The following is a 72,089-nucleotide window of genomic DNA, read 5'->3' on the forward strand; positions in this document are numbered from 1 at the left end:
CGAGCACGCCAGGGAAAAGGGCCAATTTGTATTGAAGAGAAATGGTGACAGCGAGACCATCAAGAGGCAACAAAAAGAACTCACCGGGCTCCAAAAATATATGGAAACCGCGGAGCACCATTGGGACGTGCTTAGTGAGAACGTTTTGGGTACGAAGACCTTTTCTCCGGCCTTTCTCGTGTGCTCAAACTGTTAACTTATATCCGATTATCTCGTGCAGAACCTCTCGGGTATCCGGAAAAGCGTCGGAGTTTGTTCCCCGGGACGATCTCCTTCAACTTGCAGGCGATGATTGCAAAGACCTCATTTCCGCCTCCCGGAAGATATGCTACAACTTGTCCATCAAAAGGAGTCGTACTTGCAAAGTGCGCAAGCTTATACAAAAGATGGACGTTCTTCCGGAGCTGGTGACGGATCTTCAAGCATCATCAGCCCGAGGCGCAGCTGCGATGGCCTTGACCATGTGCTTGGCGCATAACCCGGAGCTTGATCTTGACCAGGTGACCGCCGGAGTTCCTTCGGACGCGGATGTCAATGCGCTCTTAGATGCAAGAACGGCTACGACACCCGCATCGCGCGCAGGATCCGGCACGAAGAATTCTACGACAAGTTCGTGCTTCCCGCGGACGAACCCCTAGAAGCGGAACTTCAAGAGAAGCGTGACGCGGAAGCACGTCCTGCGGAATCCGGCTCCCGCTTACCCGGACCAGCTCCAAGGATGCTCCCCAAGAGGAACCCAAGGACGGCGCTGCGTCTTCGTCGGAAGAAAGTGACGAGGACGTGTCGTCTCCGGCAAAGGATGCCGAGAAAAGTGACCCAAAGGGCAAGGCTTCTCCTGCTAAGGGGGAGTGAAAACTTTCTTCCTGCGGAAAAAACAATGCATCATTTTGGCCCCAGCGAGGGTTTGTAATAAGACTTTAAATTCTTAAGTAGCTAGGGACGAAACAACTATGCATGGGCGGAAACAACTTATCCCGCTATCCCTTAATATTATTCTGCATGTTTCGTTTTATGTTGAAAAGCAAGTGCTGATGTCGTTGTTTTCCGGCTTGCTCGCTTGACCTTCCGCGAGCCGGAAGACCTTAGCCGGAAACAAGCCCCCAAGCATCGGTGCCGGAAATCGCTACTAGGAATCCACGAGTTCGCAACAGATAACAATTTAATCAGAAAACTTAAGCTTACGTCCCGAGGGACGATTTTTGAAAATCACAACTTTCATACACGCCTAGGCGGAAATATCCAGCTCTGCGGTTTTAGTCGGAAAACATACACGATCTAAAAATGAACAAGTAAAGGAGGTAAATGACTCATAGAGTGAACCAAAAGCTTTATTTCATTGATCATGTATAATATTGTTACAAGGTATGCAATTCTATGCTAAGTGTGGAAAGGACGTAGCTGTGCAATGTTCCAAGGGCGATCTCGTCTCGTCGTAGATATCATCCGGATCCTCACGCTTGCGTTTCCGGCGCCAATTAGCAGTGTCTGTCCCTCAGCTCTCGGAAATCAACAAGGTAGTACGATCCGTTATGAAGCACTTTGCTAACGACGAAGGGTCCTTCCCATGGAGATTGCAACTTGTGATCTTTCACCTGGCGAAGGCGGAGAACCAGGTCTCCGGCCATGAACGAGCGATTCCGGACTCGACGACCGTGATAACGTCGGAGCTTCGCCGGTAGATGGCGGAGCGCCGGTCAGCCTAAATTCCGAGCTTCTTCGATCAGGTCCACAGATAGCTGTCCGGCCTCGTCACCGTTTCTTCATTATAGGCGGAAACTCGCGGCGAATCGTGGATGATGCTCGGAGGGAATCACGGCTTCGGATCCGTATACCAGGAAGAATGGGGTAAACCCTGTTGACCTGTTAGGGGTAGTTCGCAAACTCCACAAGACAGCGTCCAACTCGTCAGCCCAAGCTCCAGCTGCTCGTCGCAGCGGTTCCTCGAGGCGTGGCTTGATTCCCGATAATATTAGACCGTTTGCCCTTTCAACTTGACCATTGGATTGTGGGTGAGCCACGTATGCGAGGTCCAATCGAATCCCCATTGTCTCACAATAATCCTTCAATTCTCCCCGAGCGAAGTTTGTGCCATTATCTCGTGATTATGCCGTGTGGGATGCCGAATCTCATCACGAGGCCGCAGACAAATTTTAGTGCCGTAGCACCGTCGGCTTTTCTCACCGGCTTTGCCTCGATCCACTTGCTGAATTTGTCAACAGCGACCAATAGGTATTCAAAACCGCCAGAGATGATCTTTTTAACTTACCAACCATATCGAGCCCCCGCACCGCAAATGGCCAGGTGATAGGTATGGTCTTCAGCTCTTGGGCCGGAGCGTTTGGTTGAGTAGCGTAGTACCGACAACCTCGGCAGGTCTTGACTATCTTGTCAGCATCTTCTTTAGCCGTGAGCCAATAAAAGCCTAGCCGAAAAGCTTTTGCAACGAGTGACCCGGGAGCGGCATGGTGCCCGCAATCCCTCGCGTGGATCTCTCTCGAGGATTTCAATGCCATCTTGATTAGAGACGCATTTGAGAAACACCCCCGTTGCGCTTCGTTTGTAGAGCTGTCCGTCAACAATTGTGTAGGATCTTGCTCGTCCGATGATCCGGCGCGCGAGGACCTCGTCCTCCAGCAACTTCCGATCGATGAGGTAGTCCAGAAAGGCCGTGTCCAAGCCGGAATGGTAGCCAACACCTCTTTGGCCGGAGACACCGCCACCTCCGGGTTTTCCGGGTTAGCGCCCTTCACCGAGGGTATCCGGAGATGCTCCAGAAAATTCCAGCGGAATTGGCTTTCGCCGGATCCGAGCTTGGATAGCATATCTCGCCGCCGTATTGTCGTCTCTCCGGACATACTTGACTTCGTATCCTAGAAAGCACTTGGCGATCTCGTCAACTTCGTCTCCGTAAGCCGCCATGACGGAATTTCTCGGCGTTCCAGGTTCCGGCTACTTGCTGTGCCACAAGGTCGGAATCTCCGCAACAGATGATGTGCTTGATCCCTATTTCCTTAGCGATGCGCAGTCCGTGTAGTAGAGCCTCGTACTCCGCCATGTTGTTTGTAGCTTCGAAGTGGATCTCGCGTAACGTACCGCAGCTCTTCTCCGGTAGGGGACTTCAGTGGTGACTCCGGCTCCCGAGCCTTGATGCCGCTTGGATCCATCGAAGTGCATAACCCATGTTTCTGGTTCCGGCTCTAGATTAGCATCCGGAGCTTCGTCCAATCCGCAACGAAATCCGCCAAGACCCGTGATTTAACCGCAGTCCCGGCTTTGTAGCCGATATCGAAGGCGGATAATTCAATGCCCCATTTTGCCGTGCGTCCCGTTGCGTCGCCGTTGTTGAGAATCGTTGACAGCGGAGCTTTGCTCACGACCGTTACCGGATGTTCTTGGAAGTAATGTCTCAGCCTTCCTCGCTGCCCAGGAATACTCCGTAGGCAAGCTTTTGAAAGTGAGGGTAGCGCTGTTTGGATTCCGTAAGGACCTCGCCGATATAGTAAACCGGCCTTTGGACTCCATATTCGTGACCTTCTTCCCCGTCGTTCCACCACGATGACGAGGCCGATGACCCCGTTGGTGGCTGCCGGTAAAGGAGCATAGGCTCGACTCTCCCGGAGCCGCTAAGATAGGTGGGGAGGTAAGTATCTCCTTCAACCCTTGTAGTGCCGCATCCGCCGCCTCGTCCCTGCATAAACTTGTCTCGTTTTCTTCAATAGCTTGTACAGGGGAAGTGCCTTCTCGCCAAGACGGCTAACAAACCCGCTGATTGCCGCGACACAACCAAAGGAGCCGTTGCACATCTTTGAGACAAGTTGGCCTTTTTATGCACAAAATTGCCTTGATTTTTTCCGGGTTTACTTCAATGCCCCTGTTAGAGACAATGAAGCCAAGGAGTTTTCCTGCCGGTACGCCAAAGACGCACTTCAGCGGATTCAACATCATCTTGTACCGACGGAGATTCTCAAAGGTTTCGTGAGGTCGCCGATCAAGTCGGATCCTTTCCGAGTCATGACCGCGATGTCGTCGACGTAGGCGTGTACGTTCCGGCCGATCTGGTCCTTCAAGCACCGCCGCATCGTACGTTGGTAGGTGGCACCTGCGTTTTTCAAGCCAAAGGGCATAGTAACATAGCAAGAAGTGCCAAATGGGGTGATGAATGAGGTCGCCTTTTGGTCGACTTCTTCATCCGGATCCGATGATACCCGGAATACGCATCAAGAAAACACAGAAGTTCCGCCCCGCCGTCGAATCAATGACTTGGTCAATGCGCGGCAGGGGAAACGGATCTTTCGGGCAATGTTTGTTCAAGCCGGAGTAATCGATGCACATTCTTAGTATTTCAGTTGTTCTTTTTGGGTACAAGGACGGGATTTGCGACCCAATCAGCATGGATTACTTCTATTACAAAACCTCGCCTCTAGTAACTTTGCTAATTCCATTCCTATGGCGCGGCGCTTCTTATCTCCAAAGCGTCGCATAGCTTGCTTCACCGGTTTAGCCCCCGGGTTTATGTTGAGGTAGTGCTCGGCGAGTTCCCTTGGTACTCCGGACATGTCGAAGGTTGCCATGCGAAGATATCCATGTTAGCGCGGAGGAACTCGACGAGCGCGTCTTCCTATTTGGGGTCCATGTTGGCTCCGACCGAGACCTGCTTGGAATCGTCGCCTTCCTTGAAGTTGACTTTCTTGGTCTCTATCGCGGCCCCGAAGGAGTTTTTGTGTTCGGAGATCTGCTTCTTGGTGGTCTGCATTTCGCCGGATCCACCGCGGCTCAGTAGCCTTTCAGCCTCTTCTCCGGATATGACAGACTCTCGCGAAGGCGGCTTCGCCCAACTCGCACTCGTGAGCCTTTTTGTAGTCTCCGTTATGGTGATCATACCATTAGGACCCGGAATCTTGAGCTTGTTGTAGATATAGCACGCTCTTGCATGGAACTTGTGGTAGGTGGGCCTGCCGAAGATGACATGGTAGGAGCTCTTGAAGGGCACAACTTCAAACGTGATCTTTTCTTCGCGGAAATTGTGAACATCGCCGAAAGCCACGGGAAGTGTGATGCCGCCGAGGGAATTCGCCTTCTTACCCGGAACCACGCCGTGAAACTCAGTGTTGCTGTGTTTGAGCTGTTCCTTGGTGAGGTTCATCCGCTCCAGAGTCTCCGTGTACATGATGTTCAAGCTGGCTCCGCCATCCATGAGGCACTTGGAGAAGTCATACCCGTCTATGCGGGGACTTACAACCAAGGCGTAGTATTCTTTTGGCACAATGGCGGGATGATCCTCCCTGTCAAATGTGCACGGAACTTCCGACCACCTGACATACCGCGGCACAGCCGGAACTGTGGCGTTCAGGATCCGGGTAGCTGACTTTGTAGCGCGGATCGTTGGGGTTCCGAGGAAGGTGTGGTAAGCCCCCACGCTCTTTTTCTCGAAGGGGTTGGATTTACCCGCGGATCCGGCTTTGGGATCCGGCGAGTTATCATCCTCGTCCATCGCCTCGGAACCGTCCTCCTCCTTGTCCTTGTTCTTGCCCTTGCCTCCTTTGCCGCGTGGGCGGTGCTTCCGGCTCGCTTGTATCCTCGCTTCCGGGTCGTTCTTTAGGTCGTTGACCCACTTGCGCTTGCGGTTGGTGTGAGTGGACTTCCCCGTAGCCGGATCCAAGTGGGCCAGTGCAGGGCATGTCTCTATACTCCTCGTAGGTTTGCGGAGCGCGGGATCCGCCAGCCGTGACTTCGTGCCATGCCGCCGACCCCCGCCGGCTCCGCCTCCACGGCCGCGTCCTCTTCCGCCTCCCGAACCTCCGCGTTGGAACGCCATGGCGACCATGTCGGATCCGCCACTCTTCCGGTCATCGTGGTTTTTGCGTTTATGGCCGCCGTTGTTGCCGTTATCACGGTTCTTCTTTTGTTGGTGCAGGGGGATTGCTGTAGCTGCGATATCACCGCCTGCATCGTCATCGGCGGCAGTGTGGTCACTGGCAATGGAGATCATCTCATCCAAAGTCAGCTTATTGGCGTTAGCCAAACATGTGAGCTTATGCCTCAGCAATCCTCCTCTCCGCAGTCCACCAATGAAGGCGTACATGGCAGTGGTGTGGTCGACGTTTTCGCACTCGTTCCTCGCATGCCAACCATCGTGTGAGGAAGTTTCTTGAGGATTCTCCCTTCTTCTCGGATACAAGCTTGTAGGTCGCTTGCCGTGGCAGGTCTTTTGTAGGTGCCCCCGAAGTGTTTCTCGAAAGCGGTCTTCAGGTCAAACCAGCAAAAGATGGAGTTTTTCTCGAGGTCACCGAGCCGCATCCGGGCTGGACCTACAAGGTACAACCGGAGCATGCGGCAGCGATATTAGGGGTTCCTCCGGCAAAGGTTACCGCATTATAGTAATCCTCAATCCAGTATCCGGCCTTTCGGTGCCATCATAATGCTTCAAGTTTCCGGTAGCTTGAGGGAGCTCCTTGGCTTTGGTTCCTCTCGAATCATCCCGCCAAAGCACTTCGGTCCGATGTAGTCGGTTCTCGTATTCGTTGAGGCGTTCCCGCGCGCCGCGCGAGCCGTGACGGGGGACTGTGAGCGAGAGCGAGATCTCCGGCCACCGCCTCCGCCTCCACCTCCGCCGCCACCGCTAGGTGGTGGTGAGGGAGACCTACGAGGGGGCCGATCCGACCTCTTGCTTCCGCCTTCGGATTCTCCCCGGCCCTCCCGGTGCTGGCTCCGGCTTCTGTGGCTGCCTTCGCCGTGACGCCGGCTGCCCCGGTCGCTCCGGCTCCGGCGGGGCTCCGGGTCGCGCTCCTCATTCCGGCTCCTCCTAGGCTCGGGCTCACGATCGTTGTTCCGATTCCGGCGAGGTTCCGGCGTGCGCTCCCCGCTCCTCGTTTCTTGAGGGCAGCACGTTGTCGCGGATAACAATTCCACCATGCCCCCGAGGCCCGGTGTTTCCGGCTGGACTACGGCGGCGAGGGGGACGCGGGTAACCATTAGGCGGAGGAGAGGCGTTGCGGTACTTGTCTCGTCCAGAGTACATTGCATCCTTTCCCTTTCTCGGATCCGACGGTGGCGTCTTTGATGGTACGGGGATCGGATTTGGGTGTTCCCTGGCTTTCCTTCTGCGTTCCGAGGATCCGGTTCGCGATTCGTCATCTCGATGGCGATTGTCGCGGGCGTCCTTCTGCGCAGTGGAGACGCAATGCTCCGGATTAGATTCCAACTTGCGCGAAGTGTCTGCCTTGCTCTGCTGTTTAACCGCCGAAGCGACGAGCGTGCGTACGTAGTCGATGTCAATCTCCTCGTCACTTTTCTTCAGGATCTCTCGCAGCTTTCGTCATATTGTCCTTTGGGGTTGCGAACGGCTGCTGCTCCGTTGGAGTTGCGAAGGTGATCTTGCGGGGAGCTATCATCTCACGCCGGACCTTTTCGACCTCCCGGTGAGCTTCAACGATCTTGTCCTCCCAATGCTTTCGGAGTTCCTTGACTTTTGCCAATCCTTCGTCCACCTCCTCGCTCACGCTGGATGAAGTCTTCCACAAAAACTGCGGCGTGCTTCCTTTCCTCCAGCATGGCGGCTGCGGTGACCTTGAATTTCTTGGTTGTGGCCAGCAGCTCCACTCTTTTAGCTTCTAAAGCTTCTACGTCTTCGGGAGTGATGGGTTTGTTAAGAATATCCGAGCGATAAACCGCATCCATGCCTGCTTGTGCGACCATCTCTTCAAGCGACAGGAGGCTCTCCGAGGAAGAATCCCTACGGGGCCGCTCCCGCGACATCGGAGATCCGTGGTGGGATGGCTGGGGGTCGGATTGGGTGCCTGCCTCTTCTGATCCGTTTTCTCCCAGCGCCGCTACAGTTGCAAGTACCTGTTTTGGCTGGGCGGAATCGACTTCAGGCTGTTCACCGTATGCATATTCCTTCACCTTGCGATCGAACTCTTCGTTGTCCATGGATTGGGTGTCTCCGGAAATTGGGCTTAGATTTCCCAAAATTGACTCTTCAACCGGAGTTCCGCTTTCTCCGACAGCCTCTTGCTGATCCGGAGCAGCGTTGTTTTCCGGGCCACGACCCGCTCGGGACCAGCTCCGGCTTCTTGAGGGGCGGTTCCGGCGGTATGGGCCAAGAAGTGTACGAAGTGACACCTTTGCTTCTCTAACACCCGGGAGACCCGTGCGGATCTCGCATTGGTCTTCCACCGTTATTTCCCGCTCGTGGGCGGATTGGGTGGGTTTTGATTTTTTCAGTATCTAAGGCGGAATCTTCGCTAGGAAGTTCCCGCGTCTCGTATCGGATCTTCGCGACCGCGTCCCGCTCAGCGGCGTTCGCGTCGGCGCTACTTACCAGTGGGTTTCCGTCGGAATCGACGGTTTCCCCGATGAAGATGTGTATGCCGCCAACTCGGACGATGGAGAGCTTGACGGGGTCGGTTTTGGCCGGAATCCAACACTCATCCGGAGGGACGATCGGCAGATTTCCGACGTAAAGGACACGCCCCACAGCGATGGTGTCGTCGTAGCTTCCCATGGCGGAACCCTCCCGGCTCCGGCCTCCGCACGCCGCAGCCCCACGGTGGGCGCCAACCGTCGTTGCCTAATCGACGGTACCTCGGAGGAGGGATCCTCACGAGGGGGAGAAGAAGTAGGGGCCATAGGGCGGAGTGCACACGGGACGGTGGTACGCGAGTTACCCAGCCTTCGAACACCCGCACGATGACAGGGCCTACCGCCGCTTGTCCGGAATTATCCGGGCGCTTTCGCGTTGTTACAATGAGTTGTGGTTGTGCCTCTAGGGCTCCCGTGATCCGGCTTATAAAGGCGCACGGATCTAGGGTTTACATGGAGAGTCCTAGCCGGAATACAAGTTGCCTAACTACGGTACAATGTCTTGCCGTGTACGTCAAGGATCCGCCTTCCTCCAAGTACGTGCCGGATCCGGATACTTCATGGGCCGTCACGGATCCGGCCTCCTTCGTAGGTCGGTAGAGATCCGGCTTCCTCGTTCCCGGGCTGGACTTCATCCTTCAGGATCTACAAGAATCGGGCCGCCCGATGGGCCACATGCCTCACCACCATCTATGGGCCACCCGGGCTTGCCGGATCTAGGCCATGCCGTTGATATACCCATAAAGTATACCCACAACACTCACTGTTTCGTTGGGGCAAAGTACTTTGGTTGTGTTGTGCAGGTTCCACGTTGGCGCCGGAATCTCTGGTGTTGCGCCGCACTACATCCCGCCGCCATCAACCTTCAACGTGCTTCTTGGCTCCTCCTGGTTCGATAAACCTTGGTTTCTTTCTCGAGGGAAAACTTGCTGCTGTGCGCATCATACCTTCCTCTTGGGGTTCCCAACGAACGTGTGAAATACACGCCATCAAACATATTTTCTGGCGCCGCTGCCGGGGAGATCAAGACACGCTGCAAGGGGAGTCTCCACTTCCCAATCTCTTTACTTTGTTTTTGTCTTGCTTTATTTTATTTACTACTTTCTTTGCTGCATTATATCAAAACACAAAAAAATTAGTTGCTAGTTTTACTTTATTTACTTGTCTTGTTTGCTATATCAAAAACACAAAAAAATTAGTTTACTTGCATTTACTTTATCTAGTTTGTTTTATTTACTACTGCTAAAATGGCCACCCCTGAAAATACTAAGTTGTGTGACTTCACTAGCACAAATAATAATGATTTCCTATGCACACCTATTGCTCCACCTGCTACTACAGCGGAATTCTTTGAAATTAAACCTGCTTTACTAAATCTTGTTATGCGAGAGCAATTTTCACGGTATTAGTTCCGATGATGATGCTGCCCATCTCAATAATTTTGTTGAACTATGTGAAATGCAAAAGTATAAAGATGTAGATGGTGACATTATAAAATTAAAATTGTTTCCTTTCTCATTAAGAGGAAGAGCTAAAGATTGGTTGCTATCTCTGCCTAAGAATAGTATTGATTCCTGGACTAAATGCAAGGATGCTTTTATTGGTAGATATTATCCCCCTGCTAAAATTATATCTTTGAGGAGTAGCATAATGAATTTTAAACAATTGGATAATGAACATGTTGCTCAAGCTTGGGAAAGAATGAAATCTTTGGTTAAAAATTGCCCAACCCATGGATCGACTACTTGGATGATCATCCAAACCTTCTATGCAGGACTAAATTTTTCTTCGCGGAATTTATTGGATTCATCTGCTGGAGGTACCTTTATGTCCATCACTCTAGGTGAAGCAACAAAGCTTCTTGATAATATGATGGTTAATTACTCTGAATGGCACACGGAAAGAGCTCCACAAGGTAAGAAGGTAAATTCTGTTGAAGAATCCTCTTCCTTGAATGATAAGGTTGATGCTATTATGTCTATGCTTGCGAATGATAGGACTAATGTTGATCCTAATAATGTTCCATTAGCTTCATTGGTTGCCCAAGAAGAACATGTTGATGTAAACTTCATTAAAAATAATAATTTCAACAACAATGCTTATCGAACAATTCTAGTAATAACTATAGGCCATATCCTTATAATAATGGTAACGGTTATGCTAATTCTTATGGGAATTCTTACAACAATAATAGGAATACACCCCTGGACTTGAAGCTATGCTTAAAGAATTTATTAGTACACAAACTGCCTTTAACAAATCTGTTGAGGAAAAGCTCAATAAAATTGATATTCTCGCTTCTAAGGTTGATAGTCTTGCCTCTGATGTTGATCTTTTGAAATCGAAAGTTATGCCTAATAGGGATATTGAAAATAAAAAATTTACTACAGCAAATGCTATCCAAGTTAGAATTAATGAGAATATAAGATTAATGGCTGAACTGCGTGCTAGGTGGGATAGAGAAGAAAATGAAAAACTAGCTAAAGAGGAAAATGTAGCTAAAGTTTGGACTATTACCACCACTAGCAATGCTAATGATTCACATGTTGCTGCACCTCCTACTATCAATGGTAAAATAATTGGTGTTGGCAATGCTTCTACTCCTAGTGCAAAGCGCGCAAAATTACTCGAAACTGCTAAAGCTGCTGAACTGCTCGTGATAAAGCTGCTGAAATTTTTTCCAACCTTGGGGATGATAATCCCATTGCTTTAGATTGTAATGATTTAGATTTTGATGATTGCCACATCTCTGAATTTATAAAGTTCTTGCAAAAACTTGCTAAAAGTCCCAATGCTAGCGCTGTAAACTTGGCTTTCACAAAACATATTACAAATGCTCTCATAAAAGCTAGAGAAGAGAAACTAAAACTTGAAACTTCTATTCCTAGAAAGCTAGAGGATGGTTGGGAGCCCATCATTAAAATGAGAGTCAAAGATTTTGATTGTAATGCTTTATGTGATCTTGGTGCAAGTATTTCTGTTATGCCTAAAAAAGTCTATGATATGCTTGACTTGCCACCATTGAAAAACTGTTATTTGGATGTTAATCTCGCTCATAATGCTAAAAAGAAACCTTTGGGGAGAGTTGATAATGTTCATATTATGGTTAACAATAACCTTGTCCCCGTTGATTTTGTTGTCTTGGATATTGAATGCAAAGCATCTTGCCCCATTATATTGGGAAGACCTTTTCTTCGAACCGTTGGTGATACTATTGATATGAAGGAAGGTAATATTAAATACCAATTTCCTCTCAAGAAAGGTATGGAACACTTCCCTAGAAAGAGAATGAAGTTACCTTTTGATTCTATTATTAGAACAAATTATGATGTTGATGTTTCGTCTCTTGATGTTACTTGAGTTACACTTTCTGCGCCTAGCTGAAAGGCGTTAAAGAAAAGCGCTTATGGGAGACAACCCATGTTTTTACTATAGTATTTTTGTTTTATATTTGAGTCTTGGAAGTTGTTTACTACTGTAGCAACCTCTCCTTATCTTAGTTTTAAGTTTTGTTGTGCCAAGTAAAGTCTTTGATAGTAAAGTAAGTACTAGATTTGGATTACATCAGAAATTATCTTTGTTGTCACGAATCTGGGTCTACCTCCCTGTAGGTAGCTCAGAAAATTAAGCCAATTTACGTGCATGATCCTCAGATATGTACGCAACTTTCATTCAATTTGGGCATTTTATTTGAGCAAGTCTGGTGGCCTAATAAAATCCATCTTTACGGACTGTTCTGTTTTGACAGATTCTGCCTTTTTATTTCGCATTGTCTCTTTTGCTATGTTGGATGAATTTCTTTGATCCATTAATGTCCAGTAGCTTTATGCAATGTCCAGAAGTGATAAGAATGATTGTGTCACCTCTGAACATGTTAATTTTTATTGTGCACTAACCCTCTAATGAGTTGTTTCGAGTTTGGTGTGGAGGAAGTTTTCAAGGATCAAGAGAGGAGTATGATGCAATATGATCAAGGAGAGTGAAAGGTCTAAGCTTGGGGATGCCCCGGTGGTTCACCCCTGCATATTCTAAGAAGACTCAAGCGTCTAATCTTGGGGATGCCCAAGGCATCCCCTTCTTCATCGACAACATTATCAGGTTCCTCCCGTGAAACTATATTTTTATTCCGTCACATCTTATGCACTTTGCTTGGAGCATCGGTTTGTTTTGTTTTTGTTTTGTTTGAATAAAATGGATCCTAGCATTCACTTTGTGGGAGAGAGACACGCTCTGCTGTAGCATATGGACAAGTATGTCCTTAGGCTCTACTCATAGTATTCATGGCGAAGTTTCTTCTTCGTTAAATTGTTATATGGTTGGAATTGGAAAATACTACATGTAGTAATTCTAAAATGTCTTGGATAATTTGATACTTGGCAATTGTTGTGCTCATGTTTAAGCTCTTGCATCATATACTTTGCACCCATTAATGAAGAAACACTTAGAGCTTGCTAATTATGTTTGCATATTTGGTTTCTCTAGAGTCTAGATAATATCTAGTATTGATTTTTGAACAACAAGGAAGACGGTGTAGAGTCTTATAATGTTTACAATATATCTTTTATGTGAGTTTTGCTGCACTGTTCATCCTTGTGTTTGTTTCAAATAACCTTGCTAGCCTAAGCCTTGTATCGAGAGGGAATACTTCTCATGCATCCAAAATCCTTGAGCCAACCACTATGCCATTTGGGTCCACCATACCTACCTACTACATGGTATTTATCCGCCATTCCAAAGTAAATTGCTTGAGTGCTACCTTTAAAATTCCATCATTCACCTTTGCAATATATAGCTCATGGGACAAATAGCTTAAAAACTATTGTGGTATTGAATATGTACTTATGCACTTTATCTCTTATTAAGTTGCTTGTTGTGCGATAACCATGTTTACGGGGACGCCATCAACTATTCTTTGTTGAATATCATGTGAGTTGCTATGCATGTCCGTCTTGTCCGAAGTAAGAGAGATCTACCACCTTAATGGTTGGAGCATGCATATTGTTAGAGAAGAACATTGGGCCGCTAACTAAAGCCATGAATCATGGTGGAAGTTTCAGTTTTGGACATATATCCTCAATCTCATATGAGAACACTAATTGTTGCCACATGCGTATGCATTAAAGAGGAGTCCATTATCTGTTGTCCATGTTGTCCCGGTATGGATGTCTAAGTTGAGAATAATCAAAAGCGAGAAATCCAAAATGCGAGCTTTCTCCTTAGACCTTTGTACAGGCGGCATGGAGGTACCCCATTGTGACACTTGGTTAAAACATGTGTATTGCAAAGATCCGGTAGTCCAAGCTAATTAGGACAAGGTGCGGGCACTATTAGTATACTATGCATGAGGCTTGCAACTTGTAAGATATAACTTTCATAACTCATATGCTTTATTACTACCGTTGACAAAATTGTTTCATGTTTTCAAAATAAAAGCTCTAGCACAAATATAGCAATCGATGCTTTCCTCTTTGAAGGACCATTCTGTTTACTTTTATGTTGAGTCAGTTCACCTATCTCTCTCCACCTCAAGAAGCAAACACTTGTGTGAACTGTGCATTGATTCCTACATACTTGCATATTGCACTTGTTATATTGCTTTGCATTGACAAACTATCATTGAGATATACAAGGTTACAAGTTGAAAGCAACCGCTGAAACTTAATCTTCCATTGTGTTGCTTCAATGCCTTTACTATGAATTTATTACTTTATGAGTTAACTCTTATGCAAGATTTATTGATGCTTGTCTTGAAGTACTATTCATGAAAAGTCTTTGCTTTATGATTCACTTGTTTACTCATGTCATTACCATTGTTTTGATCGCTGCATTCATTACATATGTTTACAATATGATCAAGTTTATGATGGCATGTCACTCCAGAAATTATCTTTGTTACCGTTTTACCTGCTCGGGACGAGCAGAACTAAGCTTGGGGATGCTGATACGTCTCCGACGTATCGATAATTTCTTGTGTTCCATGCCACATTATTGATGATATCTACATGTTTTATGCACACTTTATGTCATATTCGTGCATTTTCTGGAACTAACCTACTGACGAGATGCCGAAGGGCCAGTTCCTGTTTTCTGCTGTTTTTGGTTTCAGAAATCCTAGTAATGAAATATTTTCGGAATCGGACGAAATCAAGACCCAGCATCCTATTTTGCCCGGAAGCATCCAGAACACACGAGAGCCGCCAGAGGAGGGCCCTGTGGGCCCCAGATGATAGGGTGGCGCGGCCTGGGCCCTGGCCGCGCCAGCCTATGGTGCCGCCCCTCGTCGGCCCTCCGACTCGCCCTTCCGCCTACTTAAAGCCTCCGTCGCGAAACCCCCGATGCGAAAAACCACGATACGGAAAACCTTCCGCAGACGCCGCCGCCGCCAATCCCATCTCGGGGGATTCGGGAGATCTCCTCCGGCACCCTGCCGAAGAGGGGATTCATCTCCCGGAGGACTCTACACCGCCATGGTCGCCTCCGGAGTGATGAGTGAGTAGTTCACCCCTGGACTATGGGTCCATAGCAGTAGCTAGATGGTTGTCTTCTCCTCATTGTGCTTCATTGTTGGATCTTGTGAGCTGCCTAACATGATCAAGATCATCTATCTGTAATACTTTATGTTGTGTTTGTCGGGATCCGATGGATAGAGAATACCATGTTATGTTAATTATCAAGTTATTACATATGTGTTGTTTATGATCTTGCATGCTCTCCGTTATTAGTAGAGGCTCTGGCCAAGTTTTTGCTCTTAAATCCAAGAGGGAGTATTTATGCTCGATAGTGGGTTCATGCTCGCATTGACACCGGGACGAGTGACGGAAAGTTCTAAGGTTGTGTTGTGCTGTTGCCACTAGGGATAAAACATTGGCGCTATGTCCGAGGATGTAGTTGTTGATTACATTACGCACCATACTTAATGCAATTGTCCGTTGCTTTGCAACTTAATACCGGAAGGGGTTCGGACGATAACCTGAAGGTGGACTTTTTAGGCATAGATGCAGTTGGATGGCGGTCTATGTACTTTGTCGTAATGCCCAATTAAATCTCACTCGTACTTATCATGACATGTATGTGCATTGTTATGCCCTCTCTATTTGTCAATTGCCCGACCGTAATTTGTTCACCCAACATGCTTTTATCTTATGGGAGAGACACCTCTAGTGAACTGTGGACCCCGGTCCATTCTTTTAATACTGAAATACAAATCTGCCGCAATACTTGTTTTTACCGTTTTCTCTCGCAAACAATCATCTTCCACACAATACGGTTAATCCTTTGTTACAGCAAGCCGGTGAGATTGACAACCTCACTGTTTCGTTGGGGCAAAGTACTTTGGTTGTGTTGTGCAGGTTCCACGTTGGCGCCGGAATCTCCGGTGTTGCGCCGCACTACATCCCGCCGCCATCAACCTTCAACGTGCTTCTTGGCTCCTCCTGGTTCGATAAACCTTGGTTTCTTTCTGATGGAAAACTTGCTGCTGTGCGCATCATACCTTCCTCTTGGGGTTCCCAACGAACGTGTGAAATACACGCCATCACGTCCCCAGAAGCATGGTTATCGCACAACAAGCAACTTAATAAGAGATAAAGTGCATAAGTACATATTCAATACCACAATAGTTTTTAAGCTATTTGTCCCATGAGCTATATATTGCAAAGGTGAATGATGGAATTTTAAAGGTAGCACTCAAGCAATTTACTTTGGAATGGCGGATAAATACCATGTAGTAGGTAGGTATGGTGGACACAAATGGCATAGTGGTTGGCTCAAGTATTTTGGATGCATGAGAAGTATTCCCTCTCGATACAAGGTTTAGGCTAGCAAGGTTATTTGAAACAAACACAAGGATGAACGGTGCAGCAAAACTCACATAAAAGACATATTGTAAACATTATAAGACTCAACACCGTCTTCCTTGTTGTTCAAAACTCAATACTAGATATTATCTAGACTATAGAGAAACCAAATATGCAAACCAAATTAGCAAGCTCTAAGTGTTTCTTCATTAATGGGTGCAAAGTATATGATGCAAGAACTTAAACATGAGCACAACAATTGCCAAGTGTCAAATTATCCAAGACATTTTAGAATTACTACATGTAGTATTTTCCAATTCCAACCATATAACAATTTAACGAAGAAGAAACTTCGCCATGAATACAATGAGTAGAGCCTAAGGACATACTTGTCCATATGCTACAGCGGAGCGTGTCTCTCTCCCACAAAGTGAATGCTAGGATCCATTTTATTCAAATAAAACAAAAACAAAAACAAACCGACGCTCCAAGAAAAGTGCATAAGATGTGACGGAATAAAAATATAGTTTCGGGGAGGAACTCGATAATGTTGTCGATGAAGAAGGGGGTGCCTTGGGCATCCCCAAGCTTAGACGCTTGAGTCTTCTTATAATATGCAGGGGTGAACCACCGGGGCATCCCCAAGCTTAGAGCTTTCACTCTCCTTGATCATATTGTATCATCCTCCTCTCTTGATCCTTGAAAACTTCCTCCACACCAAACTCGAAACAACTCATTAGAGGGTTAGTGCACAATAAAAATTAACTTGTTCAGAGGTGACACAATCATTCTTAACACTTCGGACATTGCATAAAGCTACTCGGACATTAATGGATCAAAGAAATTCATCCAACATAGCAAAAGAGGCAATGCGAAATAAAAGGCAGAATCTGTCAAAACAGAACAGTCCGTAAAGATGGATTTTATTAGGGCACCAGACTTGCTCAAATGAAAATGCCCAAATTGAATGAAAGTTGCGTACATATCTGAGCATCACTCACGTAAATTGGCTTAATTTTCTGAGTTACCTACAGAGAATTAGACCCAGATTCGTGACAGCAACAAAACATAAAACTAAGATAAGGAGAGGTTGCTACAGTAGTAAAAACTTCCAAGACTCAAATATAAAACAAAAATACTGTAGTAAAAACATGGGTTGTCTCCCATAAGCGCTTTTCTTTAATGCCTTTTAGCTAGGCGCAGAAAGTGTAACTCAAGTGTTATCAAAGGATGGTGCATCTACAGCGGGGTTTGGAGTTTTCTCAACCATGCATAGTATATTGGATACATAAGTTTCAGCGTCTCCCTTTTCATTAGTCTTGGGCTTGCTACTCTCATCGAACAAATTTTCAGGAACAAGCCAAGCATAGTTATTTTCTAGTGCATCATTCATAGCTAGGAGTTTACATGGTATTGGTGCTTTGATCTCCCCACCATCATTAATATTATCAGTATATTTCATTCTATACATATCCATTTTTTCAAGTGTTCTTTTAAAGTCGGTATAAAAGCCAAGCCTCTTATGCTTAATAAAAACTTTTCTAGCTTCTATAAATATATCTTCAAATTCTCGCACTAAGACTTTTAGAACAAAATCTCTCTTCTCTCCCCGCTCCATATCAGAGAGTGTAAGAAACATGTGTTGTATCATGGGGTTGAGACTAATAAATCTAGCTTCCATCATGCGTACCAAACAAACAGAGGCATCTTCATAAGTTGGGACAGCTTTTGCAAGTGGTATATCTTTAAGATCTTTATGCATACTAACATGGGAGAAAATTCTTCTATATTATCTCTTCCAATTATAGACCCTTGTCCCACAGGTGTATCTTTTACAGTAAAATTAAGAGGAAACATGTTGAAATAAGTAAAGCAAATGCAAGTAACTAATTTTTTTGTGTTTTTGATATAGCAAACAAGACAGTAAATAAAGTAAAACTAGCAACTAAATTTTTTTGTGTTTTGATATAATGCAGCAAACAAAGTAGTAAATAAAATAAAGCAAGACAAAAAACAAAGTAGAGAGATTGGGAAGTGGAGACTCCCCTTGCAGCGTGTCTTGATCTCCCCGGCAACGGCGCCAGAAATTTGCTTGATGCGTGTAATTGACACGTCCGTTGGGAACCCCAAGAGGAAGGTGTGATGCGCACAGCGGCAAGTTTCCCTCGCTAGAAACCAAGGTTTAATCGAACCAGTAGGAGTCAAGAAGCACGTTGAAGGTTGATGGCGGCGGGAGGTAGTGCGGCGCAACACCAGAGATTCCGGCGCCAACGTGGAACCGGCACAACACAACCAAAGTACTTTGCCCGAACGAAACAGTGAGGTTGTCAATCTCACCGGCTTGCTGTAACAAAGGGTTAACCGTATTGTGTGGAAGATGATTGTTTGCAAGAAAACGAGTAAAGAACAAGTATTGCAGCAGATTTGTATTTCAAGTATAAAAGAATGGACCGGGGTCCACAGTTCACTAGAGGTGTCTCTCCCATAAGATAAAAGCATGTTGGGTGAACAAATTACAGTCGGGCAATTGACAAATAGAGAGGGCATAACAATGCACATACATGTCATGATAAGTACGAGTGAGATTTAATTGGGCATTACGACAAAGTACATAGACCGCCATCCAACCGCATCTATGCCTAAAAAGTCCACCTTCAGGTTATCATCCGAACCCCCTCCAGTATTAAGTTGCTAACAACATACAATTGCATTAAGTATTGCGCGTAATGTAATCAATAACTACATCCTCGGACATAGCATCAATGTTTTATCCCTAGTGGCAACAGCACATCCATAACCTTAGGGGTTTCTGTCACTCCCCCAGTTCACGGAGACATGAACCCACTATCGAGCATAAATACTCCCTCTTGGAGTTACTAGCATCAACTTGGCCAGAGCCTCTACTAATAACGGAGAGCATGCAAGATCATACACAACACATAGGTAATAACTTGATAATTAACATAACATGGTATTCTCTATCCATCGGATCCCGACAAACACAACATATAGCATTACAGATAGATGATCTTGATCATGTTAGGCAGCTCACAAGATCCAACAATGAAGCACAATGAGGAGAAGACAACCATCTAGCTACTGCTATGGACCCATAGTCCAGGGGTGAACTACTCACTCATCACTCCGGAGGCGACCATGGCGGTGAAGAGTCCTCCGGGAGATGAATCCCCTCTCCGGCAGGGTGCCGGAGGAGATCTCCAGAATCCCCCGAGATGGGATTGGCGGCGGCGGCGTCTCTGTAAGGTTTTCCGTATCGTGCTTTTTCGCCTCAGGGGTTTCGCGACGGAGGCTTTAAGTAGGCGGAAGGGCAACGTGGGGGCCACACGAGGGCCCCACACCACAGGTCGGCGCGGCCAAGGCCTGGGCCGCGCCGCCCTATGGTGGCGGCCCCTCGTGGCCCCACTTCGACTCCTCTTCGGTCTTCCGGAAGCTTCGTGGCAAAATAGGACCCCGGGTTTTGATTTCGTCCAATTCCGAGAATATTTCGTTACTAGGATTTCTAAAACCAAAAACAGCGAGAAAACAACAACCGGCTCTTCGGCATCTTGTTAATAGGTTAGTTCCAGAAAATGCACGAATATGACATAAAGTGTGCATAAAACATGTAGATATCATCAACAATGTGGCATGGAACATAAGAAATTATCGATACGTCGGAGACGTATCAGCTTCTTCTTCAGTATGATTGCTCCACAGAATCTTCAGGAACTTGATACTCCTGGTGCGGGTGGTTCTGAAGGCTTCTTCCAGGATACGAATGGGTACTTCACGATAGGTCAAGTCCTTGTTGATATCCACAAATCTGTGATCGATGTTTTTGAAAACCTCCGTCTTCTCACGAACTTCCAAACATTTCTGAAGTAACGAGATATGAAACACACCATGCACAGCTGACATTTCCTCCAGCAGTTCAAGCTGATATGATACTTCTCCTCGGCGACTCATAACTTTGAAAGGTCCAACATATCTAGGTGCAAGCTTTCCTCTAAGTTGGAATCTCTGCATTCCTTTGAGGGGTGATACTTTCAGATACACAAAGTCTCCGATATTGAAGGTCATTTCTCGGCGTCTTTTGGTAGCATAACTCTTCTGTCTAGATTGGGCAGTCTTGAGGTATTCACAGATCTTGTGAACCTTCTCTTCAGCTTCTCGGAGAATATCTGGTCCAAAGATTTGACTATCTCCGACTTCTGACCAGTTCAGAGGGGTACGACACTTCCTTCCGTACAATGCTTCAAAGGGGGCCATTTGCAAACTGGCTTGATAACTGTTGTTGTATGAGATTTCTGCATAAGGCAGACAGTATTCCCATTTAGATCCATATTCGAGCACACAGGCTCTCAACATATCTTCCAGTATCTGGTTGACTCTTTCGGTCTGTCCATCAGTCTGCGGGTGATAAGCTGTACTGAAATTCAGACGGGTTCCTAGTCCTTCGTGTACCTTCTGCCAAAATCTTGAGGTGAATTGGGATCCTCTATCTGATACAATTGACTTTGGTGTTCCATGCAGGCTCACTATTCTGGAGATATATAACTCTGCTAGCTTAGGGCCTTGGTAGGTGGTCTTGACTGGTATGAAATGGGCTACCTTGGTCAATCTATTGACCACTACCGAAATAGAATCATTTCCTCTACTTGACTTGGGCAATCCAGTTATGAAATCCATTCCTACAGAATCCTATTTTCATTCAGGGATCTGTAATGGTTGTAGTAATCCTGCGGGTCGCTGATGTTCTGCCTTGACTCTCTGACAGATATCACACTTGGCTATGTAACTTCCAATATCTCTCTTTATTCCGTGCCACCAAAATTGTTCCTTCAAATCTTGGTACATCTTGGTTCCACCGGGATGAATGGAATACAGGGTATCATGGGCTTCCTTCAAAATGACTTGTTTCAACTCCGAATCAGCTGGCACACATAGGCGTCCATTGTACCAAAGAACTCCTTGTTCATCTTCGGTAAATCCAGGTGCCTTTCCAGCAGCTATTTGGCTCTTGATTCCATCAATGCTGGCATTTCCTTTCTGTGCTTCCTTTATCTGACTAATCAAGATAGGCTGGAGCTCAATGCTTGCTAGGAATCCTTCACTAACTAGTTCCAGTCTAAACTGCTCAAATTCCTGATGTAAACTAGGTTGCTCTTCTGCGATCATGGAGTTTAGTTGACACGGCAGTCTACTTAGAGCATCCGCTACCACATTGGCCTTGCCGGGGTGGTAGTGAATTTCCATGTCATAATCCTTGATTAACTCAATCCATCTTCTCTGCCTCATATTCAGCTCCTTCTGAGTGAAAATGTACTTCAAGCTCTTATGATCCGAATAGATCTCGCATCGATTACCCATGAGGTAATGACGCCATACCTTCAAGGCTAAACTACTGCTGCTAACTCCAAGTCATGGGTTGGGTAATTCTGCTCATGTTGCTTCAGTTGCCTAGACAGATATGATAGCACTTTGCCTTCTTGCATCAACACACATCCAAGACCAATCTTGGAGGCGTCACAATAGACGTCAAATGGCTTGGTGATGTCCGGCATGATCAATATTGGGGCTGAGGTCAATCTGCTCTTGAGCTTCTGGAAACTCTCTTCACATTTATCTGTCCATTCAAACTTCTTGTCTTTCTTCAACAGCTGAGTCATTGGTCTTGCTATGCTTGAAAATCCTTCAACAAATCTACGGTAATATCCCGCTAACCCAAGAAATGCACGGACTTCGGTCTGAGTGGTTGGGGCTTTCCATTCTTCAACGGTCTTAATCTTCGCGGGGTCGACGACAATTCCTCCTGCAGACAGGATATGTCCCAGGAATCCTACTTCCTTTAACCAAAACTCACATTTGCTGAACTTGGCATACAACTGATGTTCCCTAAGGGTATCTAGGATAATTTCCAAATGTTGCTCATGTTCTTCTTCTGACTTGGAGTAGATTAGGATGTCGTCGATAAAGACAACGACAAACTTATCCAAAAAGTTCATAAAGATCTTATTCATGAGATTCATGAAATAAGCTGGAGCATTGGTCAATCCAAATGACATGACATTGTACTCATCCAATCCATATCTAGTGGTGAAGGCAGTCTTGGGGATATCTGTTGCACGAATCTTCAGTTGATGGTAACTAGTCCTAAGAGCAATCTTAGAGAACACTTTGGCACCGGTCAGCTGGTCAAACAAGTCTTCTATCTTCGGCAGGGGGTATTTGTTCTTGATGGTGACGTCGTTCAATTTACGGTAATCCGTACATAAATGAGTGGCACCGTCCTTTTTATCCACAAACAATACCGGTGATCTCCAAGGAGACGCACTTGGTCGAATCAGACCTTTGTGCAGCATTTCATCTAGTTGCTTCTTCAGTTCCACTAACTCTTTGGGATTCATACTATAGGGTCTCTGAGCTATGGATCATGTTCCAGGTATTAACTCAATGATAAACTCGATATCCCGATCTGGGGGCATACCGGGTAATCATGAGGAAACACATCAGGGTATCTACAAACGACCCTGATTTGATCCAAAGTTGGCTTGGCTAAACTCTTATTGCAGGTGAATTGTCTGGGCAGCCTTTCAGACACGTGTTCTACTAACACTCCGGTGCTACTAGTCATGGTGATGACCTTCTTGGCACAATCAATCAATCCATGGTGTTTCGACATCCAATCCATACCCAGCACTACTTCCAAACCTTTTGTTCCTAGAACAATCAAATTTGCATAAAAATCTATTTCATGTATTCTGATAGGCACTTCTTTGCAAATTTTTCTAGCTTTTGTAGTTGAACCAGGTATTTGAACTATCATAACATGCTTCAAACTGATTGGTTGAATCTTACTAGTGCATGTAAAATCTTCAGTAACAAATGAGTGCGATGCTCCAGAATCAAACAAAACTCTTGCAGGTACTGAGTTAACTGAAAACATACCCAGCACGACATCTGGCGTTTCCTGGGCTTCTTCGGCATTCATGTGAAAGAGGCGGCCGCTGCGGTTGTTCGGGTTGCCTGGGGCAAACTTCCTTCCGGTTGAGACACGACGTTGCTGCTGAGCAGGTGCATCGGTATTGGGGGTAGTCTTGGCAAGCTTCTTGGGGCACTCATTGGAGTAGTGACCCACAACTCCACATTCATAACAAGTCACAGTTGACTTTTTCTTTGGGGTGACAGGGACTGCATTGCTCCCAGTCCTTGGAGCAGTGTTGGTGTTGTTGTGGTTGCCGGGGGCTCTCATCGGGGCACGGTTGAAGTGATTGTTGTTGGCATGGTTGTTGTTGTTGTGGCCTCCTGGCCTTGGGTGTCCTCCACTCCGATTGGGGAAACTCGGACGTGACAGCGGCACATGTGGCTTGTTGTGTCTTGGGGCAAATCCTCCACTTGAGCTGGGGCGATACCTTGAGGTATTGCTGGGCCCACTCTGGTTCATCATTCTGCGCTTGCGGTTCCCATTGGCTTGATGGAGCTTTCCTTCCATCTGGATGGCAGAGTCCACAAGGGCTTCCAGGTCAGCAAACGGGATGTTCACCAGTACAGTCTGCATCTCATCGTGCAGTCCATTCAGGAATCTCTCCTTCTTCTTCTCGTTGGTGTCGGTTTCATCCGGGGCGTACCTAGATAGAGTGAGGAATCTGTCACGGTATTCCACCACGGACATCCTTCCTTGGTTGAGTTCTCTGAACTCATCCCTCATCTTCTTGATCAAACCTGGGGGCACATGGTACTTGCTGAACTTGAGTTTGAAGTCCTCCCAAGTCATCATATGTCCTGCATTCATTGCACGGGTACTAGTCCACCAGTCTCTGGCAGGTCCTGACAAATAGTGGGTGGCAAACAGTACTTTCTCTGCAGCTTCAACTCCTGCAACTTCCAAGTTGTTCTCCATTGTTTGGAGCCAGTCATCTGCATCTAACGGCTCTTCGGTCTTGCTGAACATGGGAGGGTTAGTGTTATGGAAATTCTTCAACTTGGATCCAGGATGGTCATGATTTCCATGGCCTTGGTTGTTCTGGGCTAGCTGCTGCAGTACGAAAAGGTTGGCTTGCCGCTCAGCTCTTTCGACTTCTCTATCTGCCATCATCATTTGTAGCATCTGCAGCATTGCATCTTGGTTGGTGCTACGGGTTGGAGGGGCCATCTGAACATTGAGATAGATGATGAGATAAGAGGGAATTTCTATGGCTTGTTTGGGTAAGTTTAGAAGTTTAAAACTTGAGTACTTGTCAGGTTGAAATCAAACAACACTTTCATTCATTTTAAACAATACACATTACAAGCTAACACATCAATGGTTTTAAGAACCATTTCTTCATTCTACGATACAAGGGATTCGATACAAACTCACACCTACGCAAGTGCTCAAGTGATACTACTACTCATCATCGACATATATCGGGATGAATTCATCTTCTCCGGCTTCCATGAACTCATAGCCTTCCACAACAGTGTCTTCGTCTTCCTCAAAGTCATCATCATCACTCAGGTAGGCTGCTCCTCCCTGAATGTCTTCACCTTCTTCTTCCAGATCCCTCAACTGGGTCTCCTGTGCCTTGACAGTTTCCTCCAAGGATGCTATCTTCGCGCGGAGGCGAGCAATGGTGGAGTCCTTCTTGGCACGCTGCTGGCGGAGTGACTTGCGATCCTTAGCAAGCATCTTGATGGTCTCGGTCTGCTGCGACATGTGGAGGTGGGTCTGGTTGGCATAGACACGGGAGTTGTCCAGCTCCTTGCGGGTCTCGTGCAGCATGAAGTCCAAGTGCTCCACATGATACTTCAGTTCTAGGTGCGGTGATAGGTCCATTGGCCCTCCGATTGAGTCATGCATTGCAAGGTGTGCAAAGCGAGTTCCCTGGATCTGTGTCACATTCTGCCCACACAGACGGGCAAGTGCTTCCTGCAGAGCTCGAGCTAGTCCATCCAGCCAGTTGTTCTCCCTTACGGAAAACTGGATCCTCTCGGACATAGGTGGCTCCATCTTCCCCCTCAGATTTGCAACTATGACCCACTGCAATTCTCCTCCGGGCTGATCGTTGACTTGAGTTCCAAAGAACTCCGGGTGTGGGCGCTCGAGATACTCAGATAAGGCATCCAAGTCCCTCTCAAAGATCAGACTTCCTCCGTTGCCCAACTGGTAGAACTTCGTGTGGTTGAGCTGCTCCATCTGTAGGTGAATTGGATGAGTAAGTTAGAGAAGTGCAAGTGTGTCAAAATTTTATGTAGAATTACAATAAAAGTAGAGCATGAATTTCCCATTTTGAAAAGACCTCAAGGGTAAGAGTGTGAATAAGTTTTTCATAAATATTCACTTCACTTGTTTTGAAACTAAGTTTTTCAGACGTCCATTCTAACTAGGGCCTCCTAAGGTCAAACAATGGCTCTGATACCAACTTGTCAACACCCGGATTTTTAAGTCCAGATGCCTATTATGCCGTACATCGCAATCCCATGAAGATTGTTTTTGCGAGACATAATAAGTTCATATCACAGCACATCATTCATTACAAACCATAGTAGTCTTACAACAAAGGATCACATGATCCAGTCTTAATACAATAATTGATCTAAAGATCAAATACATAGCACATAGCGGAATAAACATAGTAGCGGTCCATCTGTTCCACAGGCAACGCTTGACGTTAGGAGACGATCCTAGTTATCGTAGACGTCCTGCTGTCCATCCTCCTGATATCGGTGCTCTTCTTCATAGTCTGGCCATTTGAATAGCCAGGGACAGAGCCATGAGTACTTTAAAGTACTCCCAAACTAATACTAGTGTAAGCACTTATTAACTATAGCAAGGGGGTTCTAAGCTCTAGGTTCATTTGCATAAAGCCAGTTTTATTTCATAAGTACTTAGTAATAAAAGACTCTTTATTTGTCGAACTAAACTCAAGTGGGAACATTAGTGTCATTCCCACAACTCTGTTGTGATCAAGTCAAATTCACCTTTCAATTCACCATTCATTATTAGAAAACATCTGACAACAGAACAGTATGGCCATCCAACCGTCCATAACCGCGGACACGGCTATTCGAATAGGTTTACACTCTGCAGAGGTTGTACACTTGTGCCAAACCTTTTGATTACATCCGTCAGGGATAGCCCTGAATAATCATACTCAGTATGCGGATCATCAATCATTAACCTTTCACTTACATACCCTAGTATAGGCACCTCCCCCATGAGCTCGGCCTCCCAATGATGGCAATCTGCCATCCTGGGAACTGCACATGGCTTGGGTAAGACATTCACCTCATTGTCACGTCATTTCACATTTCACGGAGGCAGCCTCGGCATAACCCCTATGACGCTTGTTTAGAGGGAACCCATACTAAAGTGCATAAATTTCCAGTTAAGCCCTACCCATAATCAGGTATTGTGGGGGTACTCTAAAATTGGAATGGTATCGCATCCGAACCCAATCATCAGTTTTTTGTCAAATTCACCATGTCATTCAAGTCATATTCATATTCAAAATCTTTCAATAGAATGACTCATCATTCCAAGGTTTCCAAGTCATTTGATTCACATGTTCCCAGCTAGAGTAGTCAATTTTAGTTTTAGCACTAGCAACTAGTCATGAGGGGTGCTAACTAACTTGTAGCTCTCTAGTCTAATTTTTATGTTCTTGTAATACTCCATATCTAGACCAAAGTTAACTATAAAAGAAAGTCTTGATAATCAAAGTAAAAGCTTTGCAAGATAAAAACTTGGGCTTGGAAAGTAAAGTCCTTAAACACAAAATATTATTGCAATGGTGCCTTGCTCAAGTAGAGCTTGCATTAGGGTAGCTTGCAAGAGTATAACTTGTCTTGATTGGTACAGTGGTCAAAGTTTTCTTCTTCTTCTTCGTAGAAGACCTCCTCCTCCTCGTAGCCTTCGGTACTAGCGTCTATAAACGGATACGAGGTATACAATCACCAAACAATGCTTAAGTACTAAACTTAACACTCAAAGGGATCACACAAGCTAATCTAGCAACACAACATTACTAACATGGTGGTTGGCTTTGTTTCCTTTTAAGAAAAATAATTTCCTCTCATTGAAATATTTATTAGGGTTTCTATTTATTTTCTTTGAGAAATAATTTCCTCTCATTGAATATTACTAAGATTTAATATCCTCAATTAATAAGTATGAGGTCATGTTGACCAAAGTCACCACTTCATATTTACCATTTGGGAAAATGATTTAAATGAGATACATCTCATACCATTTAAATACTACTTGGAATCAAGTTAATATCACTAAGTAGTAAAATATGAGGTTCTATAGACCCATATTGAATCACTTGGGACATTGATTTAAATGAGAGGATACCTCTCATACTATTTAATTAATTAATTGGGGTAATTCAAATGGACTAGAAATAGCCACATAGCCATTATTTACTCTAGCCCATTATCATGGTAAACACCACTGTCATATTTTTAAATACTCATGTAGAGCATTTGAAATGTGAATTATTAGAGTTGGAATCAACTCAAAATAAATTATGGTTGATTTTTAATAAATGTTTGAAGTTTGAAAAGGTACTGCCTTGTTATTTTTACTACATGAGTTCTGCAACAAATCTAGGGTTGAGACTAGTGTAGTTGGCTAGATAATTTCATAAGCTTTCCAACAATATTAAATTCATAAATTTTGGCTCAGTAGATATTTCTCTATTTAATTTTGAACTTGGCATCAGTATTGAATTAAGTTTAAACGAATTAAATCAAATTTGAATTAATGGGCTACGCGGGAAAAGCTAACGGGCCAGAGAGAAAAAGAAAAGAAGGCCGGCCCAGCAGCGCGTCTCGCACGCCTGGGCTGCCTGACAAAGGGCCCCACTTGTCAGTGGCTTTTAAAACCCGAAACGGTATGAGTTAACGAGAGCCACATGATTAGAGATGAGATCGACGGACGAGGGTCGTCGTCTTCTCCGACGAGATCGAGCCCTGGCCGCGGCGAGCCTAGGGGGTCGGAGGCTCACCGGAGCTCCGGCGATGATCGGCGTTGATGCAGAGCGATGTTGTCGACGACGGCGAAGCTCCTGGTACCAGCGGCGTCTCTTGGGGTGGCGCCAATCTTCCGCTCCTTCCGCGGCGGCTCCGCGGTAGTCCGGCGAGCGATTGGGGCACGGTGGTCTAAATTGAGAGGTGGCGCTGCTCGAGGAGACTCAGGGAGAGGAGAGGAAGCGAATGGTGTGGAGATTGAGCACGGGGGAGCGCTCTATTTATAGCGGCCGAGTGAGGGCGGCATGACATGGTGAGGTCGACCATGGCGACGACGATACAGTGGCGGAGAGGCGTGGGTGATGACGCAGCGTTGTTCTATACGTCATGGCGAGCACGACTGGCTTGATTGCACAGAAAACGGAGGTCCATTGCGAGCAGGAGCATGACGAGAGCGGGAAGTACCGTGGCGGAGGACGGTGACGATGGCGACGGCGACATGGCTCTCCGGCTCGAATGGGCATGTCTGGGGGTTGCTGGTGTACTAGCGAGGCTCTGTGCAGACACGGAGGTCAAATGGAGGACGGAGGCGACGAGGCGGTGACGTGCTCTGGCGCGCCCGTGGACACGGCCGTGCACGCTCTGGCGTCACAGCGCTAACGCGGGCACGTCTTGTCCTGGCCGTTGCCTCGCTCTCCTTGGCCAACGGCGGTGTCCATCAGGTTCAGCAGAGAGAGAGGAGGGTCAAGGACATGGTGAGGTCAGCTGGAAGTGAGAGGAGAGAAGGGTGGACATGGGGGTGGCATGAGTGCCACGGCATGGTTTGGTACTGGTTTGGTACTGGCCATGATCATGCATGATCATGGTCTCTGGTGCTTGGCATTGCTTAATGGGTGCAAGAGGAGGCTGAGGATGACATAGGGCTTGATGGTTTAGGCTAAAACATGCTGGATATAAGAGTGTATGGAGTTGGCAGATTAGTGCACACAAGGTGCTCGACACAATAGCCGCATGAAGTTTAAATTCAAATTTTGCCAAAATATTTTGTGGGTGTGATTCAAATAATATTTGGCATCTCCTGGTGGTCTTAGTTTGCAAAGTGAAGTTGGTTTGAGAAAAACCAAATTTGGTATAATCTTGAATCTGATTCAAAGTTGCTACTTGACATGCTTATAATAAGAAATTGAAAAGGAATTTGCAAGGTTGGTCTTCACCAAATGTGTTCACCTTTATGTGCTCTTGGATGAGGAGAAAAGAATTCAGAGAGTTTAGTTGAGAAATTTCTTAATACAGGGGCTCAAAGTAGGTACCCTGATATAATTGTCACTTTTGACCATTATCATATGTGAGTTGGTTTTGATTTTTCTTTTGATTTTTTTTTGGATTTCTTTGATTGAAATGGTATTATTTTGAGTTTAGTAATATTTCCAAACCATTTACACAAAGTAAAATGGCCTAGGTTAAGATTTTCCAAAAGTGGCCATAGGCTCATATGTGATGTTATTTTGATTTTCTTTTCTTTTTCTTTGTCCCTCTTTGATTCCATTTGGCATGGTTTAGGGTTTAGAGTATTGTTAAACAACTTCAAACAACTATCATAGCAAGATCACAACATTTAGGCATGAGCACTATGCACACCATATAATTCAATTTAAGTTTTTGTTGGTTCCAAATTTTGAATAATGGAAATTGATTCTCTTTATTGATTTGAAATTTTTGGGATGTTACATGAACTATGTGACTAGATCACATTACAATATCTTATATGGGTGTGAGTCCATCATGTTATTCATCTAACAACACGACTCCATTATTAACGTCGTTTTTTGTCCATGACCAGGAAACCTTGATCATCTATTAATCAATGGACTATTATACTAGGGACAATATTTTGTTTACATACCACACATATACTAATGTTTCCGCTTAACAGAGTTATAGCATGGCACAAAACTTGTTGTGAACATTGAAAATATGACAATAAAACATCTTTATTTATTTTCGTGTAGGGCACATATCCAACAAACATAAAGATAATAACTGCGTTTTGTGTGTTTGTTAACGACATCAGGATTTTTAAGAATGTGCTTAAGTGTTTTAGGTATAAGGACAAGATGGAGATCGACTCCTCAAAAGGTGAAAGATAAATATGGTGCCTTTAGTTTAATCGTTGTGCCACTATAGATGTCCGCGCTATAAAGAGGGGTTTCTCAATGGAAAGTTTAGTTTTTTTATCACACACAAACATATTTGCACCCACCAGCCTTCCTAGGAATAATGTTGGAGAGGATCTCTAAAAAGATGTGTTGTTGAGGAGCCTCTAGATTGGTGAATCTTGTGTAGTAGGCCGCAGACTCCATCCATCTTACGTCCGAGACTCCATAAAAAGACTCTAGCCTAGGGCAAAAATTGGGGTGACACATTTGTGTTCACCTTTGTTGCTAGTCCAAAAACTTTGAGACCTGACACTTGAGACTCCTATCTGGAGGCTCCGGCCTCATTGCGTTGAAGCCTTATCGACAGGAGACTCCGGTACATACATGCCAGAGACTCCGTTCCTCCTAGTTATAAACAAAGCATAGGTCGGAGACTCCGCCCCTTCTTAGGATGGACACTCGAGGGTAAAATTCCTCGAACTGTCATTTTTTTCATGTACTATAAATATGTACCTTAATTATTTCCCAATGAAGGATACAGCTTATACACTCTCTTCTCCACTTTTCCAAAGCACAAATCTCATATATCTCCCTCCCAAGCCACTCAATGTTTTTTCCCTCTTGTAAATCAAGGGAGAAACCCTAAATCTGCACTTCGACCAATAGTTGAGCACTTTGTGGCGTTACGCCCCTCCAACTTAGACTTATTTCCCTTAACATGGAACTACAAAAATCATCCGTGTGTCTCCTTATCTCAATTGTGGTTACTTCTATCCTTTAATTGGTGTATCGTTATTTACTTGTATCTTCATAGCATGTCATACATGTCAATTAATATAGTCACTATTAGGAAAAAGCCTATTGTGGGCACACCAAAAAAAGATACTGCCAGAGCACTGGCGCCATCCAGCGGTAACGCGCCAGTGGTAACGCGTTACCGCTAGCGCACCAAGCTGGTCCGCCGGTGGTAACAATAAAATATATTTTCAGCGAACCACTATGGTGTGCCGGCAGTAATTTTTGGAGAATAAAAAAATCCTAGATCTAAATCTATGTCATCACTGTGTCCATGATGCTCCACCGTGGCCGTGGTGCTCTCCTTGTTCGTCGTCGTGGTCGTGCTCCTCGTTGTGGCCGTGTGGCCGGAATATCTCGCCGGAGGGGAGGCAGAGGAGGTGGTCGCATGTGTAGCTCACCAGAGGGATGGAGGTTTCAAGTAGGTGGTCACCAGAGGGAGGTCGAGGAAGTCATCACCGGAGGGAGGAAGAGGAAGGATGAGTTGGAAGAAGCTGGGAGAAGTTGGAAGAGGAGGATGGGGAAAATGGAAGTGGGGGAGGGGAGAAGGGGAAGAGGAGGAGAAATGGAAAAAAGAAGAGTAGAAGGGGTGTGTCGGATTGAAGGTTACCGCGGGCGCACCATTATGGTGATGCGCCGGTGGTAGGTGCCCCTTTTGCAAAAAACTTCGCAGCAAAATCAAAAAGATCAGAAAACTCCGTTTCGCTTTTTGTTTTTTACGATTCTAAATATCGGTTGGATGTAATTTTTTGTAGATACATTTTCGTATAATTTTTTTATTGGAGGTCGTATGCAAATTTCAAAGGCATACCGAAACATGGCGCCATTTTGCAAAAAATATCGAAATTCATGTTTCTTAAAATTTTCAAACAAGATTACATAAGATATGAACATCTCTAAGGATTTTAAATCTGCCACCACTTACCATGCCCCCATAATTTCGGTGTGACGATGGTAATATAGTGCTGGCGGACTATTTTTGCGTACCGGCAGTAGCTCGGAGCCTATAAGTCTTTCCCTAGTAAGTTGCATATCTAGAAAATTTACCTTTTATGTCAAGCCAAAGTTTAAAGCAACTAAAAAATTGAGAATCACCTACTCACCCCTCCCCCATTCCCCTCGCCGCGTCTACTTGCACGTACCATCCTTTCACGTAATGCTCACTCACAACTTTTATCCTAATTAAATGCACTTTTATCCTTGGGGAGCATAATAAAAAAGGTATATCGAGCCATATTTACACTGGGTCTTGCTAGGACAAAATCTCGACGCCCATTCAGGCGACGAGGCGGATAACTAGCTTAGATAGCTCACCTCCCAAAACAAGCACTCATGTTTACTCCGTTCATCCACAAATAAGTGTACATCTATGTTTATCCTAAGTCAAACATTTTAGCATTTGATTATTTTTCTTGGTAAAATAAAAAATATTTATTACACTAACTTGATATCACTAGATCCATTTTAAAATTTAGTTTCATAATATACCAATTTAATGTCATACATTTTGCTGCATTTTTGTAAAAATTGAATCAAATATAATATGTTTTTGACCGGCGTTTCGAAACTAGATGTTGTGCACAGAGGGAGTATCTCACTACCCACGCCGCGTCTACAGTTGAGTAATGGAGCTTAGAAAGTGGGAAATTATATTTGAGAACCTTAATAGATGCCTTCTCCATTGATTGATCTACTAAAGTAGTGTGATTTCGTTTAAGATTTTCAGACATTAACAAAACTATCATCAAGTTATTTGTTAGGAAATGCTAGTAAATAGATTGATTCCTTCTTTCCATGCAGAAAGGTGAAATACGGTTATGCAAGTGTCATCTTTTTTTTTTTTTGCGAGAGCAAGACATGTCGGCAAATAATTAGAGAGAGAAAAGCACGTGCATGGGCGTGGTCCCAGATGTTGCAAAACCATATGATTGAATCCATGGATCGGATAATGCAATGCATCAATCTCTGACACCAAAAAGGAAGAGAGAAAAGATAAACATGTTCTTAAGCAAGGATCCATCCTAATGCTGCTGCAGCAATCGATCAAATCACTCCAAGCTCCTAATCTGGCAAGAAAACACCTCCGCTAACAAGCAAGGTGCGATGCCACCGCTGGGGATTCATTCCGATCGGACCGACAAATCAACCGAAAAAAAGGCTCCCGGGTCGACTCGCTCTGCATCTGCGTAGCAAGAGAGTATGTACTGGACGGATCCGCGAGGACGACGAGGTCACGATGCGGCGGCGTCGAGGACCCTGGCCTGCTTGTTGTCGAGCATGGACCACATGACCTGCACGTCCTCGTAGGCGCAGGCCATGACGTCGCCGTAGAGCTGCGCGGTGGACGGGCTCTCCACCACGTCGCTGGCACGCGCCACCGCCGCCGCCGCTCCGGATCGCTTGAGCTGGTGGCGCGCACGGGGCGTCTTCCTGCCGCCTTCGCTGCCACTGCCGTGGTCGTCGCTCCTGCCGCTGCCGCTCCCGCCGGTGTGCTGCGGGCTGAGGATGGTGCAGGCCTTCCTGAACGGCGACGTGATGGTGCGCTTCCAAGAACCCATGGCCGATGGATTGAGCTATGTGTATATAGTCTAGTATCTAAGGAGTATCGAACAGATGGATGTTTTTGTATATGTTTGTGTATGCAATGCAACTGTGTTGTGAAGTGAGAACCGGCTGCTCTGGCTGGCCCTTGGAGGCAATATATATCCATGGTGGGTGAGAAGGAGAGGAAGAGGAGGGGGAGGAAGAGGAAGGTGGGGAGGCAAGATCCGGAAGACAGGATAGGGAGGGGTGCACGTTGCGGCGAGGAGCGCCAATGGAGAGGGCGGTAGGGACTTCCGCTCCATGTCCCCTCTCCTCCGCCGCCGGACCACCATCGGACGTCTCGGAAGCCCTGGTAGGTCACCGCGTAGGGTGCGTCCCACTCCCGCTCCTCCCACCCCACGAGAAGATCTTTAGTTTAAGTTTCGTGGGTGAGAACAGAATCATGCGCGGGCACGTGCTCCTCCAATCGACCTCGCTCGCCGCGAATCATGAGAAGCAACAGGCGCACATGCATCCACGGCCGGTATCATGCGCGCTGCCCCGAATGACGATGAGCACCAACGACGGCATCAGCGCCGCCCTGCATGTTAGCTAGCTAGCGTTGGCCCGTCGCGTTCGTACTGGAACGTACAGTCTCGTGTGGCGGTTGGGCTCGGATTCGGCAGGTTTCGATCGGTGGTACACTGGGAGTACTCCCTCGTGACATTCATTGCTTGCCCATCGCTGAGGATGTCACTGTGCTACAAAATGAATGCATTGCCGACATCTGCCATGGCCAACACTGAAATTCGGCACATATCACCAGAAAGAGATGGTATGTTTTTTCCTAAGTAGTGCATGTCAAATGATATATGGACATCTTCACTGCTACTATTAGGAAAAAGGTTTATAGACCCTGAGTTACTTGAGGCACCGGTGGCGCGCCCAAAAATTGGTGCGTTCGTACGCCGGGTAAGGGTCACCCACGTTCCCGTCAACAAAGAGAAGGTATGTTTTCCTAAGTAGTGCATGTCAGATGATATATGGGCATCTTCACCGCTACTACTACGAAAAAGTTTATAGGCCCCGAGCTACCCGTGCAACCGTCGACGCGACAAAAAGTGGTGCATTGGTACCGGTGCCATCCCCCTATCGTCGGTGCACCGGTGTAGTGGTGCGTCTGTTGTAATTTACCACCTACACACCACTATACCAGTGCGCCGACGGATACTGTGTGGCACGTATGCTCCACCACCACCACCCTCCCACCCATTGGGAGTCGCCTTTTTGGCTTTGAAAATAATAATAGAAAACGATAGAAATTTTAAAAAATAAAATCCTCGGAGATGCCCATGTGATATGTGTTCTAGATTTTAGGAAAATTGACAAATATAAATTTCGGCATATTATGTAAAATGGCATCATTTTTCGATATAACGGTTTTTTTGGTTGCATATGAACTCCAATGAAAAAAATTTATATGAAAAAATATCTATGGAAAACTTTACATCAGATTTCAACCGCATACGGCCATTCACCATTTTTTTTGATTCCTCAAAATCAAAAATGGAACAGGAGTTCTATGAGGTTTAAGATTTTGATGGAAAAAACAAAAAGAATCACCGCGCCAACGCACCACCATATCTGGTGCGCCGACGGTAACCTATTCTATATATGACCAAACCAGCTGGTGCACCACTCTCTTTCCTCTTCCCAATTCCTCTCTTTCTCTTCCTCATTTTCCTCTTCTCTCTTCCTCTTTCCCTTTATCCTCCTCCTCTTCACCTCCTTTCCGCTACCTCCCTCTGCCCACCACCTCCTCAAGCTACCTCCTCCGGATACTCCCTACGGTGACCGCCTCCTCGACCTACCTTATTTTTCCTAGTAGTGCGCGGCTACTCATTTGGAACGGACTCATATGTTTATGCCTGATGGCCAACTGTGAAAATGCAGCACCAGCGGTGGAAACATGACTAGAATGTGTAGATTCCTTTGGGGGCGACTCCATCCGGGCCAACCAAACGGACTAGGGCGGTATGTTTGGCTCCGCGCGGACAGGAAGGCACAAAAAGGATGTCCTAAGGATGCAACAGTCTGAACCACATTTCCAGCATAAATTTGGGTTGGAAATGGAGCCATGCATCTGCACGGACGCGTCGTTGAACGCTCGGCTATCTGTGTGTATCCTCTCGTAGCCCTAAGTGGTACAAAAGGAAGTAGAAGATTTTCATTGCAACTAAAATAAAGATTACACAAACATAAGTAAAACTAAATTGAAGGGCGGCTACGTGGACTCCTCAACATCCTCCGCCTCGTCGTGGCCGGAGGGACCAGCCTCGTTGTGTATCGATGCTCCATCATGGCTTCAAATGAATGTTGGTTCCGCTCGCATTTTTACGATGACACTAGAGCCTGGCCATCTAGAGGCATGGCATGCCTGACATGGGCATACCCTTCGGGTACCCATTATTAGTATACCCGGCTCGGCCCAATATGGAGAAGACTCAATATGGAGAAGGCCCAACAAGGCAACCCGAAGAAGTAGTCGACTAGGACTCTTGTAAAACCCTAGGCTGGTTGCATATATAAAGCTAGCCAGGGGCACCCGATAGGGAGAGAAGAACAGATAGACAGAATATAGACAACATAGCTCCGCTACGGCGGCACCCTGTAAACACATCTATGATCATATATTGGATTGCTAGCAGCACGTAGGGATCCTCGACCGAGGGGACCCGAAGCTGGGTACGTCGTGTGCCTAATCTCGCTCCCGGAACCTCCATCGTCGCTCTTCCCGAAAACCCTAGTCTACAATACGTAGGCATTGCCGAGGTGATCCCTCGTCAATTGGCGCCGTCTGTGGGAATCTGCGACGACTGGATTTCGTCATCCGGGCGAGATCTCTCACCATCAACAACAACGGCCAGATCGAGTCTGGTTTTCTCAGTTTCTTCAACATGATCGAATTCGTCGGGGAGTTCAAAACAGCGGCGCGATCGCTGCACTTCGCGATCCATCTCGATGCGGCAATGTCCAGCCTTACACGAAGACATATTTACTTCAAAAAAAGTTGTGCGGCTGCTACTTTCATCGTGCTACAACGCAGCTGTTGGAGATCGGATCAAGTTCCAAGGCTGCCACCATCACGTCTGGGTTGTCTTGCAAACACAAAAGCATGCAGGAATTGTCGGGTATGGAAAACAAATTTTAGCAAAAGCAAAGTTGCCTTCTAGCTTCGAAGCCCTGAAGACATATGGAGGATATACATCGAGTTAGGATTTCGTTGCCACCATAAATTACTTCGGAAAGACCATCAACTCCGACTATTTTCACCGTCGCATATTCTGTACGCTCGGGGGGCCCGCCCGTCGTGGACCCGCCATATCGACCGTGTCACCTCATCGACTACTTTCGGCTAAAACGCCGCATGGACTCGCCGATCTACTGCGTCCGTCCGACTTGCTTCAGCAATGACTCCGTCGCACCCGATAAAAAGCTAAGTTTTTTTTTTTCTTCTTCAAAGAATTGACTATTTGTTTACTTTCGCCACACCCGAATACTCGGGGGCTGCGTCATTACATTATTACAGCAAATACACCCGATATTCGTGGTTGTGTCATTACTTCGTTACCGCAAATATACTCGGTTACTTGGTGAATTTATTTTCTTCGGCTTCGGATATATCTTTTCTGCTTTAGTGGAATTATTTTCTCCGGTTCAGTGGAATTATTCTCTTCGGCAGTGGATTTATTTTCTTCGGCTTAGTGAAATTATCTTGTTCGGCTCAGTGGATTCATCTTCTTCGGCTTACTGGATTTTGCCTTCGTCGGATTCATCTTATAAAATTACCATTGGTTTCTTCTAATATAATATTACCCGATGCGTTTCCGGGTCAATGGATTCATCTTCTATGGATATTACTGGAACTATTTTCTTCGGCTCAATGGATTCATCCTCTATGATATCAGCGGATTCATCTTCTATGGTTATTATTGGATTTTTAGGGTCAACGGATTCATCCCCTATGATATCAATGGATTCATCTTTCATGGTTATTAATGGATTCTTCGGGTCAATGGATTCATCCTCTATGATATAAACGGATTCATCTTTTATGGTTATTAATGGATTCTTCGGGTCAATGGATTCATCCTCTATGATATCAGCGGATTCATCTTCATTATATGATTCATACTTGATGGTGTAATCTTTAATATGGATTCATCTCAAGAACTTCATCTCGGACTTCATCTTCAATATTTCATCCTTAATGATCTTCTTTTGGCGACACGGATAATACTCGGGGGCTCGACAACGATTTCGCCCCGAGTAACAACTGTGACACGGCGTCTCAGCAACAATCATGACATCACCCCAGTAACGCTCGGGGGCTCGGTTATTTCTTCATCAACAATTTTGCGGCATCCTTTTTTGCTATTTGGTGGTTTCTACTTTGGCTAGATTTCTTATCTACACTCGAAGACTTCATCACGCATCGACTTCGTCGTGTCCAATAAGCTAAGTATTCTTTTATTTTGCACAAAGTTGATTATCATTTACTTTCGCCGCACTCGACGCTCGGGGCTGCGCGGCATATATTCGCTTTACATATCATCGAATCTGAGCATCTAACACCGCATGCGAAAAAGAGAGTCAAGGAAAAGATAGAAAAAGTTTGTTTATTTGTGCAGGAGAAAGCAGATTTCAAAGTATATAAGAGAGAACCCGACGAAATTGTCTACATGGAGAACTCGAAGAAAGGACAAGACCCGACGAAATTTTCCTGAAGGAGGAACCCGAAAAATTATCTTCAAAGTGGTCCCGAAAAATTATCTTCAAGAAGATGCCGAAGAATTATCCTCAAGGAGGTGCCGAAGAATTATACTCAAGGAGGTGCCGAAGAATTATCCTCAAGGAGGTGCCAAAGAATTATACTCAAGGAGGTGCCGAAGAATTATCCTCAAGGAGGTGCCGAAGAATTATCCTCAAGGAGGTGCCGAAGAATTATACTCAAGGAGGTGCCGAAGAAATTATCCTCAAGGAGGTGCCGAAGAATTGTCCTCAAGGAGGACCCGAAGAAATTTTCCTGTGGGAGGAACTCGACGAAATTATCATCAAGGAGAAACCAAAAAAAAAAAAAAAAAAAAAAAGAGGAGTAAAAAAAAAAGAGGAGTAGAAAAAAAAAGGGGAGAAAAAAAAGAGGATGGACAAATCTTCGGGTCCATTGACTCGTCATTTGTTCTGAGCAAGAGCATCGGCGATGTGCTTGACGACAATATAGAAGCACCAATATATTCGGCTATCTCATCAAGCCCGAGAGAAAAAATATAGAAGAACCCGCAAAATGGGTCATTGCATCAGCCGAACAAGGCACTCGACAATATATTCTCAGAACGCCAAAGTTGCGATCAATTTCTGAATGCCGCAAATTTGCGAAGGTAAGACCCCGCATCCGTTCGCCGGGCGTGGCATCGCCGAAGACTGCGCTACGCTACTTTTATCCGTATCAACAGATACGAAGAAAAATCCTAACGGACGCGTTAGGTACCCGATAAATATGACTCGGGACTCGACGGAATGGTAAGACCTTAAGCGGCACTCGTCGAAGTTTACACCGAGTATCCCGAGATCATGTCCAGGGACGTGATCTTGAAGTAGGTTTCTGCGGATTGCCACTAGAGCAGTTAACTAGTACCGATCCGTCGGATGAACTAGCCCCAATTACCATTATCCCTGTACAATATAGATATGGATGTCAAATAAAAATAGCAAAGACCTGGAGTCGATAAAAAAAAGGGGCTGTGCCAAGTTTTTTATCGAATAGTACAACTTGAGCCTATGCCTAGGTGCAAGCACCTGCCCATAGGCTCGGGGGCTACTCTTATCGAGAGTATTGTTCACCCTCCCGAGAAGATACAAGAAAGAGGAAAAATTGTGGTGTCGATTAAAAGCAAGTTGAGCCTACACCCAAGTGCAAACACTTGGCTGTAGCCTCGGGGGCTACTCCCATCGGGAACGCTGGTCGCGCACCCGATAGAAAAATAACTTCGACAGCATCTATGACAATCAAGGTTTGTAGACTCAACTCGATTCTACGACTCGAGTGGAGCCTACTCCCATCGGGAGCACATGGATTTCATCAAGTCCTCCGAAATATAGTTAAGTTCTTCATCGAGTAGTACAACTTGAGTCTATGCCCAAGTGCAAGCACTTGCCCATAGACTCGGGGCTACTCCCATCGAGAGCGCCGCCACGCACCCGATAATTTCAAGAATCGTCGACATCATCTACGTTACACATGATCTATGACATGGACCTCGCCTTGTATTTTCTTCGACTCCGGAGATGGTTATGCTTGGAGTTTCTACGCAAGTCTTCGACTTCCCTATAAACTCGGGGCTACCGACATGGGCATACCCTTCGGGTACCCATTATTAGTATACCCGGCTCGGCCCAATATGGAGAAGACTCAATATGGAGAAGGCCCAACAAGGCAACCCGAAGAAGTAGTCGACTAGGACTCTTGTAAAACCCTAGGCTGGTTGCATATATAAAGCTAGCCAGGGCACCCGATAGGGAGAGAAGAACAGATAGACAGAATATAGACAACATAGCTCCGCTACGGCGGCACCCTGTAAACACATCTATGATCATATATTGGATTGCTAGCAGCACGTAGGGATCCTCGACCGAGGGGACCCGAAGCTGGGTACGTCGTGTGCCTAATCTCGCTCCCGGAACCTCCATCGTCGCTCTTCCCGAAAACCCTAGTCTACAATACGTAGGCATTGCCGAGGTGATCCCTCGTCAATGCCCACCTCCCAAAGATCCATCACCGCCCTGGACTCCACCTTTCGGCGCTTCAGAGTCGCATAGGTCTCCATATCCCAAGGGTCCTCCCCACATGTGCCACCATCTCCTGGTTCTTTTGGTGCACCTCCACTTTTCGGCTCTGCCTGACCGCCACGTTAGCTTCGCACGCCTAGCAGGCTTCCTCCCGCTAGGAGACATATGTTGCATCATGAGTGCCCACCTAGGCCTCCCTCTGAGCGAGGATGCCTGCCAGGGCTTGTCGTTCGGCAACAAGGAGTCAGTGGATAGACGCCATGGTGGGCGGTCTCGAAGGAGGCGACCAAAGATGCTTGTGCATGGCTCACCAACATCGTCATTGAAGTCATTGAGCTTTTGCATAGGCATTGAGTTTCCCCCACCACCGCCTCAGCCGTGAGCTCCGCCCACACCACCACCTCGGCCCCCTTTGGTTCTACGTAGACAACGACCTCCACCATTGTTTTCGCCTTGTCCGCCACCAGCAGGTAGCACTCGCTCGCTAGGTGGGTGAGCTTGGCCGAGTTCATCATTTTGCGGCAAGGCATGGCTGCTAGATAGGGTTTGCCCGTCCATCCCGCGACGTAGTCCTTCTTATAGCCCACGTTAACTGAGCAGCCTACATGGAAATGAGACGTCGTGGTTGGGGAGGCTATGCACCAGCATTAACCTTGTTGTGTCATCCATGGCAGTGAGTGGAATATGGAAAAAAAATTGGCACGCTCCTTGCACCCCTGCCCGATACGGACCGGGGGAGGACACAAGGCTCTAGCCTATCCATGGGGCGCCACGAACGGACAAAAACGAACACTTTTGTTTTGGGATGTAGGCAGCCTCTTGGAGATGCCCTAACCATCACTATGTTTTTTGCTCCATAGTGTGCATGTCACATAGGAAAAGGAGCTTACTTGGTTGCTCGCAACCTTTCTGGGAATATTTGGAAATTAGCTCCACGGAGCCACAATTTATCCAGCCAAGTCCAAAGCCATGTTCTGCATCTAATTCGGTTGTTAACATTTAATTTTGCACTCATTTTGTAAACTTTGTTTGGCTGCCAACAAAATCGTATTATGGCCGGGAGGATGCAAATTTAGCTTATTTGGTTACATACGATTCTAGTGTTGTGGTAACCACTTCTCACAAGTGATAACCTTACCACCCACAACTCTAAACTAGTAGCTTAGAAAATCAGCAGACATCATATTTAACTAACATGCAAGAGTAGATTTACTAGAAAATAGCAATTCTTCGTGCTGTAACATAGCTAATATAAAATATGAGTTCACCATGATATTACCTAGGTACTAACAAGTAGAAGTTATACACATAATTAGGGGTAGTTCATAGAAGAGGACGGCATCACGATCTTCTACGTTAGTCCTTCACTTCTTCTTCCTCTTCTTCATCTCCTATTCCACAACTCACTAGCCCACTGCTTCCTCTTGTTCTTCCAAGCATGATTTTCATTGAGAGGGACGCTATGGCAACCATAAATGTCATCAAGTGTCTCTTCATTCTCATCTGGGAAGAAAGCATCGATACCCCACTCTAAGTTCTAGTTGTGCAGAATGCAATAGGGAAGAACTAGCTTAACTTTAGCTGGGAAAGGATGTAATACCTTCTGAGTGGGATCTTAAATCTATTCTTCAGAGCAGTGAATGCCCTCTTGATCATGACTCTAAGGCTTGAGTGTCTGATATTGATAAGTTTCTTGGCATTCTTGGGGTAGTACCTTGAAGAAAACCCATTCAGATGGTACCTTGCTAACCTTAAGGGTGCAAGAATACCAAGGTGGCAAGCATATCCATCATCAGCTAGGTAAAACTTACCTTTATGTATTTTGAGGCTAGAAAATTTGTTGCCAAAAATTCTTGCACCATGGGCTAATCCTTCCCATCAAACTAAGACACATGAAAGCTTCATATCAAAATCATTATACATAAGCACATTTTGTCTGGTGTATTGCTTTCTCCCCTCTATGAATGATTGTCTAACCTAACCCAACACAATCTTTTAATTAACATGACCAATTTTTAGGCCTCGCTAAAATACATCGTGTCATGAACTAGTAAGAAGAGTTGCTCACCTTGAAATATCAAAATCATCGGTATCTTTCTCTTTTCTTCCTGGGAGTACAAGCAGATGGTGGCTTGATCATCTCACATCTAAGCTCTCTAATATAATACACGACTTATGTACTGGGATATTTTCTCAGTCGATCTCCTCCATGTGTTGTCAATCTCTCGAAATCTGTGGTTATGTCCAAGAGCATGAAGGAACATTGCCACTTGGGCTCTTCGACACAGGTGTAAATGCTATCTTTAAGCAACCCCTAACTCTCCAAGTCTTCATAAGGTGGTTAAAAGGTCCTCGTTTCATTGTAAGGATGTTGGTAGATTATATTCATTGTTGTTGTAGATGTAATTCATCTGTCGTATTCAACATGGGAGTATATGTGGTGGCGGGCTAATAATTTCGACCAATCGCTCTCTTGTGGATCAAAAGCATCTAGGCCCGAATCACAGCTACGAGGCGATGTGCCTGAATGAAAAGCTTCATATGTTTGTCCTAGTTAAATTGATGTTTCATAAGTAACTATGAAATCATCCATAAGCTGAAAATAATGAGCTAATGATATAACGGTGGAGGGCGAGAGGGGGCAAGGACCGGACGGAGCCGGAGACGATGGGGAAAAGAGGGTGATGGAGATGAAGAGGGCAAGCCAGTGCCATAGATCTGCGAGACCCACCATCACCGATGTCGGAGATATGATGAGAGGGTGACAGAGGCGGTGTTGGAGATCTGAAATGTTGGAGCAGCCGTTTTGCGGATCTAAACCGTCACCTCTGTTGCCCAAGAGAAAAAGTGTGGATGGAATAATTCTCCACAGGTGTTGACCAACAAACACGGTGGTGAGGCTACATTTCACGCCAAACTGCGGAGCCAATTTTGTTTGGCTCCCACCATCACCAAGCTTGTTTCCCGCGCACGTTGTTGCTCTTTTGACGCCTGCCGAGTGGAAACGCTCGATTCGGGTGTTCCTTGCAACCATGTCGACGCTGCTTTAAGGTTCATGCCAGTCCAGAACACGGCGGACCGCGAGCAACAAGACAAGCGTATTTTAGCTTACGGAAAATGGGAAACGGTTCGTGAGCAACCAAACTGGTCAAATGTGGGGTAAGAGCTGGGTTTTATGACCTGATTGCTACAGAGAAAAATGTTGGACGTTGCTGCATTGATGTAGTCCTTATGTCCTGACAGTCAAACAGCAGGCGCGTTGCCTGCCGGATCTGTAGATGCATGAATGATGTGCGTTTAAGCTAGTACACTTGATTCAAACGGTGAGTATTATATTAACATTTTAGGCGCGCGCAGCACAAGGTTTGAAAACCAGCCCCCGTGACGACCGGCCACTAACGGTTTTTCAGTGTCCGGTATCAATCAACTAATCGTCATCTTACCACTTCCGAGTTCTGACAGTGTTACCTAATGATGATGCACGCCGACAGAGGGAAATGGTTACTTAAAGTGTTGATCACAGAAGACTGTGACTGTTTACTTGTATATTGTTCATAGTGCAGAGTTCCGAAGAAAACTTTATATATGTGTGCAAAGATGCTTGGGAAGTGTCTAGAGGCCAATTGTAGCAATCTAACCATTTTTTATTTTCTAGAAAGATGATAGCTTAAGGTAAAAAACAAACAGCCACGTGAAAGGCCGGTTAAGTATAGTTGCTTAAGTATTAGTAATCATTTTGGTAGCAAGTTGCTTATGTATTAGTACTCATTTTGTAAGCAAGTTGCTTAATTATTTGAGCATTGACATCTTCTATTGGCCGGATGCATGCATATATTGTACACGCGACGTAGGTGAGTCTCGTCGTTGTCAGATTGATTCGGCGGTGTAACTGAAATGTATGTCCCACACATTCAAATTATTAAGAACATAATGGATTCCTTTCATAAAAATGGGAGGAAGGTCAACTAGTGTCGGTTTCGTTCGTCGACGATAAAGCAGTGGAGCCGGCCAGGCTTCGCCCTGTTGACTCTTAGAAGTCAAATACATAGGGTGAGAAATTAAATAAGTCAAATGCTAGCTAGATCATTGGGCAGAGTATTATTTTTGAGTCGTTATAAGTTTCTTTCTTTATATCAACGTTATAAGTTACTACTCCCTTTGTTCCATAATTCTTGTCATGCTTTTAATTAAAATTTATACTAGGACAACGACTTGAATTATAGAATGGAGGGGTACTACTTACCATGATATTTCAAAATCCTAATTTTGTAGTATAAAGATTCATGTAGACCAGATTTTCTAACTTTGATAATTATTAATATATGAAAATCTCATGAAATTGCGCCAACACCATTTTTTAGGGCTGTTGAAACATACACTATTAAGTGGAAAATACCCGAAAATTGCGCCATTGGAAATTTTAAGCGAAAACTATGATATGTTCCCAAGAGTTAAGTGACTCAACAATAAACTGAACTAATATTTATTTTCTCTAGCTCCACTTGATCCAAGCGGAGCTGGTGAAAGAGGTTATGCCTCTGATACATATATTTTCATTCTCTCCTAAATGGGTTGTATAGTTGATATCGAATTTTACCTTTCAATCGACGACATATTTTGTAATCATGATTTTTTAATCCTTCTGAAATGTTAAATTGTGAACAAAATTTAGACTTGCATTAAGAAATCTTCCAAAACACTATTTATCTAGATATTAGTTTCAACTGTCCAAAAAATAGTAAGCAAAGATAAAAAAATATTTGAAAGGGTAAGCAAAGGTATATTATTGCAATAGAACTTTTCCATGCATTTTAAATTGATAATACTTCCATTCTAATATATGATTATTTTCAGAAACCTAAACTAACTTTCAAAAAAGGGTTATATTTTAGAACGAAGGTAATATTTTGGACTAAGATTGCCAAAACTTGCGAAATGCATCAAAACTAATAATGTATTGAAAAAGTTCTTAGGATTTCCTAGAACAGTGAAGGAAAATCGTCTTGTTTGCTGATTTTGTTTCAAATATTTAAAATTTTGAATTTCATTTGCACCAAATTTGGCAGAACTTTTCCAAACCTCTAAAGGAACAATGCCTTGAAAAAACTGCTCAAACTTTCTTAGAATAATCACCCTGGCTACCCACAAAAGTTTAACAAACACCACCAACACAAAGATGTTCATCGAGGTTCTACTAGCGTCAGCATCATCACCCTGCATCACTCTGACTTCCCGAAGAAGGGACAAATAAAGATCTTCTCGCCGAAGTGCACCATGAAGCTCAAGCCATCCACTAGTAGAAAAAGAGCCTTCCATCCGCCCCCATTAGTCCCCAAAATATACGAACCGCGACTAATGGGGTCTTTAGTCGTGGTTCGGGAGGCGAACCGCGACCAAAGGCCTGAGCCCAGGGCGCTCGGTGGCCAGCTGGTGGACGGGAGGAGCTTTAGTCGCGGTTGGCTAGGCCAACCGCGACTAAAGGTGCCCGAAGGCCTTTAGTCGCGGTTGGCCAGGCCAACCGCGACTAAAGCCCGACCCCTATATATACCGTTCAGCACACTCACTTAGCCATTTGGTGCCACTTCTCTTCACAATCTTCACAAGTGGGTGGTGGGTTTGATTTTGGTTCCTCTTATGCACACAAGGTCTTCGATGAAATGCCCGAGAGATTGAAAGAAACATGATATGAAGTGTCCGAGCCACACTTGAGCTTTCTCATTTATTTTTCCTCGATCGCGGTTAGCAACTTGAACCTTTCATGTGTCATTGATAAAATATGTATGTGTGTAGTTCATTGTTTAATTTCTATTATTTCTAGCTAGTTAGTTTAACAAATGCATGATGGTTAATTATATACTTTATATAATAATAATGCAGATGAATCGGCAATGGATGCACGGTAACCGACTCTCCGGCGAGTTCACTACGGGTTTGAAAGATTTCCTCGTAGTGGCTAATGCGAACAAGCAGGAGGGTTTTGTTATCTGTCCATGTGTTGGCTCTAAGAATCAGAAGGGTTACTCTTCCTCAAGAGAAGTTCACCTACACCTGCTTCGGCACGGTTTCATGCCAAGCTATAATTGTTGGACCAAGCATGGAGAAAGAGGGGTTATAATGGAAGAAGATGAAGAAGAGGATGATTTCATCGATGACAACTATCTTGATCATTTTGGTGATACTTTCATGGAGGATGCTGAAGGTGGGGAAGGTCAAGGGGAAGGTGAAGGGGAAGGTGAAGAAGAGGCACGTGATGAGCCCGCTGATGATCTTGGTCGGACCATTGCTGATGCACGGAGACGCTGCGAAACTGAAAAGGAGAGGGAGAATTTGGATCGCATGTTAGAGGATCACAAAAAGTCGCTGTACCCAGGATGCGATAATGGTCTAAAAAAGCTGGGCTGCACACTGGATTTGCTGAAATGGAAGGCACATGAAGGTGTAGCTGACTCGGGATTTGAAAACTTGCTGAAAATGTTGAAGAATATGTTTCCAAAGAATAACGAGTTGCCCGCCAGTACGTACGAAGCAAAGAAGGTTGTCTGTCCTCTAGGTTTAGAGGTTCTGAAGATACATGCATGCATTAACGATCGCATCCTCTACCTCGGTGAATACGAGAATTTGAATGAATGCCCGGTATGCACCGCATTGCGTTATAAGATCGGAGGCGATGACCCTGGTGACGATGTTGAGGGCCAGAAACCAAGGAAGAGGGTTCCCGCGAAGGTGATGTGGTATGCTCCTATAATACCACGGTTGAAACGTCTGTTCAGGAACAAAGAGCATGCCAAGTTGTTGCGATGGCACAAAGAGGAGCGTAAGTCGGACGGGGAGTTGAGACACCCCGCAGATGGAACGCAATGGAGAAAGATCGACAAAGAGTTCAAAGATTTTGCAGCTGACGCAAGGAACATAAGATTTGGTCTAAGTACAAATCACGCCAGCGCTGGTTACGGGATGGCTCTTTGCATGTTCGACGGCCGAGCAGAACTTGCTTGTCTCTTGTTTGATGTAGTTCCATCTTTTTCTGAGGGACTCTTCCATGCGAGCGCTTGGGATGTGGTAGGGCGGGTGCATCTTGGTCTCGTTGTACTCCTGCATGACCTTGGACCAGTACACCTTGCCCTTTTGTTTGGCGCCATTAATACAGTCATGGCTTGTTGCCAGCCACGGGTCGCACAAACATTTATCCTCGTCATCGATGAATCCTTCTGTCCTGTGGCTCTCCCACTTCTTCTTCATAGCATTGTCCGTGGTGAGGTCAGGCTCTGTTGACGCGTCCTCAAAGTCGTCGACGCACACGGGTGTTGGCTGCGTGGGCTGGGTGGCGAACAGCCGTGCGCGATCGATGTCCTCCGCATCTTGCGTCGGTGCCCACTCATCATCCGGGCATGTCCCGGCCCCATCGTCGACAATGAAGCCGCCGCCAAAGATCATGGTCTGGATGTCTGTCTCATTCCGGTCCTTCCAATAGGCATGCGAATGACCGGACGGCAGACGCATGATACAGGGCAGTCACACACATTGAGAGAGCTCACATATCGGTTCGTCCATCGTCGGGGCAGTCGCTGCCATTTCGTCAAACATGATGCGGGGCTCCGGCATGCTCTTCTCCGGCAGCTAGCGCATCTTGTGTGTCGCGCCCTGATAACTCACAAGTATAGGGGATCGCAACAGTCTTCGAGGGAAGTAAAACCCAAATTTATTGATTCGACACAAGGGGAAGCAAAGAATACTTATAAGCCTTAACAACTGAGTTATCAATTCAGCTGCACCTAGAAAAGCACTAGTAACAGGGGTGTGATACGTCTCCGACGTATCGATAATTTCTTATGTTCCATGCCACATTATTGATGATATCTACATGTTTTATACACATTATATGTCGTATTTATGCATTTTCCGGCACTAACCTATTAACGAGATGCCGAAGAGCCGATTGTTGCTTTTCGTCGTATTTGGTTTCAGAAATCTTACAAAGGAAATATTCTCGGAATTGGACGAAATCAACGCCCAGGGTCCTATTTTTGCACGAAGCTTCCAGAAGACCGAGGGGGAAAGGAAGTGGGGCCACGAGTCGATGACACGCTAGGGCGGCGCGGCCCAGGTGCTGGCCGCGCGGCCCTATTGTGTCGCCACCTCGTGTGGCCCCCTGACTTGCCCTTCCGCCTACTTAAAGCCTCCGTCGCGAAACCCCCAGTACCGAGAGCCACGATACGGAAAACCTTACTGAGACGCCGCCGCCGCCAATCCCATCTCGGGGGATTCTAGAGATCGCCTCCGGCACCCTGCCGGAGAGGGGAATCATCTCCCGGAGGACTCTTCACCACCATGGTCGCCTCCGGAGTGATGAGTGAGTAGTTCACCCCTGTACTATGGGTCCATAGCAGTAGCTAGATGGTCGTCTTCTCCTTATGTGCTTCATTGTTGGATCTTGTGAGCTGCCTAACATGATCAAGATCATCTATCTGTAATTCTATATGTTGTGTTTGTCGGGATCCGATGGATAGAGAATACTATGTTATGTTGATTATCAATCTATTACTTATGTGTTGTTTATGATCTTGCATGCTCTCCGTTATTAGTAGAGGCTCGGCCAAGTTTTTACTCTTAACTCCAAGAGGGAGTATTTATGCTCGATAGTGGGTTCATGCCTCCATTAAATCCGGGACGGTGACCGAAAGTTCTAAGGTTGTGGATGTGCTTGTTGCCACTAGGGATAAAACATTGATGCTATGTCCGAGGATGTAGTTATTGATTACATTACGCACCATACTTAATGCAATTGTCTCGTTGTTTGCAACTTAATACTGGAAGGGGTTCGGATGATAACCTGAAGGTGGACTTTTTAGGCATAGATGCATGCTGGATAGCGGTCTATGTACTTTGTCGTAATGCCCAATTAAATCTCACAATACTCATCGTATCATGTATGCGCATTGTCATGCCCTCTCTATTTGTCAATTGCCCGACTGTAATTTGTTCACCCAACATGCTATTTATCTTATGGGAGAGACACCTCTAGTGAACTGTGGACCCCGGTCCTATTCTTTTACATCGAATACAATCTACTGCAATATTTGTTCTTTACTATTTTCTGCAAACAATCATCATCCACACTATACATCTAATCCTTTGTTACAGCAAGCCGGTGAGATTGACAACCTCACTGTTTCGTTGGGGCAAAGTACTTTGGTTGTGTTGTGCAGGTTCCACGTTGGCGCCGGAATCCCTGGTGTTGCGCCGCACTACATCCCGCCACCAACAACCTTCAACTTGCTTCTTGGCTCCTCCTGGTTCGATAAACCTTGGTTTCTTTCTGAGGGAAAACTTGCTACTGTCTGCATCACACCTTCCTCTTGGGGTTCCCAACGGACGTGTGCTGTACACGCCATCAAGCATTTTTTCTGACGCCGTTGCCGGGGAGATCAAGACACGCTGCAAGGGAAGTCTCCACAATCCAATCTCTTTACTTTGTTTTTGTCTTGCTTTATTTTATTTACTACTTTGTTTGCTGCATTATATCAAAATACAAAAAAATTAGTTGCTAGCTTTACTTTATTTACTGTCTTGTTCTCTATATCAAAAACACAAAAAAAAATTAGTTACTTGCATTTACTTTATCTAGTTTGCTTTATTTACTACTGTTAAAATGAATACTCCTGAAAACACTAAGTTGTGTGACTTCACAAACACTAATAATAATGATTTCCTATGCACACCTATTGCTCCACCTGCTACTACAGCTGAATTCTTTGAAATTAAACCTGCTTTACTGAATCTTGTTATGCGAGATCAATTTTCTGGTGTTAGTTCTGATGATGCTGCTGCCCATCTCAATAATTTTGTTGCTTGTGTGAAATGCAAAAGTATAAAGATGTAGATGGTGACATTATAAAATTAAAATTGTTTCCTTTCTCATTAAGAGCAAGAGCTAAAGATTGGTTGCTATCTCTGCCTAAGAATAGTATTGATTCATGGACTAAATGCAAGGATGCTTTTATTGGTAGATATTATCCCCCTGCTAAAATTATATCTTTGAGGAGTAGCATAATGAATTTTAAACAATTGGATAATGAGCATGTTGCACAAGCATGGGAAAGAATTAAATCTTTGGTAAAGAATTGCCCAACCCATGGACTGACTACTTGGATGATCATCCAAACCTTTTATGCAGGACTGAACTTTTCTTCGCGGAACCTATTGGATTCAGCTGCTGGAGGTACCTTTATGTCCATCACTCTTGGTGAAGCAACAAAGATTCTTGATAATATGATGATTAATTACTCGAATGGCACACGGAAAGAGCTCCACAAGGTAAGAAGGTAAATTCTGTCGAAGAAACCTCTTCCTTGAGTGATAAGATTGATGCTATTATGTCTATGCTTGTGAATGATAGGACTAATGTTGATCCTAATAATGTTCCGTTAGCTTCATTGGTTGCCCAAGAAGAACATGTTGATGTAAACTTCATTAAAAATAATAATCTCAACAACAATGCTTATCAGAACAATTCTAGTAATAACTATAGGCCATATCCTTATAATAATGGTAACGGTTATGGTAATTCTTATGGGAATTCTTACAACAATAATAGGAACACACCCCCTGGTCTTGAAGCTATGCTTAAAGAATTTATTAGTACACAAACTGCTTTTAACAAATCTGTTGAAGAAAAGCTCAATAAAATTGATATTCTTGCTTCTAAGGTTGATAGTCTTGCCTCTGATGTTGATCTTTTAAAATTGAAAGTTATGCCTAATAAGGATATTGAAAATAAAATTGTTACTACAGCAAATGCCATCCAAGTTAGAATTAATGAGAATATGAGATTGATGGCTGAATTGCATGTTAGGTGGGAAAGAGAAGAGAATGAAAAACTAGCTAAAGAGAATAATGTAGCTAAAGTTTGGACTATTACCACCACTAGCAATGCTAATGCTCCACATGTTGCTGCACCTACTACTAATAATGGTAAAAGGATTGGTGTTGGCAATGCTTCCACTTCTAATGCAAAGCCTGCAAAACTGCCGGAAACTGCTAAAACTGCTGAAACTGCCTGTGATAAAACTGCTGAATTTTTTTCCAACATTGGGGATGATGATCCCATTGCTGTAGATCATAATAGTTTAGACTTTCATGATTGTCATATCTCTGAAGTCATAAAGTTTTTACAAAAGCTTGCTAAAAGTCCCAATGCTAGTGCTATAAATTTAGCCTTTACAAAACATATTACGAATGCTCTCATAAAAGCTAGAGAAGAGAAACTAGAACGTGAAGCTTCTATTCCTAGAAAGTTAGAAGATGGTTGGGAGCCCATCATTAAGATGAAGGTCAATGACTTTGATTGTAATGCTTTATGTGATCTTGGTGCAAGTATTTCCGGTATGCCTAAGAAAGTCTATGATATGCTTGACTTGCCACCATTGAAAAATTGTTATTTGGATGTTAATGTCGCTGATAATGCTAAAAAAAAACCTTTGGGGAGAGTTGATAATGTTCGTATTATGGTTAACAATAACCTTGTCCCCGTTGATTTTGTTGTCTTGAATGTTGAATGCAATGCATCTTGCCCCATTATATTGGGAAGACCTTTTCTTCGAACTGTTGGAGCTATCATTGATATGAAGGAAGGTAATATTAAATATCAATTTCCTCTCAAGAAAGGTATGGAACACTTCCCTAGAAAGAGAATGAAGTTACCTTATGATTCTATTATTAGAACAAGTTATGCTGTTGATGCTTCATCTCTTGATAATACTTGATTTACACTTTCTGCGCCTAGCTGAAAGGCGTTAAAGAAAAGCGCTTATGGGAGACAACCCATGTTTTTACTACAGTACTTTGTTTTATATTTGAGTCTTGGAAGTTGTTTACTACTGTAGCAACCTCTCCTTATCATGTTTTTGTGCCAAGTAAAGTCTCTATGGTAAAGTTGATGCTAGATTTGGATTGCTGCACGTAAACAGCATTGCTGTCTGTCACGAATTCGCGCAGAAGTCTCTGTAAAAAAAATCAAAAAAATCTGCAAATTTACGTGCGTGATCCTCAGATATGTACGCAACTTTCATTAGTTTTGAGTTTTTCCGTTTGAGCAAGCTAAGTGCCCCTTCCAGGTTTGTCTTTGCAGACTGTTCTGTTTTTGACAGATTCTGCCTTTTATTTCGCATTGCCTCTTTTGCTATGTAGGATGAATTTCTTTGATCCATTAATGTCCAGTAGCTTTGTGCAATGTCCAGAAGTGTTAAGAATGATTGTGTCACCTCTGAACATGTGAATTTTTGATTGTGCACTAACCCTCTAATGAGTTTGCTTGAAGTTTGGTGTGAAGGAAGTTTTCAAGGGTCAAGAGAGGAGTATGATATACTATGATCAAGAGGAGTGAAAGCTCTAAGCTTGGGGATGCCCCGGTGGTTCACCCCTGCATATTTTAAGAAGACTCAAGCGTCTAAGCTTGGGGATGCCCAAGGCATCCCCTTCTTCATCGACAACATCATCAGGTTCCTCCCCTGAAACTATATTTTTATTCAGTCACATCTTATGTGCTTTGCTTGGAGCGTCGGTTTGTTTTTGTTTGAATAAAATGGATCCTAGCATTCATTGTGTGGGAGAGAGACACGCTCCGTTGTTGCATGTGGACAAATATGTCCTTAGGCTTTACTCATAGTATTCATGGCGAAGGTTGAATCTTCTTCGTTAAATTGTTATATGGTTGGAATCGGGAAATGCTACATGTAGTAATTCTAAAATGTCTTGAATAATTTGATACTTGGCAATTGTTGTGCTCATGTTTAAGCTCTTTCATCATATACTTTGCACCCATTAATGAAGAAATACATAGAGCTTGTTAAAATTTGGTTTGCATATTTGGTCTCTCTAAAGTCTAGATAATTTCTAGTATTGAGTTTTGAACAACAAGGAAGACGGTGTAGAGTCTTATAATGTTTACAATATGTCTTCTATGTGAGTTTTGCTGCACCGGTTCTTCCTTGTGTTTGTTTCAAATAACCTTGCTAGCCTAAACCTTGTATCGAGAGGGAATACTTCTCATGCATCCAAAATCCTTGAGCCAACCACTATGCCATTTGTGTCCACCATACCTACCTACTACATGGTATTTCTCCGCCATTCCAAAGTAAATTGCTTGAGTGCTACCTTTAAATTTCCATCATTCGCCTTTACAATATATAGCTCATGGGACAAAATAGCCTTAAAAACTATTGTGGTATTGAATATGTACTTATGCACTTTATCTCTTATTAAGTTGCTTGTTGTGCGATAACCATGTTTTCTGGGGACGCCATCAACTCTTTGTTGAACATCATGTGAGTTGCTATGCATGTTCGTCTTGTCTGAAGTAAGGGCGATTTTCACAATCAAATGGTTTGAGTATGCATACTGTTAGAGAAGAACATTGGGCCGCTAACTAAAGCCATGAATCATGGTGGAAGTTTCAGCTTGGACATAAAACCTCAATCTCTTATGAGAATATTAATCGTTGTTGAATGCTTAAGCATTAAAAGAGGAGTCCATTATCTCGTTGTCTATGTTGTCCCGGTATGTGTGTCTAAGTTGAAGAATGATCAAAAGCGAGAAATCCAATGCGAACTTTCTCCTTAGACCCTTGTACAGGCGGCATAGAGGTACCCCATTGTGACACTTGGTTGAAACATATGTTATGCAATGATAATCAGTATTAACCCAAGCTAATTAGGACAAGGTGCGGGCACTATTAGTATACTATGCATGAGGCTTGCAACTTGTAAGATATAATTTACATGATACATATGCTTTATTACTACCGTTGACAAAATTGTTTCATGTTTTCAAAACCAAAGCTCTAGCACAAATATAGCAATCAATGCTTCCCTCTACGAAGGGCCTTTCTTTTACTTTTATGTTGAGTCAGTTCACCTATCTCTCTCCACCTCAAGAAGCAAACACTTGTGTGAACTGTGCATTGATTCCTACATACTTGCATATTGCACTTGTTATATTACTCTATGTTGACAATTATCCATGAGATATACATGTTATAAGTTGAAAGCAACCGCTGAAACTTAATCTTCCTTTGTGTTGCTTCAATACCTTTACTTTGATTTATTGCTTTATGAGTTAACTCTTATGCAAGACTTATTGATGCTTGTCTTGAAGTACTATTCATGAAAAGTCTTTGCTTTATGATTCATTTGTTTACTCATGTCATTACCATTGTTTTGATCGCTGCATTCATTACATATGCTTACAATAGTATGATCAAGGTTATGATGGCATGTCACTCCGTAAATTATCTTTGTTATCGTTTACCTGCTCGGGACGAGCAGGAACTAAGCTTGGGGATGCTGATACGTCTCCGACGTATCGATAATTTCTTATGTTCCATGCCACATTATTGATGATATCTACATGTTTTATACACATTATATGTCGTATTTATGAATTTTCCGGCACTAACCTATTAACGAGATGCCGAAGAGCCGCTTGTCGTTTTCTGCTGTTTTTGGTTTCGGAAATCCTACAAAGGAAATATTCTCGGAATTGGACGAAATCAACGCCCGTGGTCCTATTTTTGCACGAAGCTTCCGTAAGACCGAGGGGAAAGGAAGTGGGGCCACGAGGCGACGACACGCTAGGGCGGCGCGGCCCGAGTGCTGGCCGCGCGGCCTCGTTGTGTCGCCACCTCGTGTGGCCCCCGACTTGCCCTTCCGCCTACTTAAAGCCTCCGTCGCGAAACCCCCGCATCGAGAGCCACGATACGGAAAACCTTACCGAGACGCCGCCGCCGCCAATCCCATCTCGGGGGATTCTCGGAGATCACCTCCGGCACCCTGCCGGAGAGGGGAATCATCTCCCGGAGGACTCTTCACCGCCATGGTCGCCTCCGGAGTGATGAGTGAGTAGTTCACCCCTGGACTATGGGTCCATAGCAGTAGCTAGATGGTCGTCTTCTCCTTATGTGCTTCATTGTTGGATCTTGTGAGCTGCCTAACATGATCGAGATCATCTATCTGTAATTCTATATGTTGTGTTTGTTGGGATCCGATGGATAGAGAATACTATGTTATGTTGATTATCAATCTATTACCTATGTGTTTTTTATGATCTTGCATGCTCTCCGTTATTAGTAGAGGCTCTGGCCAAGTTTTTACTCTTAACTCCAAGAGGGAGTATTTATGCTCGATAGTGGGTTCATGCCTCCATTAAATCTGGGACAAGTGATGTAAAGTTCTAAGGTTGTGGATGTGCTGTTGCCACTAGGGATAAAACATTGATGCTATGTCCGAGGATGTAGTTATTGATTACATTACGCACCATACTTAATGCAATTGTCTCGTTGTTTGCAACTTAATACCGGAAGGGGTTCGGATGATAACTCGAAGGTGGACTTTTTAGGCATAGATGCATGCTGGATAGCGGTCTATGTACTTTGTCGTAATGCCCAATTAAATCTCACAATACTCATCGTATCATGTATGCGCATTGTCATGCCCTCTCTATTTGTCAATTGCCCGATCGTAATTTGTTCACCCAACATGCTATTTATCTTATGGGAGAGACACTGTAGTGAACTCGTGGACCCCGGTCCTATTCTTTTACATCGAATACAATCTACCGCAATATTTGTTCTTTACTATTTTCTGCAAACAATCATCATCCACACTATACATCTAATCCTTTGTTACAACAAGTCGGTGTGATTGACAACCTCATCTGTTTCGTTGGGGCAAAGTACTTTGGTTGTGTTGTGCAGGTTCCACGTTGGCGCCGGAATCCCTGGTGTTGCGCCGCACTACATCCCGCCACCAACAACCTTCAACGTGCTTCTTGGCTCCTCCTGGTTCGATAAACCTTGGTTTCTTTCTGAGGGAAAACTTGCTACTGTCTGCGTCACACCTTCCTCTTGGGGTTCCCAACGGACGTGTGCTGTACACGCCATCAGGGTGATGTGAAAGCAGCAGTAATATGAGAGCAATAGTAACAGTAACACAGAGGCAATGGCACCAGAAAATAGTTGATACTACTTCCAATGACATATAGAATGAGTATATGATGATAAGAGATGGACCAGGGTTCCCAGCTATCTACACTAGTGGTAACTCTCAGATAACAAGTGACAAGTGTTGGGTGAACAAATTACAGTTGGGCAATTGATAGGATTGAAATAACATTAAGACAGAACATCAAGTCTATTAATCATGTAGGTATGCTTTCCATATATAGTCATACGTGCTCTCAATGAGAAACTTGCATAACATCTTTTGTCCTACCAGCCGGTGGCATCCGGGCCTCAAGGGAATCTACTGGTAATTAAGGTACTCCTTTTAATAGAGCACCGGAGCAAAGCATTAACACTTGGTGAAAACATGTGATCCTCATATCTAAGCCTTCCCTCCAGCTTATCCCAGTTGCTATCACGCTGGGGCCTCGGGTTCCGGACATAGACATGTGCAAACAACTTGTAGATACAATCTAAGCAATAATTATAGAGCTTAAATCTAAGATCATGCCACTCGTGCACTACTGACAAGCATTAAACACAACAAGATTGCAGAGAACAATAACTTCACAAACTTATATAGATAGACTGATCATAATGTAACAATTCATCGGATCCCAACAAACACAACACCGATTACATCGGATGGATCTCAATCATGTAAGGCAGCTCATGAGATCATTGTATTGAAGTACATGGGAGAGAGAGTACCAAGCTAGCTACAACTAGAACCCGTAGTCCATGGGGGAACTACTCACGGAGCATGATGGAGGCGGTGGCGTCGATGGAGATGGCTTCCGGGGGCACTTCCCCGTCCCGGCGGCGTGCCGGAACAGAGATTCTGTCCCCCGAAACGGAGTTTCGCGATGGCGGCGGCGCCCCTGGAGTCTTTCTGGAGTTTCGTCAATTCGTATCGGGTTTTTAGGTCGCGAGGGACTTTATAGGCGAAGAGGCGGAGTCGGAGGGGCCACGGGGCCCCCTCCCCATAGGCTGGCGCGGCCAGGGGGCCACCCGCGCCGCCATATGGTGTGGGCCCCCTGCTGCCCGCCTCCGACTCTCCTTCGGTGTTCCGGAACCTTCCGGGGAAAATAAGATATTTGGTCTTTGTTTCGTCAAATTCCGAGAATATTGCCCGAACAGCCTTTCTGGAACAAAAAACAACAGAAAACAGGAACTGGCACTTCGGCATCTTGTTAATAGGTTAGTTCCGGAAAATGCATGAAATCATTATAAAGTGTGAGCAAAACATGTAGGTATTGTCATAAAACTAGCATGGAACATCAGAAATTATAGATACGTTGGAGACGTATCAAGCATCCCCAAGCTTAGTTCCTACTCGCCCTCGAGTAGGTAAACGATAAAAAGAATAATTTCTGTAGTGACATGCTGCTTACATAATCTTGATCATACTATTGTAACGCATATGAGATGAATGGAATGAAGTGACTCAAGGCAATGATCTATAGTTTGCAAACAAATAGATAACATATAGCCAAACTTTTCATGAATAGTACTTTCAAGACAAGCATCAAAAAGTCTTGCATAAGAGTTAACTCATAAAGCAATAAATTCTTAATAAGAGGTTTGAAGCAACACAAAGGAAGATTTAAGTTTCAGCAGTTGCTTTCAACTTTCAACATGCATATGTCATGGATAATTGTCAACACAAAGTAATATGATGAATGCAAATAAGCAAGTATGTAAGAATCAATGCACAGTTGACACAAGTGTTTTCTTCTAAGATGGAAGAAGTAGATAAATTGACTCAACATGAAGTAAAAGAAAGGCCCTTCGCAGAGGGAAGCAGGGATTAAATCATGTGCTAGAGCTTTTCAAGTTTTGAAATCATATAGAGAGCATAAAAGTAAAGTTTTGAGAGGTGTTTGTTGTTGTCAACGAATGGTAGCAGGTACTCTAACTACCTTATCAACCAGACTTTCAAGAGCAGCTCCCATGAAGGGCGTTATCTCTACCAGCAAGGTAGATCATCCCTCTTCTCTTTTGTTTACACATGTATTTTAGTTTCATTATTGATGACACTCCTCCCAACCTTTTGCTTACACAAGCCATGGCTAACCGAATCCTCGGGTGCCTTCCAACATTCACATACCATGAAGGAGTGTTTATTTGCAAAATTAGGATGCTTACTGATAGGTCAGGGCAAAACATGTGGAGAGAATTATTAATGCAAGTTAATTAATTGGGGCTGGGAACCCCATTGCCAGCTCTTTTTGCAAAATTATTGGATAAGCGGATGAGCCACTAGTCCATTGGTGAAAGTCTGTCAGAAGTAAATGACAAGATCGAAAGATAAACACCACATACTCCCTCATGAGCTATAAAAAATTGACACAAATAAGAGATAATAGCTTTTGAATTGTTTAAAGGTAGCACATGAAGTATTTACTTGGAATGGCAGAAAATACCACATAGTAGGTAGATATGGTGGACACACATGGCATAGGTTTTGGCTCAAGGTTTTGGATGCACAAGAAGCATTCCCTCTCAGTACAAGGCTTTGGCTAGCAAGGTTGTTTGAAACAAATACAAGTATGAACCGGTACAGCAAAACTTACATAAGAACAAATTGCAAGCATTATAAGACTCTACACTGTCTTCCTTGTTGCTCAAACACTTTTACCAGAAAATATCTAGACCTTAGAGAGACCAATCACGCAAACCAAATTTCAACAAGCTCTACGGTAGTTCTCCACTAATAGGTTTAAAGTACATGATGCATGAGCTTAAACATGATCTACTTGAGAGCTCAAAACAATTGCCAAGTATCAAATTATTCAAGACAATATGAAGCATTTTCTGTTTCCAACCAAATAACAATAAGTGCTACGGTTTTCAGCTTCCGCCATGAACATTAAAATAAAGCTAAGAACACCAGTGTTCATATGAAAAAGCGGAGCGTGTCTCTCTCCCACACAAGGATTGCTAGGATCCGAATTTATTCAGACATAAAAATAAAAGCACACAGATGCTCCAAGTAAAGCACATATAATGTGGAAGAATAAAAATATAGTTTCACTAGAAGTGACCTGATAAGTTGTTGATGAAGAAGGGGATGCATTGGGCATCCCCAAGCTTAGACGCTTGAGTCTTCTTGAAATATGCAGGGATGAACCACGGGGGCATCCCCAAGCTTAGACTTTTCACTCTTCTTGATCATATATCATCCTCCTCTCTTGACCCTTGAAAACATCTGCCACACCAAACTTCTCATAAACTTCATTAGAGGGGTTAGTACTGAAAAACTTTAATCCACTTTGGTCCTGTAGTGACACATTGCAAGAACTCAATAAAACATTAGCTATAGCTCTCCACATCTAGAAAGCCTTACTTAAAGTCCCCAAGAGACAATGCAAAAAACAGAGACAGAATCTGTCAAAACAGAACAGCCAGTAAAGACAAATTTTTAAGAGGTACTTCCGTTGCTCAAATCAGAAAACTCAAAACTAATGAAAATTGCGTACATATCTGAGGAACACGCATGAAAATTGGCAGATTTTTTCTGAGTTTCCTACAGAGAGACCTACTCAAATTCGTGATAGATAGAAATATGTTTCTGCGCAGAAATCCAAATCTAGCATCAACCTTCTATTAGAGACTTTACTTGGCACAACAATGCAATAAAATAAAGATAAGGAGAGGTTGCTACAGTAGTAACAACTTCCAAGACACAACAAAACAGTAGCAAAATAAAGACAAGGGTTATCTCCCAAGAAGTGCTTTCTTTATAGCCATTAAGATGGGCTCAGCAATTTTAATGATGCTCACATAAGGATGAGAGTTGAAGAAAAAGAGAGCATCAAAAAGCAAGTTCAAAACACATTTAAGTCTAACCCACTTCCTATGCATAGGAATCTTGTACACAAATAAATTCATGAAGAACCAAGTGACAAGCATAAGAAGATAAAACACGAGCAACTTCAAAAGTTTCAGCATATAGAGAGGTGTTTTAGTACCATGCAAATTTCTACAACCATATTTTCCTCTCTCTCATAATAATTTTCAGTAGCTTCATGAATAAACTCAACAATATAACTATCGCATACAGCATGCTTTTCATGATCTACAAACACATAATTTTTATCAAGCTCAAAAATAGTGGGATTAAAACTTTCAAACCCACTTTTATCAATAATATAACAAGATGATTGATCAATCTCAAAAGATATGGGACTACTAGATGAAGTCAATACTTTTCCAATCCCATTTTCATTAGTGGTATAATTAATATTATCAAGTAACATAGGACCATATCCTAGAGCTTTATCATAAACATTTGCTAAGCAAAACTCTTTAGTACCATGCATTTCGATATCAGGCACAAACAAAGCATTATCATAAGATTTATCAAAATAGCATGGATTATCATAGATAACAGTAGCATAATTATTCTCACAAGTTTTACTCATAGGGAATATTTCAAGAGAATCCACAGGAACATAACACTCATCCTCCTTTGGTAAGCATGGAGGACAATCAAATAGTGTAAGAGATAAAGAGTTACTCTCATTAGAAGATTGGCATGGGTAGCTAATCCATTCTTCCTCCTTTTGTTCATCACTTTCCTCCTCTTTTTCATCCAATGAGCTTTCAGGTTCATCAATTTCCTCCTCTTTTTCATCCAATGAGCTTTCAGGTTCATCAATTTCTTCTTTCATAGGTTCCTGCAAATTGTGAGTGCATTCTTGTGCATTAATGAGTCTCTCTTTATAATCAATGATATAAGGATTATCACTGTAACTTTCTATGCATAATTTAAGAATAGAAGAGACATAATCTTTAAGGTCCTTACAAACAACACAAGTTTCATAATTTTTAGACATGAAGGATTCGATCTCAGAAGCTCCCATAAATAAGACAAATTGTTCTACCTCTTCGAACCCAAAATGAATATAGTTATTCCAATTATAGTTCTTAATTAAAACTTCTTCACTAAAGCCACATTGGAATTTCAGATGTTTAGTATCCTGTTTAGAGCAACAGTTTATATCATGGCGTTTAAGCAAGATTTTAGCAATTGTATTCAATTTTTCTATCACAGCACTCATGACTTTACCCGTTCTTGATTCTCTATAATTCATATATATTTCAATAAGTTCAAAATAGGTTGTGGGTTCTCCCATGACAATAGTTTTTAATTTTTTGGTTTTTCAAATTTTTATGGATTTTTGGGTATATAAGAAAAATAAAACAAAAAAAAAAGAAACTAGACAAAAGTAAACTAAGCAAAACAATACTAGGCAGAAATAAACTAAGCTCAAATAAACTAGACAAAAGTAAACTAAGCAAAATAAAATAAAATAAAATAAAAAACAGAGAGAGAGGTAGAGTGTACTCCCTAGGTGAACTTATGAGTAGAGCTATGCCTCCCCGGCAACGGTGCCAGAAAATAGTCTTGATAACCCACAAGTATAGGGGATCGCAATAGTCTTCGAGGGAAGTAAAACCCAAATTTATTGATTCGACACAAGGGGAAGCAAAGAATACTTATAAGCCTTAACAACTGAGTTGTCAATTCAGCTGCACCTGGAAAAGCACTAGTAACGAGGGTGATGTGAAAGCAACAGTTAAGTGAGAGCAATAGTAACAAGAATACGTAGCGAAGCATACAGTAATACGGAGGCAATGGCACCGTGAAAATAGTTGATACTACTTCCAATGACATATAGAACGAGTATATGATGATAAGAGATGGACCGGGGTTCCCAGCTATCTACACTAGTGGTAACTCTCAGATAACAAGTGACAAGTGTTGGGTGAACAAATTACAGTTGTGCAATTGATAGGATTGAAATAACATTAAGACAGAACATCAAGTCTATTAATCATGTAGGCATGCTTTCCATATATAGTCATACGTGCTTGCAATGAGAAACTTGCATAACATCTTTTGTCCTACCAGCCGGTGGCAGCCGGGCCTCAAGGGAATCTATCGGTAATTAAGGTACTCCTTTTAATAGAGCACCGGAGCAAAGCATTAACACTTGGTGAAAACATGTGATCCTCATATCTAAGCTTTCCCCTCCAGCTTATCCCGATTGCTCGTCACTCTGGGGTCTCGGGTTCCGGACATAGACATGTGCAAACAACTTGTAGATACAATCTAAGCAATAATTATAGAGCTTAAATCTAAGATCATGCCACTCGTGCAATAGTGACAAGCATTAAACACAACAAGATTGCAGCAACAATAACTTCACAAACTTATATAGATAGACTGATCATAATGTAACAATTCATTGGATCCCAACAAACACAACACCGATTACATCAGATGGATCTCAATCATGTAAGGCAGCTCCACTTCCCCGTCCCGGCGGCGTGCCGGAACAGAGATTATGTCCCCCGAAACGGAGTTCGCGATGACGGCGGCGCCCCTGGAGTCTTTCTGGAGTTTCGTCAATTCGTATCTGGTTTTTAGGTCGCGAGGGACTTTATAGGCGAAGAGGCAGAGTCGGAGGGGCCACGGGGCCCCCTCCCCACAGGCTGGCGCGGCCAGGGGGCCACCCGCGCCGCCATATGGTGTGGGCCCCCTGCTGCCCGCCTCTGACTCTCCTTCGGTGTTCTGGAACCATCCGGGGAAAATAAGATATTTGGTCTTTGTTTCGTCGAATTCCGAGAATATTGCCCGAACAGCCTTTGTGGAACCAAAAACAACAGAAAACAGGAACTGGCACTTCGGCATCTTGTTAATAGGTTAGTTCCGGAAAATGCATGAAATCATTATAAAGTGTGAGCAAAACATGTAGGTATTGTTATAAAACTAGCATGGAACATCAGAAATTATAGATACGTTGGAGACGTATCACGCCCGGACACGAGTCACCGCTTCTAGGCATCCGGTTGAGGTCGGGAACCGGCGCCCTGTTGAACTGCAGTGATGCCACGCCGGAGGCGAACCGCGACGCTGGGTGGCCCTGCGAGGGAGCGGGAGTTCCAGGACGCAGCTGCAAACTTAACGAGCTCACCGACGAGGCCGGAGGAGCGACGCCGGCGATCCCCTCTCGCTTGACGAGGATGTAGGCCTCCGCTAAGGTCGGAAGGAGGCCTACTTGCACGACGCTGGCTTTCACCTGCATCTGCCATGCCTGCTGGCCAGCGGCCGTTGCATTCCTCTCCTTCAGGTTCTTGCGCCGGCCGCGACGCTTCGCGGCCTCGACGCATTTCTCCTCCTTGGACAACAACTTCTTTGTCGCCATCGGCTTTGCGTCCCGGCCGCCGGTGGCGGCCCGCTTTGCTTCCGCCGTAGCTGCAGCCCCCAAGCTGGCTATGGTCGTGGCTACGGGGGAGTTGAAGGAGATATGCCCTAGAGGCAATAATAAAGTGGTTATTATTTATATCTTTATGTTTATGATAAATGTTTATATATCATGCTAGAATTGTATTAGCCGAAACATTGGTACATGTGTGATATGTAGACAAACAAGAAGTCCCTAGTATGCCTCTTAAACTAGCTTGTTGATTAATGGATGATTAGTTTCATAATCATGAACATTGGATGTTATTAATAACAAGGTTATGTCATTGTATGAATGATGTAATGGATACACCCAATTAAGCGTAGCATAAGATCTCGTCATTAAGTTATTTGCTATAAGCTTTCGATACATAGTTACCTAGTCCTTATGACCATGAGATCATGTAAATCACTTATACCGGAAAGGTACTTTGATTACACCAAACACCACTGCCTAAATGGGTGGCTACAAAGGTGGGATTAAGTATCCGGAAAGTATGAGTTGAGGCATATGGATCAACAGTGGGATTTGTCCATCCCGATGACGGATAGATATACTCTGGGCCCTCTCGGTGGAATGTCGTCTAATGTCTTGCAAGCATATGAATGAGTTCATAAGAGACCACATACCACGGTACGAGTAAAGAGTACTTGTCGGAGACGAGGTTGAACAAGGTATAGAGTGATACCGAAGATCAAACCTCGGACAAGTAAAATATCGCGAGACAAAGGGAATTGGTATCGTATGTGAATGATTCATTCGATCACTAAAGTCATCGTTGAATATGTGGGAGCCATTATGGATCTCCAGATCCCGCTATTGGTTATTGGTCGGAGTGAGTACTCAACCATGTCCGCATAGTTCGCGAACCGTAGGGTGACACACTTAAATTTGGATGTTGAAATGGTAGTACTTGAATATGGAATGGAGTTCGAATATTTGTTTGGAGTCCCGGATGAGATCCCGGACATCACGAGGAGTTCCGGAATGGTCCGGAGAATAAGATTCATATATAGGATGTCATTTTATGTGAAATAAAATGTCGCGGAAGGTTCTATGGAAGGTTCTAGAAGGTTCTAGAAAAGTCCGGAAGAAACCACCAAGGAAGGTGGAGTCCACATGGGACTCCTCCTCCATGGCCGGCCAACCCTAGTGGGGGAGGAGTCCCAAGTGGACTCCCCCTTAGGGGGCCGGCCACCCCCATATGGGAGGTGGAACTCCCACCTTTGGTGGGAGTCCTAGCTTGGCTAGGTTTCCCCCTCTTATGGAAGGTTTTTGGTTCGGGTCTTATTCGAAGACTTGGACACCAACACTTGGGGATCCACCTATATAATGAGGGGCCAAGGGAGGGGGCCGGCCACCAAAAAGACCACAAGCTGGCCGCCCCCCTTGAAGTGGCCGGCCACCCCCTCCCAAACCCTAGCCGCCCCCCTCTCCTCCATATCTCCCGCGTAGCTTAGCGAAGCTCCGCCGGACTTCTTCAACAACCGAAGGTGTGACCGAGTACGGAGGTGCTGCCCGTTCGTGGCGCCGGAACCGATCGTGGTCAAGATCTTCTACGCGTTTTTGCAAGCGGCAAGTGATCGTCTACCGCAGCAACAAGAGCCTCCTCTTGTAGGCTTTGGAATCTCTTCAAGGGTGAGACTCGATACCCCCTCGTTGCTACCATCTTCTAGATTGCATCTTGGCTTGGATTGCGTGTTCGCGGTAGGAAAATTTTTGTTTTCTATGCAACGTTATCCTACAGTGGTATCAGATCCGTGTCTATGCATAGATGGTTGCACGAGTAGAACGCAATGGTTTTGTGGGCGTTGATGCTTTTGTTATCTTTAGTTTGAGTACTTTGCATCTTTGTGGCATAGTGGGATGAAGCGGCTCGGGCTAACTTTACAGGACCGCGTTCATGAGATTTGCTCCACGCTCGACATGCAACTTGTATTGCATAAGTGGCTTTGCGGGTGTCTGTCTCTCCTACTATAGTGAAGATTCAATTTACTCTTCTGTTGACAACACTAGTATCACCGTTGTGGTTCATGTTCGTAGGTAGATTAGATCTTACTCGAAAACCCTAAACCACGTAAAATATGCAAACCAAATTAGAGACGTCTAACTTGTTTTTGCAGGGGTTTGGTGATGTGATATGGCCATAATGTGATGATGAATATGTATGAGATGATCATTATTGTATTGTGGCAATCGGCAGGAGCCTTATGGTTGTCTTTAAATTTCATGTTGAGTAGTATTTCAAAGTAGTTGTAATAATTGCTACATGAGGTGAACAACCATGAAGACGGCGCCATGGACCTTGACGCTACGCCGACGATGATGGAGATCATGCCCGTTGATGATGGAGATCATGTCCGTGCTTTGGAGATGAAGATTGAAGGCGCAAAGACTAAAGGGCCATATCATATCACATATGAATTGCATGTGATGTTAATCCTTTATGCATCTTATTTTGCTTAGAACGCGACGATAGCATTATAAGATGATCCCTCACATTAATATCAAGATAATAAAGTGTTCTCCCCTCGTATGCACGGTTGCACAGTTCGTCGTTTCGAAGCATCTCGTGATGATTGGATGTGATAGACTCAACGTTCACATACAACGGGTGTAAGCCATGTTGCACACGCGGAATACTTGGGTTTGCTTGACGAGCCTAGCATGTACAGACATGGCCTCGGGACAACGGAAACCGAAAGGTTGAACACGAGTCATATGGATGATATGATCAACATGTTGATGTTCACCATTGAAGCTACATCATCTCACGTGATGATCGGTTTTGGTGTAGTGAATGTGGATCGTGTACCACTTAACAACTATGAGGGATGTTGTATTAAGTGGGAGTTCATCAGTAATTAGATTAAAACATGAACTAATTATCATGAACTTAGTCTGAGTAGTATTTTAAATTAATTTTGTAGTATTGGCATCCGTTTACTACTATGCGCTAGTCTTGTAATTGAGATAGAAATACTGTTAAAATCTGACAAGAAACTTTACGGATTGGTACCGTATTGTTAAAGAATCAAGAATTGATTAAGTCCTATTGCAAACTTTTAGTAAACCTCACATTATTGATTCAAAGAGCTATGATTTCAATTAGTACCTAAAGTTGTCTTGTCTCCGTGAAACTTGAAGTTCAAATTTGTTTGAAAAGTAAGGAGCTGAAAATTTAGTTTTCAGAAATAATCTAGGTATGAGATATAAGTGATATCTAAGACCTTATTTCAAGATGATAGAATATAATTTGGTGAGACTACATAAACTCATAAGTTTTATGGGAATGTACGAAGGTTGAAGACGCAAGGCGTCACAATCCTCCAACTATTGGGGCACTAACGATATTCGCATATCCATGAAGTGACCATCCTTAATATGCACCGTTGCTAAGACTCGTCGTTTCGAAGCATCACGTGATGATCGGGTGTGATAGATTCTACGTGTGCATACAACGGGTGCAAGCTAGATTTGCACATGCAAATACCAAGGTTAAAACTTTACGAGCCTAGCATGTAAAGACATGGTCTCGGAAAGTTGTCATGATATGATGGATAAATTATGAGTGAAATTGTTCATCATATTACAAAGTTACTAATAGTGAAATCTGGAACACTTGTCATATGATGATCAACTTCAAAGTAAGAACCTCAAGGTTATTGGTATTTGACCAACAAACCTAGAAGTTAATGATATTGAAGTGTTTTTCTGAATAATGAGGAAAGCTAAAAGAGAAACTGCAAAAGATATTTTGGCAAAAAGAAAAGACTAGAAAGTCTAGCTCAGGTGTATATAAATGATATACATGTTATGGTTGTATTCCTAGTTAAAGTCACACTATGAAATTCTTGGGTATTAGTACTATATTGGTTAGTACTATATTGGTTGGTATGAAGTGTCATACAAAACAACGCAATACAAGAATAAAATGGCCTAAGTGACTGACAAGGAATATGATAGGAATGCACGTCTGGAACAAAAATAAAGTGTTATTATGTTCATCGTTGGCATTCTATCTAGCCCTTAGAATTTATAATAAAGAACTTAATAATTGTTATTTTGCTCGGTCAAATGAAAACAATGAGTTGTTCAAATTATGACATTACTCCATGTACGATGGATAAGTTATTATAAATCTTAATGGTGAAACACACATACATAACACTGACGCTAAAATGCCATAAGGCAAATGATTTGAATTCCACTTATTTGTGGAACCGCCATATTAGGTCATGTTAGAAAGGAACGCATGAAGGAACTCCATGCAAATGGATTTTTGGAGTCATTTGATTTTTGAATCATTTGGCGCTTGCAAATCTTTTCTAAAGAGAATGATTAAAATACCGTTCATAGGCCAAGAGTTGAACGGGTAACAAACTTAGTGGAAAAATACATAATGATGTATATGGTTCACTGAGCATAGTTGTGTGCGGGAGATTCTTCTACTTCATGAAAACTTTCAACAATGAATTGAGTATATATATATGGATATATTCGATAAGGAAGAAGTTTGAAACATTTGAATGGGTTCAAATAAATTTCAACATGAAGTGGAAATCATCGTAATAGAAAAGTCAAATATCTATGATTGGATCATGGTGAAAATATTTGAATTACGAGTTTTAGCGATCATCTAAGAGAGTCATGAAATTGTTCTACAACTCACATTTCTTGGAGCATCATAATGATGATATAGTATCCGAGAGATGTATCCAAGCCTTGTTGGATTAATGATGAGATAAAATATCATGACGCCATTATATTTTTGTGGATTATGCTTTAGTGACTACCGCTTTTACACTGAATAGAGCATCATCATGATCTGTAGAAATGACACCATACGAGTTATGGCATGGGTATAAACCCTAATAGTCCTTTCTTTAAATTTTGGTCTAAAAGTTAACAACCAAAATCGGATGAATGTCTTTGTTGGTTATCCCAGAGAATTGATTGGGAATTCTTCCCACTATGGAGACAAAGACAAAAGTGTTTGTCAATGTTTCTTATTTCCAACAAATTGTTTCTAGTGAAGTATTTGAGTGGGAGGACAATATAATTTGATAAGGTTTATGAACCTGAGCATAATGATCAGAGTAGCGCAAGCATCGGAATTGGTTTCGAAGCGGCCACGACGATCATGGCTCCCATGACTACAAAGTGTTTTAGCCATGGAGATCGAAGTACATATTGAACCTTGTAGGTATGGTTTACTTTGTGATCAAATAAATGATTTGTGGACAAAGGATTGATTTTGAACAATGATAAACCAACTACAAACAAAGAAGTTATGATGGGCCCTGACTCCGTTAAAATGGCCATACGCCATGAAATCCATAATAGATTAATACTTTTTGAAAGTAAATGGATCTATAGACTTGAATGAAATATCATTAAAGAAGCTCGACTTGTCGAAAAATTGTTTACGACAAAGTTCAAAGAGTTGACTACGATAAGATTAGATCTTCCGTAGCAATGCTTATAGTCTATGTGGATTATTCTAGTAATCACTACATATTTCTTTTATGAGATATGCTAGTAGGATGGCAAAATACACTACTTAACAGAAGTATGTATACAAAGATACAACCAAGAGTTTTGCTGGTCCGTGGAATACTAGATAGGTATACAAACTTCAATTGGATGAAGTAAGTATCACGGAGTTGGAATCTTCACCAGATGAAATAGTCAAAGAGTTTTTGATTTCATCAGAGACGATGAAGAGGCTTGCATTTGCAAGAAATTAAGTGGGAGCGCTAAGACACATTTATAATACTTTATGTAGGTGACATATAGTTGGTCATAAATGATGTAATTGTATACTTGATTAAAAGGTTTGATTGAGAATTAACTTCAATGAAAGGATATGGACTGAAACAAATTTAGTGTCAAGATCTATGAAGATAGATTGAAACACATAAATAAGTTTAAGTCAAAGTACATATGATAGATATTGAAGTAGTTCAATATAGAAATATTAAGAAAATGTTCTTGTCATCTGACACTCAAAGAGTAAAAACACATGAGTGATTATAGATCACAAATAATATGTACACAATCAGATATCATGTGCTATAAAGTGTTATGAGCATTTACCAGAATGATTCATATGATGATCATTGGACAACAGTAAGAATATCCTTGAGTACTTTAGAAGAACTAAGGATATATATTTTTTTTTTGTATGAAGAAATGACAAACAAATCGCTGTAAGGTGTTACAGCAATATTGTTTTTGTCACATATATAATTTCAATCTTAAATTAGACTAAGTGTTGTTTAAAAGGTAGCATAATGAGCTAGAAGTTGTCTATGCTAGATTTAGAAGAGTTCTAAATATTGTGATGGATTCTACAAAAGAAGGCAGAGTATGTCATTGTTTTGACAATGACAAAGGATGTTAAAGTCAAGAGGTTCTTTGAGAACTTGGTGTAGTTCCGACAGAGTCAGAATTTTGAAGCTATATTGTGTGTGACAATATTAGTGACATATTTCAGACAGCGGAATTAAGGTTCCACCAGAAGATCAAACATATTTAATGCCGACTCATTTGGAAATGAGTGATGCGTTAAGACGCAAATGAATTACAAAATACATGCGTTTCTGAGCGTGTCAGATCCGTTGACTAAAGCTCTCCCTAGGGCAAAGCATGACCAACACCAGAATGCCATGGGTGTTAGGTATATTACAATGTAATCTAGATTATTGACTCTAGTGCAAGTGGGAGATCGAAGGAGATATGCCCTAGAGGCAATAATAAAGTGGTTATTATTTATATCTTTATGTTTATGATAAATGTTTATATATCATGCTAGAATTGTATTAACCGAAACATTGGTACATGTGTGATATGTAGACAAACAAGAAGTCCCTAGTATGCCTCTTAAACTAGCTTGTTGATTAATGGATGATTAGTTTCATAATCATGAACATTGGATGTTATTAATAACAAGGTTATGTCATTGTATGAATGATGTAATGGATACACCCAATTAAGGGTAGCATAAGATCTCGTCATTAAGTTATTTGCTATAAGCTTTCGATACATAGTTACCTAGTCCTTATGACCATGAGATCATGTAAATCACTTATACCGGAAAGGTACTTTGATTACACCAAACACCACCGCGTAAATGGGTGGCTATAAAGGTGGGATTAAGTATCCGGAAAGTATGAGTTGAGGCATATGGATCAACAATGGGATTTGTCCATCCCGATGACGGATAGATATACTCCGGGCCCTCTCGGTGGAATGTTGTCTAATGTCTTGCAAGCATATGAATGAGTTCATAAGAGACCACATACCACGGTACGAGTAAAGAGTACTTGTCGGAGACGAGGTTGAACAAGGTATAGAGTGATACCGAAGATCAAACCTCGGACAAGTAAAATATCGCGAGACAAAGGGAATTGGTATCGTATGTGAATGGTTCATTCGATCACTAAAGTCATCGTTGAATATGTGGGAGCCATTATGGATCTCCAGATCCCGCTATTGGTTATTGGTCGGAGTGAGTACTCAACCATGTCCGCATAGTTCGCGAACCGTAGGGTGACACACTTAAAGTTGGATGTTGAAATGGTAGTATTTGAATATGGAATGGAGTTCGAATATTTGTTCGGAGTCCCGGATGAGATCCCGGACATCACGAGGAGTTCCGGAATGGTCCGGAGAATAAGATTCATATATAGGATGTCATTTTATGTGAAATAAAATGTCGCGGAAGGTTCTATGGAAGGTTCTAGAAGGTTCTAGAAAAGTCCGGAAGAAACCACCAAGGAAGGTGGAGTCCACATGGGACTCCACCTCCATGGCCGGCCAACCCTAGTGGGGGAGGAGTCCCAAGTGGACTCCACCTTAGGGGGCCGGCCACCCCCCATATGGGAGGTGGAACTCCCACCTTTGGTGGGAGTCCTAGCTTGGCTAGGTTTCCCCTCTTATGGAAGGTTTTTGGTTCGGGTCTTATTCGAAGACTTGGACACCAACACTTGGGGATCCACCTATATAATGAGGGGCCAAGGGAGGGGGCCGGCCACCAAAAAGACCACAAGCTGGCTGCCCCCCTTGAAGTGGCCGGCCACCCCCTCCCAAACCCTAGCCGCCCCCCTCTCCTCCATATCTCCCGCGTAGCTTAGCGAAGCTCCACCGGACTTCTTCACCGCCACCGACACCACGCCGTCGTGCTGTCGGATTCAAGAGGAGCTACTACTTCCGCTGCCCGCCGGAACGGGAGGTGGACGTCGTCTTCATCAACAACCGAACGTGTGACCGAGTACGGAGGTGCTGCCCGTTCGTGGCGCCGGAACCGATCGTGATCAAGATCTTCTACGCGTTTTTGCAAGCGGCAAGTGATCGTCTACCGCAGCAACAAGAGCCTCCTCTTGTAGGCTTTGGAATCTCTTCAAGG

At 43.9% G+C, this 72,089-nt stretch overlaps 1 protein-coding gene across 2 annotated transcripts; it reads right to left on the minus strand.

Annotated features, from left to right (window-relative positions):
• Positions 1-33,039: 33,039 nt before the first annotated feature.
• On the minus strand, positions 33,040-33,698 carry LOC124705844. Of its 2 annotated transcripts, XM_047237537.1 has the most exons (2): positions 33,546-33,698; positions 33,040-33,497 (listed from the first exon to the last, which is right to left on the minus strand). In XM_047237537.1, exons 1-2 carry the CDS (start codon positions 33,616-33,618, stop codon positions 33,292-33,294), a joined length of 279 nt encoding a protein of 92 aa, XP_047093493.1. In that variant the 5' UTR covers positions 33,619-33,698; the 3' UTR covers positions 33,040-33,291. The 2 variants fall into 2 exon arrangements, with proteins under 2 accessions (XP_047093493.1, XP_047093492.1); XM_047237536.1 differs by having other exon boundaries at positions 33,040-33,698.
• Between the last annotated feature and the right edge of the window lie 38,391 nt (positions 33,699-72,089).

Source organism: Lolium rigidum, chromosome 4 (genome assembly GCF_022539505.1).
Source record: "Lolium rigidum isolate FL_2022 chromosome 4, APGP_CSIRO_Lrig_0.1, whole genome shotgun sequence".
In the NCBI taxonomy this organism is placed as follows: domain Eukaryota; kingdom Viridiplantae; phylum Streptophyta; class Magnoliopsida; order Poales; family Poaceae; genus Lolium; species Lolium rigidum.

What these genes read in the sequence shown, in the direction of transcription:
- LOC124705844 (XM_047237536.1), bottom strand. Translation starts at nt 33,618, where the DNA reads ATGGGTTCTTGGAAGCGCACCATCACGTCGCCGTTCAGGAAGGCCTGC.